The sequence below is a fragment of the Brassica napus genome, chromosome A7 (genome assembly GCF_020379485.1).
Source record: "Brassica napus cultivar Da-Ae chromosome A7, Da-Ae, whole genome shotgun sequence".
NCBI classification, from domain to species: domain Eukaryota; kingdom Viridiplantae; phylum Streptophyta; class Magnoliopsida; order Brassicales; family Brassicaceae; genus Brassica; species Brassica napus.
The window spans coordinates 6,680,939-6,752,630 of NC_063440.1; the positions used below are offsets into that span (position 1 = coordinate 6,680,939).

At 35.2% G+C, this 71,692-nt stretch overlaps 7 protein-coding genes and 1 long non-coding RNA gene across 8 annotated transcripts; 4 read left to right on the top strand and 4 right to left on the bottom strand.

The window, feature by feature from the left end:
* The first annotated feature begins 12,488 nt into the window (after positions 1–12,488).
* On the top strand, positions 12,489–15,296 carry LOC106357742 (subtilisin-like protease SBT1.8). The gene is made up of 2 exons (XM_013797434.3): positions 12,489–14,192; positions 14,368–15,296. The coding sequence occupies exons 1-2, from the start codon at positions 12,569–12,571 to the stop codon at positions 15,030–15,032; spliced, it is 2,289 nt and encodes a 762-aa protein (XP_013652888.2). The 5' UTR covers positions 12,489–12,568; the 3' UTR covers positions 15,033–15,296.
* Positions 15,297–16,158: 862 nt separating this feature from the next.
* Positions 16,159–16,930, bottom strand: LOC106355003. Its single transcript, XM_013795031.1, has 3 exons — positions 16,616–16,930; positions 16,349–16,498; positions 16,159–16,245 (listed from the first exon to the last, which is right to left on the bottom strand). Exons 1-3 carry the CDS (start codon positions 16,928–16,930, stop codon positions 16,159–16,161), a joined length of 552 nt encoding a protein of 183 aa, XP_013650485.1.
* Positions 16,931–18,322: 1,392 nt separating this feature from the next.
* On the top strand, positions 18,323–20,863 carry LOC106357740 (protein LURP-one-related 6). The gene is made up of 2 exons (XM_022688608.2): positions 18,323–19,035; positions 20,276–20,863. The coding sequence occupies exons 1-2, from the start codon at positions 18,820–18,822 to the stop codon at positions 20,633–20,635; spliced, it is 576 nt and encodes a 191-aa protein (XP_022544329.1). The 5' UTR covers positions 18,323–18,819; the 3' UTR covers positions 20,636–20,863.
* Positions 20,864–20,911: 48 nt separating this feature from the next.
* Positions 20,912–22,772, bottom strand: LOC106357739 (proteasome subunit alpha type-6-B). The gene is made up of 8 exons (XM_013797431.3): positions 22,502–22,772; positions 22,305–22,386; positions 22,135–22,231; positions 22,010–22,068; positions 21,849–21,931; positions 21,464–21,559; positions 21,281–21,340; positions 20,912–21,164 (listed from the first exon to the last, which is right to left on the bottom strand). Exons 1-8 carry the CDS (start codon positions 22,670–22,672, stop codon positions 21,072–21,074), a joined length of 741 nt encoding a protein of 246 aa, XP_013652885.1. The 5' UTR covers positions 22,673–22,772; the 3' UTR covers positions 20,912–21,071.
* Positions 22,773–24,343: 1,571 nt separating this feature from the next.
* LOC106355002 lies at positions 24,344–25,021 on the top strand. Its single transcript, XM_013795030.1, has one exon. It carries the CDS (start codon positions 24,344–24,346, stop codon positions 25,019–25,021), a length of 678 nt encoding a protein of 225 aa, XP_013650484.1.
* Positions 25,022–27,332: 2,311 nt separating this feature from the next.
* On the bottom strand, positions 27,333–29,692 carry LOC106405951 (methylthioribose-1-phosphate isomerase). Its single transcript, XM_013846520.3, has 9 exons — positions 29,451–29,692; positions 29,303–29,358; positions 29,076–29,234; positions 28,900–29,002; positions 28,492–28,634; positions 28,310–28,415; positions 27,989–28,127; positions 27,652–27,920; positions 27,333–27,573 (listed from the first exon to the last, which is right to left on the bottom strand). The coding sequence occupies exons 1-9, from the start codon at positions 29,520–29,522 to the stop codon at positions 27,502–27,504; spliced, it is 1,119 nt and encodes a 372-aa protein (XP_013701974.2). The 5' UTR covers positions 29,523–29,692; the 3' UTR covers positions 27,333–27,501.
* Positions 29,693–29,808: 116 nt separating this feature from the next.
* LOC106405953 lies at positions 29,809–46,562 on the top strand. The gene is made up of 5 exons (XR_007315097.1): positions 29,809–30,984; positions 31,087–31,253; positions 31,355–31,574; positions 31,761–32,506; positions 32,593–46,562. It is a non-coding gene; the product is annotated as an uncharacterized LOC106405953 (long non-coding RNA).
* A 16,385-nt stretch (positions 46,563–62,947) lies between these two features.
* LOC106357737 (glucan endo-1,3-beta-glucosidase 12) lies at positions 62,948–65,229 on the bottom strand. Its single transcript, XM_013797429.3, has 3 exons — positions 64,960–65,229; positions 63,553–64,878; positions 62,948–63,157 (listed from the first exon to the last, which is right to left on the bottom strand). Exons 1-3 carry the CDS (start codon positions 65,018–65,020, stop codon positions 63,123–63,125), a joined length of 1,422 nt encoding a protein of 473 aa, XP_013652883.1. The 5' UTR covers positions 65,021–65,229; the 3' UTR covers positions 62,948–63,122.
* Positions 65,230–71,692: the final 6,463 nt, after the last annotated feature.

Here is a 71,692-nt window from a genome sequence, read left to right on the forward strand (position 1 = left end):
TAGGGTTTGGTTGGTTCTTAGATTCTACAGATCTCAATCGTCTATAGCTGGCTAATTAAAAGGACTAAAGGTATTGTCCCCGCTCTCGTGCGGGGTTGTGGACAGAGTTCTTGTTTCAACTCAATAGTTGTTAGGATTATTGTAGTTGTGAATTTTGCGTTTTGGGTTCATCATTATTTTTCAAATTTTTTTATTGTTATAGGGGTAGAGTTGTGATGATGAATTGTGTATGTATTGTTCTCTACTTATGAATGACTAAATTGTGTTAGTAATGTGATTGATATAGTTTGTGGTGTTATTTGTTGTGTCACTGAGACTTATTGCTTGTTTGTCTTTTTAATTTGTTTCTTGTACTGTTGAGAATACATATATTATATTAAGGTTGTTGAGAATACTTTTTGTTTCTCGATATTTTTTTCCCCCAGTTTAATTGTGTAAGTTGTGTGTATTAAGTAATAATTTTTATTATCCTTATTATGTTTGTTATATGTTTTTTTAATTTATAAACTTGTTGCTTTTACTGGACTTTTAAAATAAATACCTGAAGATTTGTAGAAATAACTATAAAATGAGTGACAATTCTGAGTACTTGGGCTTTAATGGGTTATAAACGAATTTATGTATTTCTTATAAGAAGACAATAATATTGACTTGTTGACATTGGACATGTAAGCTATTTTCATAAGACAAGAGGAGTGAACAGGTGGAGATGTTGTTGCCGTCTTTGTGTCTGTCGAGATTGTCTCTTGTATCTCTTGGTGTGGCTATCTTTTTTTCTCTTTTATTTGATAGGTAATATGTAAACAAAAATCATTTTAGTTTGTATTTATCAAAGTTCATAACTTACTCTACTTTATTTGTTTAGATAATTTCACTGATCTTGGTTGTCGTCTTCGTCTTCTTTGTAAGCATTTGCGAAAGTAAGTTTGTAAATTGTTAACTAGCTGGCCGTGTAGTTTGTACTTGTTTAGCTGACTCGATGAATCTGTCGTTGAGTTTTAGTTGAGGTGATTGGTTTGGTAAATTTGTTTTGAAGTTTATTTGTAAGATTAGACAAAAAAAGAAAGGTGATCATTAATGATTTGTCTTTTTTTTTGGGATTCTGGTTTTTGGTGTTTTGATTGGTTGGGTTGTTGTGGTTTATTTTAAGCTGTAAAATAAATGTTTGTGTAAAATTAGTTTGATAAGTAAGAGAGATAAGTAGACGACCACATATCTTAGGTTAGAAATATTTTTGATTATTGATGTTAGCACAATATAGACAGTAGTATAAAGGGAATTGTGTGTTGATTGTTTCTTACGGATCAATGAGGAGACGAATAACGATTCGAGTTATTTCTTTGGTGAGGTCAGAGACATGGACAAAACGGAATTGCCCAACCACATCTGCGAGTTTAAATATCAGTTATGATATCAAAACATAATATAAACCCAGATGTAATATGATAATATACCTGGAAGTTCTAGGTTTGTGTTTGGAATAACTTGGATATTGTCGAACAGTCTAATAATGACTGGAGATTGATCTCATGAGCACCGGTGATGACTTCATCAATAATAGTTGGTGAGATGAAACGAATGAGGAATGAATGATCAATTATCTTATACATGCTTGAGCACCTAGCAACCTCAAAACGATCGACTTTCACAATAGAACCGACTTTCAAAGATAACATGTACTGATTAGCACGTCCGGCGGAAATAAACCCATGAATCACGGAATCTGCAAATAATATTATTTAACAAAAAATCAGGAAATCAATTAAAAACAATCATGTTAAAGAAGTGTCATAGAGAAGATTAACTTACCTTTTCATCAAGAAATAGAACCGTGATTCTCATAAACTCATTGTCTTTCTTGAAATTCAGGGAATCCCAGAAGCGGAGGAGGCCAGAGGTTGTCCTCTGACTACTACGACCAAGATGGAGACACCCGAAGATTGAGTGATGGACGCCGGGAACGCCGGTTTGAGGAACTGGAGAGGCAGAGAGACATTTTCTAGAAGATGGTTAAAGTTAAGAGGAATCAATGAGTTTTATGGAGATGCAGATTAGGTTCATCAAAGATGAGAATCATATATATAGGGTTTACAGAGGGGATACAAATCAGGAACATTTATGATCAAGCGATATAAGATGGGGAGATGAAGAGTTCACCGGTGAAAAATAGATTACAAACAGACACACAACGCAACTCTGTAACTCAGACTTGTCTGAGACAATAATGAAAAGAACCCTAAATCATGTTAAACGACGATAGTTTACAATATGGGAAAACTATAATTGTTGGAAACTTGAGTTTTTTTCATATTACGTGATGAATCTCATTTAAAAATGAAATTCATTATACACTTGTAGGCCCGACCCCAAGAGGAAGCCGAAGAAAGCAGGGCTTCCGAATTTCATAAATATATATTAGTTGCGGCCATCAATATACAAAGTATCCTTTAGTTTAGTGGTATAAATGTTGATGTTTATATCTCAATAATCTGGGTTCGAGCCATGGATTTGACACTTTTTCACACTTTTTAAAAGTGGAATCCACAAAAAGCTAACATGGCGCGCTGAAGAGTGAGCAAAGTGCCTTGTTATAATGTAGATTTTCCAAATCTAATGCTCCTTTGGCATTGTTCATCCTGGTTTGATTAACTTGATTCATCCTAACCTAATGATTTCGATATGTTATTTTGGGCCTTTACTGAGCCTGATTTATATGATAAATCCTACTCCAACAGATATAAATATTTGAAAATGATATGTGAGTAAAACTGGTGAACATTGTTAACATTCAAAACTGTTCAAAATGATAGATTTTGTCATGTTTCTGGTCTGGTGAATTCGGCAATGCTTCAAAAAATAACATGTTATGTTATTTGTATGTTTCTTCTGATAAAAAGATCGATTTTTGGATTAAAAGAGGAATATTTTTAACAAAATTTTATTTTCATGAATGAAGATGATTCACAGATTTTCCTAATCTGGTTTGGTTTGATTGATTCACCTTAAGTTTCATTTTTATATGACTTTTCTTTTATTCTTAATATCACTTATATGTTTTTCACTTGATGATTTGATGTCATTTTATTTTTCATTTCCTATACAAATATGACATAAATATGGAAATTCAAAACTTATGTCATCAATATTATATCCAAAATCTCTTTTTGGTTTCTGAAAAATCCTTGTTGGTTCAATCCAATCGGTTCATCTTGTCACTTAACCTACAAATTATATACATTCTTATTTAATTCTATGACAGCTTACACTGGTTTGAAATTAAACATTAGTATAATTTGTAATAAACCTAACAGAGTTGATACCATCTTAGTTTTTCAACCAACCTAAATTCTCTATATTACTTTATGCATATGTCATTCCTGTGTTAGTTAGGGTAATCTGTTGAAGAATCCAACTGGTATATTTTTGAACAGTTTAGAATGTTAACAATGTTCACAAGTTTTACTCACATATCATGACAGTCTGTTCTCATAATTAAGAAATTGTGCCACTGAAACCATTAGTTAAAACCATTAGTTAAGAGGATTACCATCAGTTTAAAATATAATATTTGTCATTATTCAAAATTTAGCTTTAGCAAATGAGAATGGAAGACGGGGCGGGCGAATAATCAGATGTTGATTAAGTAGTACTTTAGCAAATTAGAGCTACCATATTTATCTCATTTTCTATCTGGGAATGGTGGGATCATACCACAAACCTATTGTGGCATCTTTACTAGAAAATGTTCCCACAAAACAAAGGATTTTGCTTTCATAAGCGATGGATTGGAAAAGGTTAAATTTCTCGAAAAAGGTCGAGGTTTTCAGATAGAAGTATTTTAGACAAGATTCAGACATTTCAGCATGAAAATTTTGTAAGGAGAAAAAATATTACCCTATAAAAAAATAACATAAACAATCGACAATAATCTTTGGAGGAAGTCCAAAACGATGATACTAAACTCTACCAATGGAGGTTGTGGAGGTTACAAAACATAACTTTTTAACTAAAACATATTTAGATGAGGAAATGTATAGGCAGCAGAAGAGTAAAAATATGTGGGACACAAGAGGGACCAAAATACGAAACTTTATCATGCATTAACTAAGTAAAACATATCCAAAATAGAATTATTGGTCTACAAAACAATGCGGGGGACTGGGTGTCAAACAGAGGCAGAGATTGCAAGTTTGCTAGTTCAATATTTTCAAGACCTTTTCAAAACAACTGATCCAGCATAACTTTATGAGTTTCTGTGTAAGGTACAAACCTTGATAACGAAAGATCAATGACACATTATGCATTGAGAACACGAGGAGAGGTAAGACTAGCTTTCTATAAAATGCATTCGTAAAAAGCACCCAGCCCAGATGGGACGATATACTTATTTTTTCAGCATTTGTGGTCTGTTTTTAAAAATAAATGGTAAAAAGAATTAATAATTTTCTCAGATATGGGAAATTTGATAAGCAATGACAAATATTAGTTTGAACGGCGGGACCAATTCGTATGACTTAGTTAAGCCTCAATCTTTACAATATTGGATATAAAATAATATCAGAAATATTGTGTCAAATATTTTGCCATATTTAGTTTCAAAAACACAACTGGCATTTGTTTCCAAAATATTGACTGCATATAATTGGAACTCAAACCCTTTGGATCCTATTCAATCATTACCATTTTGGATGGTGAAGTATCACCTCCGATCCATCTCTTGTTAAAAAGGATTAATTAAAATAGTGGGAACATGACTTTCCATCTCAATATGGACTAGTCCACAGATTCTTGGTCTCGACGGCAAAGAAGAAAAATATCAGGGTATTTACCATGCCTTACAAGTCAGTGATTTGATTAACCCTCGTGACTAATACTTGGAAGATGGACATGATAAATTCACTAATTGATATAGAAAACTTGGGATGCACCATTGAGCCAAAACATGTTCTCAATGGACCGAATGTTAACCGCTAATGGCCTTTGCATGTAATAGGGCTGGGTATAAAATCCTAAACCTGTGGTCCGAACCAAACCCAAACTAAAAAACCGGACCCGTTATCTGATCCGAAATATAAAAAATATTCAAACAGATCTTGTAGGGTGGTACAAAACGGATCTGAACACAAAGTGTTATTAACCAAACGGGTAACCCAAAAAATCCTAAATTAATAGCCGATATGTATATATAAGTATTTTAAATAATCAGTTCAGTGTTTATGTTGATATGATGTATAAGAATAAATATTTAAATTTAAATAAATACCTTAAATGCATAATCGTTATAAATAAGTTTTTCATAATTTGCTCGTTTAAATAATTAGTCTACTCTTTCTATAAGGTAATATGCATATTGTTTACAAACAATATTTGTTTTTTTTTTTGTCATCAACAAACAGACTCATATAGACTCTGCGAACCAATCCGGTAACTCCGCATCCATGTGAACATCGAAAGACGATTGTTTTCTGGCACATCATGCTAGCCTATCCGCCTTTTGATTTTCCGTCCGGGGTACATGAATGATCTCTGAGCTAGTAAAACGTGTCTTCAGTAGGTTTATGTCGTGCAGATAACTCTCAAACGCCGGCCATTCCTCTGGTTTCGAAAGCATCTTCACCAATTGAGAACAATTCGTAGCAAAAGTAACCTGAAACTGATGTAAATTCCTCATACATTCCATTGCCCATATCAATGCTTCCATCTCTGCATGAAGAGGTGAAATACATGCCCTAGAATTCCTTGCACCCATCAATCCCTGAAAGCCCTCGAGTATGCTATACCATCCTTGACCTGAATAAGGTTCTTCATCTTTCAAGGAACCATCTATAAAGCACCAACGACCAAACCGCGGTTGACGATTCAAAACCTCAGTCTGTTGTGGTACCTGCTCAGTCTGTTGTGGTACCTACAAACAATATTTGTTTTCATGCAAGATTTAATATTTTATTTTTATTTTATCAGTTTGATGTGTGTTGAATTAATTTCTATTCAATTTAAGTTTTTTTTATGTTTTTTTTTTAAAATTTTTGTTTTTTTTTTTATTTCGGATATATCCGAACCTAACCAATATAACCCGAATCCGAACAATATATGATTTTTTTATGGATTTTAGGATGCAATAAAAATTTAAACTGAACCAGACGTGTTATTATTTGAACCCGACTCATACTAATAAAATATTAGAATGAAACCTAGAAAGGTAAACACGAAAATATGAAAATCTAAAATACCTGATTTGAACCCAAAGGCCCAGGCCTTAGCATGGAAAGTTTGATTCCCTCATGATGCAACAGCATCTACGCCTCCACAATCTTGATGTTTGTCTCTATAATATTTCCTTTTCTTTGTTTTCATTATTCTCTCATTAAATAATTGTTAATGTTTTAGTTTGCCTTTGTATATTATAGATAATTATCCTAAGTTGTTTGTGACTTTGAGAATGAATCACTATATATAGGGCTTTGGCTTTGGCATTAAGATACACAGATTTTTATTAATAAGAACCAGAAAGCTTTCTATTTTTCTTAACTTTCGATTTGATTAACTTAATCGACGTAAGAAGGTAACAAACACTAGATCGAGATGTCATCGTTGTTACCCGCCATCTGGTTGGTATCAGAGCAAAACATCACTTCCACCACCATGTCGCGCACACGCAAATAAACACAAGCAGAGATCAAGCAACAAACTTTAACTCAGATGCAAGAACTGGTAACCCATCCAACCCTAGCTAGGCAAGCATTGGTAGCCAACCGTGACACAGCTCCAACAGCTAAGCACAATCACAATGTTGACTCCGATGATTATAAGACGCAAACCCGTTGGAAGTTATTGGTAGAAACCAAGGTGGAGCACAAAACGTTCATAATAACATGGAACGATGGGAGCATAGTTTCAAGTTCGAAATCCCAGAGATTCATGGTAGTCAAGTTGCAGACAAACTACTCAATTGGATCGCCACAGTCGACGAAATCTTAGAATTCAAACACGTCCCTCTTGAGCGTTGTGTCCTACTGTTAGCAATGAGATTCCTAAATAGAGCAGTCACTTGGTGATCTCAACTAAAAGCTTCAAAACTTCGCTTGGAAATTTTTAAGATTGATTTGTGGGACAAATTGAAGAAGCATATAATGAAAACGTTTATACCTTACAACTATGATGCTCTAAGGTTCCAAAACTTATAAAATCTACGACAAGGTAGCCGTTTTAGAGAATATTCCACTAAACTCCTCCTACTCTTAAACTATATCGATTTACAAGATACGAAATTCAGATTAAACACGTTAAATCTATTTCATCCTTTAAATGTTGCAGAAGCTCATCAACAAGCATTAACCGTTAAATCTCAAACAAGTTCAACTTTTCCATTTGGATTAATTCACGGAAACCACGTAGTCAAACATCCACCGTTAATACAACATCATCAGAGACAGCCACGGTTCCACCTGAGATAGCCGTAGTACCAAACAAACCTAACCGCACAAATAGAGCTGGAACCCTTCGTTGTTTCCCTTGTGGTGAACCGGTCACCTGAAATCTGTGTGACAAAAACGTAATTGAAGGGAGGACTCTTGCTCGATGAATTTAGTCGTGATGTGGAACTCGAGTTTCAAGATGAAAATCAAACACTAATATATGATGAGTCAGCGGGGGGGGGGGGAGGGGGGGGGAATTATAAGCTGATTCAAGGGTCTCTTTGATGTTACGACGATCTTTTTTAACACTACATGCACTGCCTAAACATCCTCATTTACGCTCTATTTTGAATCTCGTTGTACAGCTGCAGGAAGAGTTTGCAAATTCATTATTTACAGGGAGCGGAGAGAACATAATTGCCACATATGTCGTTCAAAAGTTAAAACTACAGGACAATGAACACCCACATTCCTATCACCTTGCCTGGCTTCACCAAAATAACAAATTTTGTTAAATAAGTGCTCATTTGGTTCTTCTCAGGTTCCATCGATACATACAAAGTTTCAGCAATACAAACGTGGACACAAGCTACAACACTTTCGGAGAATCAAAGTTATCATGGTGTGGCATCTTTTTGCCGTTATTTTGTTCCACACTTCAGCTCTATTATGGCGCCACTTACAGATTGCATTCGAACAGGTACATTTACTTGGACAATACCTGCAACAAACGCTTTCAACGTCATCAAGGACAAGCTCTGTTCAGCACCTATTATTTTACTGTATATCACTCACATTTTCTGTTATTACATCCATATATGTTTGGATGAGAAAATTATTAAATGAATATTCTTAATAGTAACTATATATTTTAGAATTCATGAGATCATTGAGAAAACTTATGTTCTGTTTTTTGTTTATTATACAATTTAATCATATATTGTTAAAGATGGTTAGAAAGCAGTTGTTTTACTAGTTCTTGTCTCGGGTTGTGATTGGTTTCTCTGTTTTGTTATCATCCTCTTGACTTTAATGATGATGTATGTTAAAGGTCTGATTTGGGTTGTTTTCTCAGCTAGTTAGGGATTTGATTTTGTTTTCGATCAGAAGGTTGGAGTTCGGCTCAAAGTGTATGATAATTCTGTTGAGTTATACTGTTTTCATCTTGCCGCTTCCTCATCCCTTGTTCTATTTGATCTTCTTCTAGATAGAGTTTTTGTATGAATTTTTTACGTTTGGAGTCACTTTTCCTCTTTTCTATTACACTTCAGGTCACTTTGGACTGGAGGCACACATTGTCATGTTAGAAAGACTCCAATGCCCCTAAACTAAAACACTGTAATTGAAATAACTTTTCTTTACTTTTTCCTGTTATTAAAGCACAAAAACTTTAATGTCACTTAAATATTAGAAATTTTCCCCTATTCTGCAGAAGCCACGAAAACTCCAAATTCCTATAAAAAAATCCCAATTTCATCACACATAAAATTTTCAAATTTTCATTTTTTATCTCACAGACGATGAAGATTAAGATTCCTAAACCGTTTCATATCTCAAAACTGAACATCAACCCCACTTTGTGCCCATGGCGCCTAAGTGAACATGGCACCTTTTATCCAAATCTGTGTGAATTGGGAAGGCTCTGTTCCTTAGAAGGCACGAATAGAATCCATTAGGCTAGGAAGGCTCTGTTGGAGCTTTCCACGATGGGTAAGCGTTTCGATTTTACCAAGATTCGGCAAAAAAAAAACCGGGTTCTTAAAATGTTTATTTTTCCAAATTTAGTTTTTAAAATCAAATCTAACTGAATAGATCTATCAATTTAACTCAAAAACAACATGAACAACGTGATTTTTTTATTTATTGTGACAATATTCTATGGTCGGCCATGAAAGTGTTGCAGACGAAGTAAAACAATTTGAGAAAAGAAGATGACCATAATTACGATTTTGCCATCACTAGAGAAACAAAAAAAACAGCAAAAATATCAAATCAAATGAACATTGGACATGTACGGGGTCTTCAAATATGCTGCTTAACTCCACATACATGCCCTCCACAGTCCTCCCATCCATGCTTTTGTCGAACGCATCCACGTACATACATCTCTTGTCCACAATCGTCATCCCCAACTCCCCTGTCCACACCCATGTCCACACTTCCCTTGTCCACACACCTAAACTAGAAACAACTTCATCAATATATGTTTTGTTGTATGAAAAACTACTTCATCAGTGTTAAGTTATTGTGAGAAATGTTGTCCTATAAGATTATCTTTTGCTCTTCTCTTTTAAAGGAACTATATTAGTTTGTCTTTCTTTCCAATGTTATTTTGTAAATGGTTAGTTGTTTTAGTAGACCATGGTCATCATCTATACGAACCACAACGTACACTTCTACATATACGCCATCCATAATTCATTCTTTCAAATTGCACCGTCCACAACATATTATCCGTGATATTGTGTCCACTTAATTTAGTTTTAAATTTTATTAAAATAAAAATATGAATGTGTTCAAATGGTACCGTCCACAACACATTGTCCATAATACTATGTTCACTTAATTTAGTTTGAAAAAATTAAAATATCAAAATAAATATATACATATGGATCTCAAAATATAGAAGAAAAAAATTATAATTTACTATGTATATTATATATCAAGAGTAGTTACCATAATACAAGACAATAACAAATAAAATCTGTTAAGAGAAACAAAAAAAACAAAAAAAAAACTTATAATGGTTAGAGATCAGACTAAACTCAAAAGTGGTCCATATTTCCGGTTTGTCTTATCAAGGGCAAAATAGTCCAAAAGCTCTCTTGGTCTTCGTGAATGTGTTCTACAAGCGGGAAGTGTCTCTAAATGCAAATGAAACTCAAAATGTGGCCCATTATGTAATCAACTCTTTTTGTATTCCTTTTCAGTTCATCCTTCTTTAGCAATGGTAATGTCATATTGGTTTGGTAGTGCTTGAGAAAATTTTTATTTACTCAATCTTATCGTTTTTTGGACATATACATCTCCAATGCCATTCTATTTTTTCTTCTATAATTTCCTCTATTATCAGTTCGCCCTATGGCCCCAGTTCTGCATCCAGAAATGACCCCAGTTCTGCATCCAGATATGATGGTTAGTGATCTTATTAATTTCGAATCAAAGGAGTGGGATGTTGGGCTACTAGAATAGTATGTAGATCACGTGGACATACCGATGATCCAGAGTTTGGCCATAAGCCTACTTATCGTCGTGATACATTATGTTGGTGTTATACTAAGAACGGTCAATACATAGTTAATTCTGGTTACTGGGTAGCTCGAAATATACTGAAAAATGATGAAGAAAATGATGCTTTAGAGCCTAGTATAACCAAACTTCAAGCCTTTCTTTGGAAAATAAAAGCACCTCAGAAGATATGACACCTTATTTGGCAACTGATAATAGGACATATGGCGGTCACGAGGAATCTGGTCTACCAAAACATAAGATGCGATAATTATTTTCCAAGATGGGGGGAACCAGAAGAAAATATTACTCATGCAATCTTTGAATGTCAACCGGCTTTACAAGTTTGGTCTCTCTCAACAACTCCATCTAACCTTGACACACTCCATATGGATTACTTTTGTTTGGAGGAAAACATCATATTGGAATCAGAATTGGATATGGATCCTAATCCTAGATAATCTTGTATATCTAGAAGGCTTGAAACGATAAACTATTTAGAGAAATAGATAGGGACTTTTTGGAACTTGTCAGATATGCAGAACATGAGTGTCAGGTTTGGTCTAATGCAAATGAGGCAATACCAGCGTCTCCACATGTGCAACTTATTATGGAACCATAAGTCTTCAGCTTGGGTAATATTTATAAGCTGGATGGGTCATGGACCTCTACAGCTCAATTTAATTGATGTAAATGGAGTTTGGAAGGATAGTTCAGCAAAGATCCAACTTATGGGGATACAAAACGTAAGACGGCGAGAGGCTGCTTTGCATACAAACCTAGAAGCAATGAGATGGGCTATGGAGAGTATGCTCCAACATTCGACTTGCCAATATTTTGGGACGGATTGCAAGGACCTAGTTGCAATGATAAAGGAATCACAAGCTTGGCCAAACTTCGCAACGGAATTAGAGGTGATTCCAACTCTTCAGGTATACTTTCCGGACTTCAAGATATCTTATACTCTAAGGGAGCAAAACAGAATTGCTGATTCTTTAGCTAGGACTGCTCGATCTTTTAATATAGATCTTGTTTTATTAGTTGTTTTATTCCGATTTGGATACCCATGATAATTTAAGTTTGAGTGACAAAATAATCGATTGTTGCCAAAAAAATATATATATATAGTGATTCTATTATAAGATAAGTTTTCAGAGTAAAAAAGTAACTCTATATTATATTTTAAAATAGAATAACATCATTAGAGTAAAAATTATTTTGTAATAGAATTACTTTATTTTAAACAAATTATAAAAACAAATTGAGTGACATTAAAAATGGTCTTATGTTTTAACTCTTTTGTTCAGTGCTTTTCAGCTTTTTTGTCTTTTTGGAAAATGTTTTCAAATTATTGATGACTATTTTAACATTTTGAGTTTTGATCTTTATAGTTATAACCTGACAAATCTGTTTTGGTTTTATTTATGCGATTTTAATGTTGTTTTTTATCAAGTTTTTTCGGCTCTGAAAAAAAAAGTGTCATCGTCTTGACTTTTTTGGTTAAATGTATTGATTGTTGATCTATCTTTGTAATTTTCTTGAAAACGCTGTGTTCTTAATTTTCAAAACTCATTAGAAACAAAAAAAACTTGGAGTGTGTAAATTGTGATATTAATATGCTAATTTAAAGAAAAAAATAAAAATAAAAAGAAACGAAAAGAACGTTGAGAAGACCAATAAAGAAAGGATGGGCCCAATAAAACAGAGGCAATGAGTGCCCTTTAACACGTATCGTGTCTCCAGCTGTTCCCCCACACTCTTTCGAAAAACGCACCGACGATGGCATTTCCGTCATTATTCTAACGGTCACACGACCCCAACGTGGCTCGCTTTTTCCTAGTATTATTTTTAAAATTCCCAAACACTCCTTTCTCCTTGTTATATTTCATTCTCGTCTCTTCACTCTCTTTCTCTATACAGTCATCATGGCTTCTCCCATTACCATCATCACACTCATCTTCCTCTTCCTCCTTTATTCAGCAGAAGCCAAACGCACCTACATCGTCCGCGTTAAACACTCGGATAAACCGGAATCTTTCTCAACTCACCACGATTGGTACACCTCGCAACTTCAATCTATCTCCACCGATCCACAGTCACAATCGGAATCGGAATCCCCTCTTCTCTACACGTACACAACCTCCTTCAATGGCTTCTCCGCTTTCCTGGACACCGACGAAGCCGAATCCCTCCTCAGGTCCGAGTCAATCCTGGATGTGTTCGAAGATCCTGTGTACACGCTTGACACGACACGAACTCCGGAGTTCCTGGGTCTCAACTCCGAGTTTGGGGTTGCTTCAGGGTACAGTGGCCACGCCTCTAACGGTGTGATAATTGGAGTGTTAGATACTGGTGTGTGGCCTGAATCCAAGAGTTATGACGATTACGGGATGCCAGAGATTCCGTCCAAGTGGAAAGGAGAGTGTGAATCTGGACCCGACTTCGATTCGAAGTTGTGTAACAAGAAGCTGGTCGGAGCTAGAAGCTTCTCCAAAGGCTTTCAGATGTCTTCAGGCGGCGGCGGTTTCTCGACCAAGCGTGAGTCTGTTTCTCCCCGCGACGTCGACGGACATGGAACTCATACTTCCAGTACAGCCGCTGGATCCGCCGTTACAAACGCCAGTTTCCTCGGTTACGCCGCCGGTACGGCGAGAGGGATGGCGACGGGTGCTCGTGTGGCCACTTACAAGGTCTGTTGGAGTAGCGGCTGTTTCGGATCTGACATCCTCGCCGCCATGGATCGAGCCATTCTAGACGGCGTCGATGTGCTTTCTCTCTCCCTCGGCGGCGGATCAGCTCCTTACTACCGTGACACCATCGCGATTGGATCCTTTTCCGCTATGGAGAAAGGCGTCTTCGTCTCTTGCTCAGCCGGAAACAGCGGCCCCACTAGATCTTCAGTCGCCAACGTCGCGCCGTGGGTCATGACCGTCGGAGCCGGAACTCTAGATCGTGACTTCCCTGCCTACGCGAATCTCGGGAACGGGAAACGCCTCGTCGGAGTTTCCCTTTACAGCGGAGAAGGGATGGGGACGAAGCCGCTGGAATTGGTTTACAACAAAGGGAACAGCAGCTCCAGTAATCTCTGCCTCCCTGCCTCCCTCGATCCCACCACCGTGCGTGGCAAAATCGTTGTCTGTGACAGAGGAGTGAACGCTCGTGTTGAGAAAGGAGCTGTTGTCAGAGACGCTGGAGGTTTGGGGATGATAATGGCCAACACTGCGGCCAGTGGTGAGGAGCTTGTTGCCGACAGTCATTTGCTTCCCGCCATTGCTGTCGGGAAGAAGACAGGTGATCTCCTCAGAGAATACATCAAATCCGATTCGAATCCAACCGCTCTTCTTGTTTTTAAAGGAACGGTTCTTGATGTTCATCCTTCTCCTGTGGTTGCTGCGTTTAGCTCTAGAGGTCCAAACACTGTGACTCCAGAGATCTTGAAACCTGACGTCATTGGTCCTGGAGTTAACATTTTGGCTGGTTGGTCTGATGCTATTGGTCCTACTGGTCTTGACAAGGACTCGAGGAGGACCCAGTTCAACATCATGTCAGGTAGGTACTTCACGGCCTTTGCGTTTCAATTACTGATTATCTATCTATATGGTCATGAAGAAAAGATCATACATGATTATTATAACATACATATTTTATTTATGGATATTATCAAGAGGGAGTTTTGGAAATATATTTTGTTTTTTAACATGGAAAGGGTTTTGATGTTTGTTAGGTACGTCCATGTCATGCCCACACATCAGTGGTTTAGCCGGTCTTTTGAAAGCAGCTCACCCTGAGTGGAGTCCAAGCGCCATCAAGTCAGCGCTCATGACCACAGCTTACAATCTTGACAACACAAACTCTCCTCTCCGTGATGCTGCAGATAACAGCCTCTCCAACCCACACGCTCACGGCTCGGGCCACGTAGATCCTCAAAAGGCTCTCTCGCCGGGTCTTGTCTACGACATCTCCACTGAGGAATACATCAGGTTCTTGTGCTCTCTCGACTACACTGTAGATCACATTGTGGCGATTGTGAAGCGACCAAGCGTTAACTGCTCCAAGAAGTTCTCTAATCCTGGGCAGCTCAACTACCCAAGTTTCTCGGTTTTGTTTGGTGGCAAAAGGGTTGTGCGCTACACCAGGGAGGTAACCAACGTGGGTGCACCCAACTCGGTTTACAAGGTGGTAGTTAATGGAGCTCCTAGTGTTGGGATATCGGTTAAACCATCGAAGCTTTCGTTCCGAAGCGTGGGAGAGAAGAAGAGGTACACTGTCACGTTTGTAAGCAAAAAGGGAGTCAGTTTGACGAACAAGGCTGAGTTTGGATCCATCACTTGGAGCAATCCGCAACACCAAGTAAGAAGTCCCGTGGCATTCTCATGGAACCGGTTTTGATTACAAAACACACAAATCGAACATCCCTAGCGATGTTTTCTGTTTTTAAGTTTAATTACCGTTGGGGGAGATTTCAGTTCCTAAAATTGGCTGGGTTTCTGCTAAACAAAAACACATCCTGAGCCATAAGCAATGTGAATCGTTCATGTTTTGTTTGATTTGGTTTGAGTGTATTGTGGGATGTGTAGAAGAAAAAAATGTTGTCAAGGAAAAGAACGTTGATGTTATAATTTATGTACTCCGTATTATTGTTTTTCAGTTTAACTATTCTTATGTAATTGTCAACTGTCAAGCAACAAGAAAAGTAATGTTACACATCCATCCTTAGTGGAGACATGAGTGGAGAACATGCGCTCAATAAATGATCACATGAAGCCAACATGTGCAGTAACTGTAATGATGATGTATAAAAACTCTTCTAACGGTGGCAACTTAAATGATGACGGAAATGTTATATAGTACTTCATCTTTTTCACAATACATCATGTTTTGGCTTAATACACAAAAATTAAGAAATTTTTTTCTTTCTAAAAGTAATTTTAAAAATATAATTTAAAAATCATTCAACCAATTACAAAAATGACTGTAAAATCTAATTGGTTGTACAGTTTTCAATAAAGTTAAAAATAAAATAAAAATATCAAAACATCATCTATTTTGAAACAAAAACAATCTTCTAAAACATCATCTATTCTGAAACGGATGAAATAATATAATAAAATTACTATCAAAGTCAACCTTTTCATAATATTCTCTAATATTTTATTTTTATGAGTAATTGTAATGAACAACTAAATCAAGAAGAACAAGTACTAAGTGATGTTTAAGATTTTTACACAAAAATTAAGAAAATACAAAACTTTATATAATTTACCTTGATCACATAAAATAACATTAAATAAAACTAATTCAACCAATAAAAAAATGTAATATTTTATGATTTGTCACATATTTCAAATTATATTAAATTTTTATCTAGAATTGTGAGAACATCACCTATTATAAAACAAAATAAAAATTGTTAAACACAGCTTATATGATACGGAGAGAGTAAATGATACAACCACGTTACCAAAGGAGAGATTCTTCGGACTATTTAATCTTTTTTAGTTAGCTGTTTTGCTTCTTATGACTTCATCTTAGATAGGAAGTTTGAGAATCCATTGGTTATAGTAGAGGTTGTGATCAAGGAAGCTCTAAGTATGATGATTGCCTGCAACACAAAGAGAGTCAAAACAAAAATAAGAAATTACCTTTTTTTAATAAAGAAGAGTAGAAAGATGTGCAACTACCTCATTTTTGCCAATGCTAATTACGTGCTCCTCAATATTACCAATGCTCAGTTGCAACTTGCTTAATAATGAAACGGTTGAAGATGAGTTCATAGGAGCGACAACCAGATCATCTGACACTATGAAGTTTGTTTCTCTCTTCGCGTGTCCAACACTAGCAGAAACTGGAGATACCTTGACAATTTTTAAACCGTCTCCAAAAACAGTCTTCTTAATCTTTTTACAGAGCTTGTTATCAATATAGCCATGACGAGAGAACAAGCATTAGTACTCCGGTTTTTCCTGGATAACAACAACAAGAAGTTGTGCGCGGAAGCTGTAGCAATGAGGAAGAACACATTTGGAAATTGTGGCTTCTTTTTGCTTCTCGAAGCTCAGCTCTTTAACGCTTCTGCGTAAATTCCCAACACATCCAAGGTTGGCATTGTCAATAGAGAGTTCCCACGCAAACTCAAGCGGGATGGCAAGAAAGCTGAAAAGAAAATCAACAAAATCTTCTCTACACTCAGCATAAAGAATCTCCCTGTCAAACTTTCTAATCAAAACTTTCAGGGTTAAACATTCATCTTCTCCAGCAACTCTAGTTTCTTGCACAAGTGGAGTCATCGTTTTATGTTTTCTTGTCATGACACAATGTTTCCTCAAAAATGTATCTTACGAAGTGAACAAACAACGTAGCAAAGTCATCACCTAGAAAGAAAATACCGGATTACCCATCAGAAGCAAAAAGTAAAAGCTTGTAAAAATAATTTAAAGTATAAAGTACATATTTGTGAAATTATAAAATATTTATAATTGCACGGAAGAAGTTATTATTGACATCAACCATACTATTTCACCTTTTAAATACTAAACCCTAAACTTTAATCACTAAACCATTACTCAAATATAAACCCTAAATCCAAATATCAACCCTAAACTCAAATAGATTGGAACAAGATAAATAACATAATACATATTGGTGAAATTATGAAATGTTTATGATTGCATGGAAGAAGTTAATGATAACCCTGACCATGCCCCACCTTCTAAATATTAAACTCTTAACTCTAATTACTAAACCCAATCCCAAATATAAATTCTAAACTCAAATGTTAAAATCTAAAAAAAATACATAATATTATGTAACGATCATAGTATAATTTTTACAAGTTCAAAACAAGTAATGATAGTGAGAAGTTAAGAAAATTACAAACTATATTTTTAAAACTATATTTCTAAACAAAATACTTATCTTTTTATTAACCGTCAAATAGAATAAAGCTTGCTAAAAAAGTATAGTAATAGAATATATCACACAGTAAAATATAAATACGGATTGTTTTACATTCTATACATATAGAATAGAACACAATAACAAAAATTGTTCATCTTCTTCGATCAACTTTAGGTAATTCACAGAGACAAAAGAAAAGTACTGTAACAACGAAGCCGCGGCGAGAGACGAAACGTCGATGTGAAGGGAAATATGTTTGGGTTGCTCCTTCTCACTGCTTGGATCTGTAACGATGTCTTTTCTCAATCAATTTCAGAATTGGGGACAATGGTAGCGGTGGAGGATTTCAGAAGGAATAAACTTAGAGAAGGCCGACGACCCGACACTGGTGACGATGTAGAACAAAACGGTGGGCTCGAAGAGATGGAGCAAACCATCGACGGTAACCACGATTTACTTTTGGGAGTTAATAATTAAATTTTTTTAATTTTTTTAAGCAGGTTGTACCGGTTGATGCAAATGATATTTACAGTAATAATATGTATATATGACGGCGTGTATATGTCTGGTAGGTTAAATAGCTAATACGTGAATTATGCTTTTTTGTGTGGCTATATGGCCTAACTTCCCGTTATTATATACCGTTTATGAACAATTATTTAGTGGCTGAAAGAAAATAAGAGGTTCCTTACTAATTAAGGGAAGTAAGCTTTTTTAGAAAAGAAAAAAAGGGATATGGTTAAGAGAGAATATAAGAAGATGAAAAAGAGGGTATTGACTTGCACACAAGAGTCCTCCTATTTTACAAGAAATCAATCTCCCACACGAATTGGCATGTTACTAAATTTCTCATATATTCCTTCATTTACTTTTTATTAACAAGTTATTTCAGATTTTAGGTTTTGGAGATTTTGACTCAAAAAACATTCTATGATTTATTATTCAGTTCCCCCCACGCGTCAAGTATTTACTGGATAATAATAAAAGTATTTGCTATTTCGACGAACTTACAGTAATATATACTCCAATAGTAAGAATATTTTGAGACTCAATACCAACAAAAAAGGTATTATGTTGAGACGTGGTGCTTAAAAGTCAAACCGTACGTTGCCAAACATTTGAAAAACTGACCAGTTATGGACCATTTCTTCTTCTTCTTTTTTTGCTTTCTTTAAAGTCAAGAAAGTGAATGAGAAAGGTAACCCATGCATGATATACGACTATATATATATGATAGAAAATCCAAAACTTTAGTTTGTTAGTAAAATTAAAAAGGAAAATGAAAGCTGTGGTGAGTAAATTGCATTTTTCTTCGACGGAGGAGGTGATGGTGGTGAGACGAAGGCCACACGTGGTTAACGGCGGTGGCTTCGTGGTCACAGATTGTAGAGAGAAGACTATTTTCAAGATTGACGGTTGTGGTGTTCTTGGCACCAGAGGAGAGTTAGTTCTTAGAGATGGTGATGGTGCTGATTTGCTTCTCATCCATAAAAAGGTAACTTTTTTTTATTATTATTATGCCAAATTTGTGATGCTGAACTTTCAACTTTTTCCCATGAAATCTCGATTATAGACCAACCCAAATGATTAATTTTGTCTTTAAGTGAATTTAATGATTTAATAGGTTATAAGCTTTTGAAAGAAAGGTAATGTAGACTTATAGACAGTTATGCAAGACAGCAAGAGCTTAACAAACAACGACTAGTGAAAATATATTTTATGAAGCCGATGTGTGTGTGTTTTTTTTTTTTTTTTTTGCTAAATTGTAAATGTCATTACTAGTAATGAATGTTCGGTTACAAAATGAATCTGAAACCACAGTCTGCTGAGACAGCCATTTGATTCTAAGGAGCCGCAAATTTTTTTAAAAAACCCCTAAGAACCTAGATTATTAAGTCCAAGCTTCTATCAATAAAAAGCTTGAAGTTAATATGACATAATAGAACAAGAGACAACAATATGAGACTCCTTGTCCGAAGCGCTTCTTACTATAACTGGAGCAATCCTGAAGAAGCAAGAGAAAAGCTTGAAGGAGAGTTCAGTCGAGCACTCACCGAAGTGGCTCCAATCAGCTTCAACGGAGGTGTCTGGCTCCCAGCCCAGAACACTACTGGAGGAGAACGTCAACCAAACAAACCCAAGCTTTCTCGACAGTAGATAAAAGTACCAACCCAAATCGATGCTGCTGACAATGGAAATTCGGGTTACTGGTCAAACGTAGGCGGTATAAATTGGCTCCCCAACCAGCCACGCGGATGTGTGTTTTCTCAGCCGTTAGTTATAGGTCTTACATACACATGGACTATTTCTATATTTTCCACGTACATAACGTCCCAATAGAAAAACAACTTTTTATATAGATAAAACTGATGTCGTTAAGAAACAAATTAATCTACTTTTTGTAGAATGTGATAGATTTAAGTCTATGAAAATGGAGTTCAAAATAAATAAAATAGCAATATACTACATGAATTGCTTTAACATTGAACCCAAAAATTGTAGTATAATATTAAGGGACCTATCAAAAACTTTTTTTTTTGGTTACTAGACACGCATTTGTGCGCCATCCCTCTTAAACAGATATACACGAATCGATATATTAAAGAAGTGGTGCGTCAAGTTAAAACAACCCTCTTAATAGATATTCCACTAGATGGAAAAAGTTGATTTGGAGTTGTGTTGTGGAATCTTGTTATACTTTCTTTATTACAAGTCTCATGTGTTTGATGGTGTAGGGAGGAATGGTGCAGGCTCTAAGCATTCATAACAAGTGGAGAGGCTATAGTTATGACTATCAAGGAAGCCCTAAACCGGTTTTCACATTGAGAGATCCTAAGCAATCTTGTTTCTCCATAACCGGTTCCATCCGCATCTTGGTCCAACCGGGGAACTGCTACTTTGATGTGAGAGGGTCTTTCCCGGATAGGGATTGTAGCATCGTGGATTCAACCGGAAGTGTGATCGCTCAGGTAAAAGAATGGAGTGGGAGCAAAGATATATACTCGGTGGTGACAAAAGTTAATGTTGATAAAGCTTTCGTTTTCGGAGTAATCGCGGTTCTTGACTATATCTATGGTGAATCTACAAGTTGTTGAACGGTTCATCACTAGCATCATCTGCAACTTACTCTTTTTTATACTCAATCTCTGTAATGTGCATGGTGTTCCATGTACGGTGGTTTGCAGACTATTACGCCGTTTTATTAAATAATTTACTCGACTCTGTAAATATTTTTTACATATTTTGTTTTGTAATAGTTCAAAAATCATTACTAAGGTGTTATATAGATTATTACTTGTATAATTAAACTTAACTTTTGTACTCTTAGCCCTGTGTTGTTGGTGATTGGAACTTAATTTGACAACCATACATGCCAAATAATATGAAGATGATCTGAGAAAGCAAAGGTTCAAACGGAAACCACAAGATTCATAACACTCATGGAAACAAGTTTTATCTGAGATGTGAATGTTCTTAGAAAGATTTGAAAGCAAAAGGAAGAGAATGCAAAGTCTGATTGATTCAAAGTGATCAGTCGCGTTCGCTAATGGCAGTTAAATGCTCCTCGATCTCCTCTGTTTCAAGGGAACGGAAGATGGGGTTATCAGCTCTCACAACTCCAACCTGCGAAACCAAAACAAGGCCATGAACATGACTTTCACAAGCTTTAACAAACATACATTGACATGATGCAGCTCTTCTATTCCTAATGAATACAAAAAGGAGTGAGGAACTGATACCTCAATCTCAGTTGCCTTGAAGTCTTCTTGAAGAACAGATTGCAGAGCGGATATGGCAGTCTACAAAAGAATTGAGAATAACTCAAAAGTCAAATATAATCAACCAAATCTAGATAGCAACAGATGCTGTGTTTCCCCGATCTAAAACTCTAAAAAGAGGAGGGTCAGCAGTGAATTTACTACCTGCACCGTTTCGTCATAAGTGAAGGCAGGGTTTTCTTTCATTTTCTTCTCCAGGAAATTGATTGCTTCTTGCTCTTTCATACCTGCACTAGTTGCCTGCATCATACCAAGTCTATTATTCCACCACGGAAGATAAACATCTAACATGATGTACCATATCTACCATCTATGTAACTAAATCATATTCTCAATGTGTTGTTTCACCTCCATAGTTCTTAACAAACAGAAATTATGTAAAATAATATAAACATTGATAGCTTATCTCACTCAATACAATCTATTGTCAGATACAATGATGAGTTACAGTAATCATGTTGATAGGAGTAGTCTAGATATCAATATGTGTGAAGCTTATATTTAAGCATAAAAAGTAGAGTGGCATTACCTTGTGACCGTAAAAGTGACCAGCTGGGTCGCACTTGTAAAGCAGGGGTCCTCTCTCTTCGTCCATACCCAGCACCATGGCAACTAAAGGAAAACAAGAATGAGTCCTAAATCTCTAGTTAGATAATGATGCATTAGGCAAGAAAGAGACTGGAAACTTACCTACACCAAGAGGTCTCATGTAAGCATGTTGAGTGTAGACCTGTGACTTGTCGGCAATCCTGTCAGCACAAACGTTCATGGTTAGTAAATATTTAGTTACACATAGAGGAAAAGGGAGAGTATACCATTTAGCAAGGATGTCGGCAGGCATCTCGTATCCGTATTGGAACCTAAACTCAGCTGCCTCATTTCTTGCTTGCGTGACCAAAGACCTTGAATCAGCTGCAACATTCCATTATATTTTAGACAAAACACTCAAAGAGAAGCCCGTAGAGATGGATGGATGGATACAAACCTGTCATGCCAGTGGCTAACAAGCCAAGGTACTTGGTGACAGGGAAGAGGTGAGATACGCTTGACTGATCTAGAAGCTTGTCCTGCAAACAAACACAAATCGAAATTTTACAAGATCCCCAAATCATCTGGTGCCATAGATCTACGACCTAAGCAAGCTCTTCGCAGTTGAAAGAAACAAACGAAAGGGGAACTTACGGGAACTTTCTTCTGGGTAACGACGCAGACTGAATCTTTTCCTCGAACACCGATGGATGTGATTCCAGCTGCTTTCACGGCTTTGAATGCATATTCTACTTGAAAGAGACGCCCTTCCGGAGAGAATATTGTGATGTGGCGATCGTATCCTCCGCCGCTTCCTCTGCTCATCTTTCTTCTCGACCTTCGATTCACTAAAACCCTTTGCGATCTATTGAAGACAGAGGAATACAAGAAAACTTTGCCTTCAAGACAGAAACATGTATACCCGAAGTTTTCCCAATTTCCTAAACTACCCTTGAAGTAAAACAATTTGCATTTTTGACACTTTTTTTTTGTTCAAGTGATCTCTTTTTTTTTATCCTAATCATAACAATAAAAGATAACCGGAACAAGGACCAGCTGAGTTTACCACAACTATTGGAAAGATATCAAAGATGATGCGACGAAGGAGATTACTAGTTTCTTTGAAACAAGACAAATGGATCACCAATTTAGCCACACTAACCTTTGCTTTATACCGAAGGTATATCGTCCTGCTAGTATGAAGGAGTTTAGGCCTCTATAGCACTTTGTAGTGTAGCTTATAAGATCATTACTTAAGTATTGGTTAACCGGTTTAAAGAACATGTGAGCAATATTATCTCTGAAAATAAAAATATTTTTATTGTAGGGATAATGATTTCAGATAATATTGTGATAGCTCATGAAGTGTTTCATAGTCTTAAAGCTCGGAAAAAGCAAGCTACTTCATATATGGCGGTCAAGACATATATTATCAAGGCCTATGATAGGTTAAAGTGAGATTTCTTAGCTGAGACAATGAAATTTATGGGATTTGATAGTAGATGGATCGGCTGGATAATGAGTTGTGTTACTGCAGTTAAATACTCAATGCTAGTTAATGGTACACCAGAAGATTTTATTACACCAGCTCGTGGTCTGAGATAGGGATATTCGTTGTCCTCATACTTGTTCATACTTGTGCAGATGTTCTTTCACACCTGATGACAAGAGCGATGAGGAATAAATCTCTTTTGGAAGTGAGAATATCAAACAACGCACTAGTGGTCAACCACTTATTATTTGCAGATGATTTACTATTCTTCTCCTTGGCTAATGAGAAGGCAGCTAAGAGGCTTAAGCATATATTTGGGATCTATAAAGCAGTGTCAGGGAAGCTATCAATCTAACCAAATCATCTATCATTTTTGGAGCAAAGGTCAATTCTATAGTAAAGACAAAAATGCGCCATCTGTTAGGCATATATAATGAAGGAGGAATTGGTAACTATTTGGGACTGCCAGAACAAGTTGAGAACAAGAAGAGTGAAATTTTCTTATATCATTGATAAGGTGACATCGATTACACAAAGCTGGAAGCAGAGGCACTTATCTAATGGTGGTAAAAAAGTGCTATTAAAACCTATTGCATTGTCAATGCCAATTTAGTCAATGAACATCTTCCGGTTGCCAAAAGATGTATATGCTGAGATAAATGCAATTTTAGTTAAATTTTGGTAGGGATCTGGATTTAAGAAAAATCTACACTGGTATTCATGCAACATAATATGTGTGCTGAAAAGAGAAGGGGGCCTTGGTTTTAAGGATTTGGAAATGTTTAATTAGGCATTACTTAGTGAACAAGTATGGAGATTTATGCAACACCCACACTGTCTGATGGCTTGTATACTGAAAGCTAGATACTTTTTTGATGGATATATATTGAATGAAAAGTTACGAAAGAAAGCATCCTATGCTTGGAAGTCCATTTTACATGGATGTGGTCTCCTTACTAAAGGTATGAGATATATAGTTGGTGATGGATCTTTGGTAAATATATATGTGGACAGATTCATGGATTCCTGATCACCCACCAAGGCCACCACGAGCTCATGGAGACTTTCAAGCAAAAGAAAAGGTGAATGAGTACTTTGGTACCATCAGAGCTCAATGGAATGAGCAGAAATTGCTTGAAGTTATCATTGATGAAGATGTAGACAAAATTCTCGCTATTAAGATAAGTTCTACGACACGTCAAGACTTATTGGGTTGGCATTACAATGAAGATGACATCTACACTGTGAAATCGGGTTACTGGTTAGGAATTCATTTACCAACAAATGCTCCACCAATACCGACTCATGGACCTGCAAAGTTGAAACACAAGATATGGAAGACAAAAGCTCCTGCTAGGCTAAAAGATTTCTTGTGGAGATTTCTATCTAAGAGTCTTGCGACTGGTAATAACCTGAAGAGATGGCATATCGTTCAAAATGATCAGTGCAGAAGATGTTTTTCTGCGGCAGAAACAGCGGATCATATTTTCTTTGAAGGCCCCTATGCTAAGAAGATATGGCGAACATCCGGAGTTTCTAAACTCACCATTAACAACCCGAATTACACGTTTGAGAAAATATTGAAGCATGTCTGCAATGTTCTCTATCAACTCAGTTACAACATCTGCAGGATATACCTTTTTGGTTGCTATGGAGATTATGGAAGAGAAAAAACACTTTAATATTCCAGCAAAAAGAAACACACTGGAGAAGTCTACTGAGGTGTACAAAATAGGATGCGAGAGAATGGAAACAAATAGATAGCAATGTAGATAATGATCAAGCAGGACGAAGACAGAACTTCCAAGTACCTACTAGACTACATTGGCAAAGACCACTCTTGGATGGACTAAATGTAACACGGATGGTGCTTTTAATCATCTACAAAATCAGAATACGGCTGGATGGGTTATTAGAGATGCAAATGGGACTTACACAGGATCAGCTCAAGCCAGGGGAAAACGAAGTCATGATGCTTTGGAATGTGAATTACAAGCTATTCTAATGGCTATTCAGCATTGCTGGAGTTTGGGCCATCGACGAATCATCATGGAAAATGATTGTCAAAAAGCAATAGATATTCTAAATAACAAGAGGCTTCACTCTGCCTTTTACAATTGGAAAAGATAATTTTTTTTTGGTGGGCAAACAGGTTCTAAAATGTCAAGTTTCAGTGGACTAATAGAAATGCAAATAAGGTGGCAGATCGTCTAGCAAAGCGACTTGAGAATGGATTTGATTTTACATTTCACTTTTATGTACCACAATACTTGCATGATATGTTGCACTATGATTATATACATTCAAGTTAGCTTAATAAAATTCGATGTTATAAAAAAAAGAGATAATTGGATCAAAACCCACAAAAAGTAGAAAATTAGGTAAATACCTATAACAGTAAAAAATGGAGTTTCCATATAGTATAAAGACATAGGAAATTATCTCTGTATCTGGATGAAAATTTTCTCTTGCTCTTTATCTGAAATAACAATCGCTATTGTGTAAAAATATTTTCTTTCCACCATTGATGAGCTCCTTCACACCTTCTTCTTCTCAATAATTTCTTCTAGTTTTAAAGTAAAAAACTTCATCTTTTTTCCTTCAGTCGAGATGCACAAATTGAGCAAATATAGAAAATGGCTACTAAGAGACTTTTTTTTTATCTGTACGTTCTTGTCTTGAATGACTCAACAACAGTCCTCCTAGATTTTCTATTCATCTAACTATCTGATCTGATTGAAGAGAACTTGGAAACATTTTCAAAAGCTCAGATTTCTCACACCAAGCTATCTGGTCAAGAAGCTCTAGTCCTACCTGAACAAAAGGAAAGAGAAGCAGAAGCAAGGCAACAAGCTCTAGCCCATGTTCAGAAACGCGGTCGCTAAAACGCTACTCGGAGGCCAAGTGTTTCCAATTGGGCCAATTCGGTATAAGAACTCGGCTCATTAATATTCGGCCGCTTAATGACATTAAGCGAGATTAATCGGATTAGCTACCTATTAATTTTTAATTTTACAAAGTTTTGGTCCAACTTAAATGGGCCCAGGCTTAATCAAGATCGAATGAGTGAATCTCGTGGAGAGAACAAGCTTATTTACAGTGTATGTGTACGTTCATTACTTTCCCATTCACCGATGTTGGATCTTTTAAAAATCGATTTCTCTCTTTCGGTTAATATTTGAGTTTAATTGGCTTTTTACTTCTCTATCATGTTTAATCATTTGTGAATTAGTGATGGGCTTTTGATGGGCTATATATTTATGTAGTAATTTCTTCTTTTGGTTTAAAATAAAATGACACACATGATTAAAAAAAAACTGTTACTTGAAATTTTGCTATTAATTTTTTTTATAATAAATATGAGATAAATAATTGTGATAAATCAACAAAATTTTATAAAATTTAATTGAATATATTAAAAAGTCTCAAATAATAACGTATTTATGCTATATATATATATATATATATATATATTTATTTAATTTTAAATATTAAATTAAATAAAATAATAATAAAATTAACCCCCGAGTACTCTTCGAGCTATCTCCGATTTATTGTTAACTCGCTAGGTCCGTACTTACCGTCCGTCCGACTCGCGCCTAGCGCAATTTCGAATATGGCCTCTAGCCCTGCCTGTGCAAAAGGAAAATATAAAGTGGAATTTAGAAGATTATTTGAATTGCCTCTTTTACAATAATTATATGTTATTTGTTTATTGCATCTCTTTTGCAATCTTTCTTGTTGTTTTAATTGCTGGAATGTACTGTTAGCATACATTTTCATCAATGCTCTTATTCTTTAACATACACCTATTTGCCCCACCAACTATAAAATGTACTCTTTTTGCTTGTCGACTCTTTCTTATCCCAAGACAAATCTTTACAACATTTTTTTCTTTTGGTGTAACAAATCTTTACAACATATGTATTCATTATGGACCGGTGCTGTGTTGCAACTATATAGAGAGCGGAAACATCACTTTCCTCTCAGTAGTTTAAAAAACACAAAGGACTCAAGTTGATTATTTATCCCCGGACAGAAGCGAATTCAGTAGTTTAAAACATTACAAAAGCTTTTATTGTTTTGTTACAAAGTATTGTGCTTATGTTGAAATAACATAGAGATGGACACATCTGCGAATCGAAAAGCTGAGTACACAACTTCAATTTCCTGTCACCTTCTTGGCAAAGCTGCTTATGTCAAATGCATCATTTGCATTCTTTGTTATGACCCCCTGCACATACATTCTTTATTAGTTATGACCGACCTCCGCATACAAACCTTAAAAAGTATAATCTTTGGAGACACAAACCTTCTCGGTTATGATTCCTGCAATCAGCTCAGCTGGAGTCACATCAAAAGCTGGGTTCCAAACCGAGATCCCTGGTGCTGCAATGCGCTCACCAAGCCCTCCATGGGTGTTCAGCAACTCCTTTGCTGTTCTTTCTTCTATCACTATTTCTTTCCCGGACGAAAGAGAAAGATCAACTGAGGTGAGAGGTGCAGCAACATAAAACGGTATCCCGTGATGTTTTGCGCATAGGGCGAGACTGTAAGTCCCAATCTTGTTAGCAGTATCACCTGGAAATATAGTTATATTAGTTGGTTTTCAGATTTATGAAGAGAAAATCAGATTATCTTAAGTGCACCATTTGAAGCCACACGGTCTGCTCCCACAATGACACCATCTACACGACCATCTTTCATGAGTGCAGCTGCAGCTGAGTCTGCAATGAGCGTTGCAGGGATCTTTTCATGCACCAACTCAAACGCTGTAAGCCTCGATCCCTGTCAATTGTCATTCAACAACATTTCAAGCAATGGAGGCAAGCTAATATTCATGAATAATCGATCCTACTTTACTTTACTTTACTTTACAATCTTATTGCAGATGTCAAACTATGGTCCGGAACAACTTACGAATTCTCACAAGTATTTAAATAGAAAGAACTTTAACTTAGGAGTTTTACTTGATTAAATGGACGAGTTTCTGTGCAGTATGCTCTTTCTAAGACTCCTTGAGTGTGGAGTGCACGGATAACACCCAGGGCAGTCCCATATCCGGCAGTAGCAAGGCTACAAACAAAAGGGAACTGTCAGTTAGGTGATGAACATCCACAAACTCTATTTGGTTGGATCAACAGAACCATACCTGCCGGTGTTGCAATGGGTCAGAACAGAAAGCTTGTCAGGATTTTTGGCTTGCTGCCTCAGTAAGCTTGAACCAAAGGTCCCTATTGCTTTGTTTGACGCGACATCATCTTCGAGCATATTCTCAGCAGCTTCAATATATGCCTGAGGAGAACGAGGCATAGGTAGTGAAGTGAACTTACAAAAGCAAAAAAGGCTCAGCTCTGTGCAGATAAATGATACAGAAAAAAAAGCCAAAAATGTATATGCAAAGATGAAGCTATCATTATTCCTCAGTCCGAATCAAGTTCTCTAAGCTATTAAAACAGGAAGCTATCATCCAAGAGAAAGCAACCATTCCCAAGTCCAAATTGAGTTCTCTAAGCTAACATTTCTCAGCCAACAAAACCTTTGGCTCTTAGGAAATTACCTTGAAAATGGAGTTCGGTTCAGCGGCAGAAGAAGCCAAGGCATTAGCTATAACTTGTTTAAGTTTCAAGGCAGCATCTGCAAGATTAACAGCTGTTGGCCGGCTGAAGAAGAAACATAAGACAAAGCATCATCACAAGGAACCAAAGATGCAAAACTTTAATCTAAATTCAGCACCTTGACACCAAATAATCCAACTTGTTCTCAAGGAAAGTAACAGCTTCTGCCGATGATCCATCGAAGCCACTAAAGTTGGAAACTTCAACAGCCAAAGAGAGAGCTGCAGCAATGGCTATCGCAGGAGCACCACGTACCACCATCTCCTGTATCGCACTCCTAATGAACCATTGAAACTATTAAACACGTTTGCGAATCTAATCAACCAAAAGTTGTTTTTTTTTTACCATCCATCTGCAGCATCACGGATCTCTAAGTAAGTAGTCTCCAAAGGAAGCTTCCTCTGCTCCGAGTTCAGATGATAGTTGAGATTAGAAGAAACGTTCGTTTGTGAAATTTGTGTAGAAGTGTGAAGGAAGGGGTTATAAGAGGAACCTGATCGAGTAACTGGAGAGAGCCAGGCTTGTAGCAGATAGACTTGAGGGTGGTGTCTCCTTCGCCGGACATGATTTACTGCTTGCAGATGAGGCCGTTTCGATCTTTGAATTGAATGACAAGTGAAGTGATTGGCCTCGGAATAAAGACTCTGTGTGGGGTGTGAGAAATGAGAATCAGATTCCTATTGCAACAAGGCGGCGTGAAACGTGCCGGCTTCTTTTATACCTACCATTTACCAAAACTAATCCATTTTTGAATTTAAGGAAAAAACATTTGCCAAAATTCAGTTTTTTTTTTACCAACATAATTTGTATACACAATTCTCATATATTTTAAAATGTTTGTTACAAAATAGTTTAAATTGACAAATATATAAATTTTAATTTTCTTCTTAATATTCATCATATATATGAAAATTTTAAAGTTATTCAAAAATTGGTGAGTTTTATAAAACTTTTGAAGTTTCAAAAATATTAAATCATAAATTAACCCTTAACATAAATTCCTAAACAGTAGGCTTAAACCTAAATTATAAATTTTAAACCTTAAGCCATTGATGTCTAATACACAATTTTTTATACTATAAAACAGAAATCAACACAACTATATGAACTGCATGTGTTATTAATTTTTTTTCTAAATTTTTTTTTAGAAGACGAATATTTAAGATCAAAAGTGAATTATCTTTATGTATTTCATTATGAAAAATTTCGTGCTTTAGGCATGTGTCCTTTTGTTTTGTGGTGACTTTGTTCTTCCGATGATTATTCATTCTCTGGCCCGCTTTTTTGGTTTTTGTCTCATATTTTATCTTTTACCTTTTTCTGACATCTACTAGTTCTAACCAAAACATTCTATGGTAAGATGAGATAGGTTAGTCTTCTTTGTTAATCTTTTTTTAGCTCCAAACCTTTATTGAGTTAGTGTTACTATGCTAAGATAGATAGGTTATGTTATTAAATATGTAAAATATATTTTTATTTTTTCATTTTTTTTATTTATTCATCTTGAATTTTAGTAAACAATAAAATAGATTATCAAACTTCATACGATAATAGTTAGTGCGAAAATGATTAGACAGTTCACGATTAGAAAGTACTTGACCAAATTGTAATAATCTAAAAGAAAAAAGACCTAGAATGTAAAAAAAACATGGATGACACGTGTCGCAAAAACTCCCTGCCACTTATCAGAAGAAGGAAAAAAAAACCAACTTTATATATACAGATTGCCAAAACAAAACAAAGAATAAAGTAAAAAAAGAATAAGCTTTTGTCGTTCAGTTAGAAGAATAGACATTTTCAACTATCTCTTTCTTCAATTTTCTTTTCAAGGAAAATAAGATCCGACTATCAATATGGAGAAATATGCAGAGGATCTAATCAAATGGTGTCTCACCGGAGTTATCAGCTCGTAAAGGAGAAGCATGTCGACACCCATGAGTTGGCCGCCTTTCTTAACAGTTCTTGCTTCCCAGAATCCGAGGAGACAGACCTCGGCGATGTTTGAACATCATTCAGCTTTCAAATCGGTGAGTAGAGTAAACGAATTAGCCATTGCTTGATTTGATTCTTCACAGAGAAAAACTCTTGGAATTTCGTTTTGACAATGATAACAATGTTTTTGGATTCAGGATTTTAATTGGATTCGGGATTAGGGTTTCTATGTGATGATAAAAGTCTTGGCTTTTCAGTGATCCTATGCGGCTGCGGCTTGATCCCCAATAAGGAAACGTCTAGTGGAAAAATATGCAGCAATCATTGAAGGATGGAGCAAAACGATTCAGTAGCTGATGAAAAGGTTTCTATTCTGGTTTTCAGTGATCCTCTTAGTTTCTCCGCTTGCTTTAGTTATAGGTGGAAATAGTTCTGATTGTGTATCATGATGGCTTATACTTGCAGTTGGGAAATTGAGCGTTGAGACCCAGTAGTGTTCTCAGTTTTGACAGTCCTGTTCTTGCCCATGATTTGCTTCTTCTTTATAGGGAGACCCAATGGCGTTCTCAGTTTTGACAGTCCTGGTCCATTGCATTGTACCCAGTCTGTGTTGTACCGAGTATTGGTCTTCATCTAAATTCCATTTTAATCTCCACAAAGGACTGTGAAAGTTGCTGTCCAAGAGGTTTGCTTATTCTTTACTCTAACTTTTCTACACAATGAATACTGTTTTTTCTGTTTATTTCTTTGATTTTAGCTTCAAGTATCGAACATAAAATTATGAAGATTGATCGACGTTGAAGCCTCTTTAGACTTTTTTTAATGATTGCATTTTTTTCTCACATAACACAATTATGGCAAAAATAAACAGATGAGGTGACTTCAAGCTCTTGGGATTCAAGTTGCTCACTATCCTGGAAATCAAGTGCTGATCGCTTATCCTGAACTCATTGATGCTGCAGTGATCTCGTAAGTCTTTTGTACCTGAAACAATTTTAAGTTAACATTTTGGTTTAGCTTGGTTGTGATTTACGTCATAAAGCCCAAAACGGTTTTGATGAGCAAACATTGTTTTTTAGTACTTGCAAGAAAATGAAGCCAGGATCATATCGTGCAGAATTGGTTAAAACAGCAAAGTTAATCGTATGGAATGATATTATTAGATCTTCTTAAGAAAAATCTTTTGGGGGTAAAGTTTTTGTTTTCGGTGGCGATTTCAGACAGATATTATCGGTTATACCTGGAGGAGGTAGAGCAGAGACTGTTTTGGCCACTGAATTGGTCATATCTTTGGGAGCACTGCAAAGTTTTAAAGCTAGCAAAAAACATGAGATTGCTTGCTGGTCTTGCTGATGATGCAGCAAAAGACCTCGAGTCTTTCTCAGAATGGATTTTGGATATTGGAGATGGAAAAATAAATTTGCCTAATGATGGTCAAGTTGAGATAGACATCCCTTTGGATATGCTGATAAAAAAAAACAGTGTAGAAGAAGATCCTACTGAAACTATCGCAAAAGAGGTCAACATATAAGGATTTGTATAGACATCGAGCCATTACGATTCCCACAAATGATGAACTGGATAAAATCAATGATTACATGCTTTCGCAGTTGCCAGGTAACATGTTTTTTTCATTAACTCTTTATGTTCCACTAACTATTTATTGCAAGTAAATAAAATAATTTTACATATGATGCTTTCAGGTGAAGAGAAGGTTTACCTTAGCTCTGACAGCATTATTCCATCTGATGTTGACATAGAAGAAAATGTGGTATATCCTACATAGTTTTGAACAGTGTTAAAGTCGCTGCATTTCCTAGACACTGTTTAAAGCTCAAAGTTGGTGCTCCTATCATGTGTCTTCGTAACATGGATGCTGCAGATGGCTTATGTAATGGTACTAAGCTAATTGTTACTCAGATATTTCCCAATGTGATACAATGTAAAATTATAACGGGAAACGATATTGCCGGAAAGGATGTTTGGATCCCGAGAATGTTTGTCACACCACCTGACACAAAGTTTTTCTTTAGAATGCGTCAAAGACAGTTTCCAGTTACGTTGGCTTTCGCGATGACCATCAATAAAAGTCAAGGTTAAACGCTGCAAAATGTTGGTTTGTTTCTATCTAGACCAGTGTTCTCTCATGGCCAATTATACGTTGCACTTTTTAGAGTGAGGTCGATGTCTGGATTAAAAATCCTAATAACAGATAAACAAGGGAAGCCGCATATAAAAACAATGAATGTTGTCTACAAACAAGTTTTTCAAAATATTTCATAGTCAACAGTAAGTAATTTTGACCTATGTTGTATTCGCTAAAAAGTTAAAATTGATAAATTCTTAGATTTATTTATTTCATCTATTAATAGATAAATAACAGAGACAAAAGATCGATTTGACTACCAACCAGTTTTCAGACTATTTCGATAATGATATGTGAATTTAATATTATTTTATATTCAATAAAATTTAGAAATTTAGAAATCAATCAAATTATTTTATAATGTACTACTGCTTACAAAATTTAATATATTTTTTTGCAGGTTTCTATTGCCTTTTTTTAAATGGAGAATTATACTTCTTAATTTATATTACTTATAAATTATATTTCACAATTTTTATCATATTTTTTAATATGTCATTTTTTAACAAAAATATAAGAACATAAATATAATATGTAAACTTAAAATATACCATTACAGCATATATACAACACAAATTTCACTTTGTGATAATCTAAAATTTGTAACTTCTAAAACTATACACTATTATGTTTTTTCATATTTTGAATATTTTTATGCCTGCACAATCACTTAGTTGAAGTTGCTTGGGAAGAAGAAAACTTACACGCTTCGGTAAGCATTGTTTATTACTCTCTTTTTTTTAATTGTGGATATATATTTAATATTTATATCAGTTGACTTTCTTCCATAAACTGGCAGACAAAATATCTTATTATATAAAGAAGAACTTTTCTCTCCTCTAAAATTGCCAGCTCAGTAATTAGACTTCTCTACGTGTGACCAGGGGCGGACCTAGAAATTTAATTAGACTGTGGCACATATATATTTTAATTTATAATGAATAAAATAATTAATATAATATAAATATTAAAATCAAACTGAAATAGTTTATCACCATATCGTTAGTCACTTCGTCAAAGTGCTCTTTTTCAGTATAGCAAACCATGCAATCGTTCAGAAATTCATCATCCATTCGGTCGCGCAAGGTAGTTTTCACAATTTTCATCGCAGAAAAAGATCTCTCGACTGTAGCGGTGGTAACAGGTAGAGTCAAAACTAGCTTCAAAAGTCGATAAACAAGAGGATGTGAAATATGTTTTTTTGGTGTCCACCATCACACGTGCAAGATTTCCAAGACCCTCCAAATTAGCAAACCTTTGATCTTCAGAGATATTATCGATGTAAATACCAAGTTGATGCCCAAGAGATATTCGTTCTATAGAACTAAAATCTTCAGGATAAAACTCTGACAACCGTACAAGTTTTGATTGATCAAACTGGTGGAATGAATCAGTGGGGCTCAAAGATGCAGTACAACCAAGCAATTCAGTATTTACTCGTCAAAACGATCATTGAACTCTTGAATCTGCATATCCAATACAGTGTAAAAACATTCAACTTGATAATGATGCAAGTTTGTTATGTTGCTTCTTTGTCTTGGCCTCTTTGGATTAACAAATTCTTCTTCCATAATAAATAACTCTGTGTTATTATTCTTGCAAAAAGAGTTCACCTTTCCAATGATTGAATCCCATCCATTTTCTCTGAGCTTGCATAATTGTTGCTTGGTAGATTTCACTAGAGACATTGCATTCAAGATGTCCTGATCTTTTCTTTGTAAAGCCTTTGATAGATTATGTGTGAGACCAAGAAGAAGCAACATCAACTGTAAGTAGAACACAAAATCGAACGTGTGAAAGTATTTGAGAAGACCATTAGCTTGCATCTTTTGATACCATCTGACCCATCACTTTCGACATACTCAAGCACTTTAATGATGGAAGTGAATAAATCAGCCAATCTCAATAAGGTTTTGTAGTGAGAACCCCAACGAGTATTACCAGGCCTTTGAAGAGAACACTCCTGATTTAGTCATTTTCCTGTCTTAATTTTACCCTCCCTAACTCCTTCCTCGATTATCTTACGTTGATCTTCTCGAATCTTATCTTTTCTCTTACAAGAAGCTCCAACCACATTTAACAAAACATAAATCTTATCAAAGAAATCACTAACTTCAAAATGTTTTTTAGCAACTCCCACGACAACCAACTGAAGTTGATGAGCAAAGAAGTGAACATAATATGCAGAACTATTTTCTCTTAGAATTAAAGATCTCAACCCATTGAATTCACCTTTCATATTGCTAGCTCCATCATAACCCTGTCCTCTTAGCTTTTTCATACTTAATCCATGTTTTGCAAAAAATGAATCGATAGCACATTTTAGAGATGCAGAAGAAGTTTCTTGAACATGAATAATACCAGCAAATCTTTCTTTGACTATCCCCATTTTATCAACAAAACGAAAAACCACTGCCACTTGCTCTTTAGTAGAAACATCTGCAGACTCATCCACCAGCAAGCAAAATACACCATGATCAACCTCTTGAATAATATACTGAGTAACTTCTTCTGCAAAGCAATGAGCTAGATCTTTCTGGATTTTATGAGACACCATCTTGTTATTTTTTGGAGCATTTTCCAATACAACCTTACTAACAATCTCATTTTGATCTGCAGTATACTTCACAAGCTCTACAAAGTTTCCTTTATTAGCTGACTCTGTTGATTCATCATGACCTCGAAAAGGTAATCCTTGCCGTAATAAATATCTACAAGCATCAATTGAAGCATTCAATCTGATCTTGTATTCATTCTTGGCTGCGTCATTCTGCTTATAAAAAGCCTGAACGATCGATTGATTTGGTTTCATTAGATTGCCAGCCATCTTTAGAGCATTGTTGTGAAAACTATTCACCAATCCAACATGCTCTCCTAATCTCTTTGCGATTTTTCCAAGTATCAAAGCCTTTTGTCACAAATTCATCACTTCCACATTTATTTTCAGTATAGTCTCTAAATAAGTAGCAAACCAAACAAAATGCCTTGTCTGTTTTATACTATATTCCAACCAATCACCGTAGAGATCAAACCAAGCAGGATAAAATCTTCTAAGCTTATGTCCTTTCAGTGTTTTAGGAAAATCATGACCGCGAGGTTGACAAGGACCTTCAGTAAGATATTTTTGTCTTACCTCATCTCTTTCGTTTGGATGATATTCCTTTATACTTTTTCTCTCTGCAGGATCTGAAGGCAAATTCTCCAAATCAGTTTTTGATGCTGATATTGGCGGAGCAGAAGCCAAATTCTCTGTGTTGGTTTTTGGTAGTGAAGAACTAAAAGGCAAATTCTTTGAATTAACTTTTGATGAAGATAAACATTGTTTTTTAAAATAAATCTCCATGGATACCTAAAAAAAGTTATGTTAGTAACTTAGTAATTAAGGCTAAATAATAATAAAAAGTATTAACAATGATGTATAAACTTACATAGAAAAGATGCCAAAGAAACAATGAGAAAAAGTATTAAAGATGATGAATAAAGTTTCTGCAAATTTTTTTTTTCAAAAGAGAAGAACGTAAAGTTTATTTAGGAACATTAGGGTTTTTAAATTTTAGACTAATAATTATTTAGGTTGGATAATTAAAATTGTAACAAAAATTGATGGGCTGTCTACATATTTTATTTTTAATTGGGCTGAAGTTAAAAAACAAATTGTAACAAGATCCATCTCTTTTTCTTGGTTTGAAGTAAAAAAAAAATTGTAAAAAAAAAAAAGTATGTGGCACGTGCCCCACCCTCTCTGGTGGTGGATCCGCCCCTGCGCGTGACACCTGTCCCACCATCTCAAAACTCATCATTTCATTAATAAAAAACGTCGTGGGCTTTCTGTTAATCCTCATAATTGGAGCCCAAACTGATCTAGGGTTTCTGTTCTTCTTCCAAGTCCGCTACCTATCAATATTTTTTTCTGTGTTCTCACACACACCGTTAATGGTGTTTCGATGACTGCAATCGAGATGAAGAATCTCTTCGTCTATCTCCACTAGCGTCGATAAGCCTTCTACTCTACTCAAACGAAACGGCAGAGTTACAGATTCCGCGCCATCATCGCCTTCTTAACTCCAAAGACGGACGTGTAGCATGATCTTGACATTGATTGTAAATTATCCCTCTGCAATGCGGTCTATTTTTCACCTAAAAAAGGTTAGCTTTCTTTACTTGAACAACATCCTCACAATATGTGGAAACACTAAAGGAGAGATAACACCAGCTGGAAGAACAAGAGAGTGACAAAGATAGAGGAAGAAGACAATTCTTACTCGTCATTTGCATGGGAAAATGACCTATTCCTCTATGAACTAATTGTTCCCGGCTTTTTCACACATGAACTTTTAAGTCATGCCAAAAACCACATGAACAACGAAAAAGTGGTTTGTTCCCCTATGAACTAGTTTTTCCAGGCTTTTTATACCATGCCAAAAAGCATATGAACAACTCTATTTTTTTAATAACATACACAAACTTTCGATTTTTAAACTAATTCCCCTAAAACCGTAAATGGTGTTATATAAATGTTAACTAGGTTTGTGACAGGTGGAGAGCCGGCTTAGTTTGGATTGATAAAAAAATACTATGTAGTTTTATCCTTCTTCTTTTTTTTGTTAACTGTTCTTCTTTTTAAGAAATGGTTTTACTGTTCGTCATCAATTGGAGATAAAATTTATTATTCTTCAGAAGAATAAATTGTTTTACATGATGCATAAAGAAAGAAAAGCAGCAACTACTAGCTTACAATCTCCATATATTGTCACAACTGATGATGAAGAGTATAAAGATTTCTGAAATAGAGGAATTAACAAAAAAGAAAAAAGAATAAAACGACATAGTATTTTTTTATCAACCCAAATTAAACCGGATTTCCACATGTCATAAACCAAGTTAGCGTTTAAATTACACCGTTACAGTTTTAGAGAAATTAGTTTAAAATAGACAGTTTGTGTATGTAATTCTAAAAATAGAGTTGTTCATTTGCTTTTTGGCTTGATTTAAAAGATCGTGTGTGAAAAAGCCAGATAAAACTAGTTCATAGGGGAATAAAACATTTTTGTGTTGTTCATGTGGTTTTTTGCATGGTTTAAAAGTTCGTGTGTGAAAAAGCCGGGAACAATTAGTTTCATAGGGGAATAGGCCATTTCCAAATTGTATCATCCGTATAATTTAAGAAAAGAAGGTGATCCAAGTTTTGGTGAATATAGAAGAAAGAAAATACTCTTGACGTTTTTAATATGGTGATGCATAGAAATGCTTTTTTGTTTTGTCAACTTGCATAGTAATTGAGTAGGAGAGAATGGAAAACTTGCAAGTAAATATAGTTATTAAGTAGGAGGTAATGGAATTTGTGCAAGTGTATCAGAAGGTCGTCGATGCGGTTAACACAAAAGCAGAGAATTTCGTGATACTGTAACTATGTTTTTTTTTTAAATGGTTGCTTATATCGGTATGTACATTTGAAATGTTTTGACTGTATGTCAATTTGTGTTAAAGTAAATAGAGTGGAACTAAAGTCATAATGCAGTGTTTACATAAATAGTAAAAAAAGATAAAAATATATAATTACACTTAAAATGAAGCATATTCTAAGTTAATACAACAAAATAAATTGAATATGAACAAACTGAAATTATATCATTCACACGGAATTTGATTTTGAGTTATTTTATATATTTACATTTAAGCAAACAAACACAAAAAAACTAAATATATAAATTCAGTGAAAATGAAGCTTTGATGAATACTTTTTCTATGACTACCATATTTGTCCGTCTTTTTATACGAGATGAATAAAAAACAGTGTTCAGACAATTATTGACTTAAGCCCGATAAAAATACAATGGTCACAATCATCAATCTCATAAATGTATAGAAATTTGAAACCCATTTGAATTATAGAACATATCCAAAAAAAACTAATTCAAAACAATGCAGGAAAATTAGTGTTCTAATAACACCATCAAGAAGATTTACTTTCATTATTCCCGTGATATTATTAAAATTTTAAGAGAAACAATTGTACTATAAAAAAAGTTCTACACCAAAATAGAGAAAGAGGTAAGCGGAATACGACAAAAAAAAAGATCAAACTACATTCCCTATCTTTAGTGTCTACTACGTCTTGTATTGTATTTTTATAATGATCTACAGTATATCTTGCTAGCTGCAATAAATTTATGTCTGGTTTCGAGTTGGGTCTTTTCGGGTCTCGATGAGTTCGGTTCTAATGTATAGAAGAAACCTCAAAGTATTTAAATAACCAATGTATCTAAAATAGGTTTAGATATTTGTACCAAAATAACCATATTACTTGATTTAATTCGGATCTTTTGAATACAATTTGTTATACGCCGATACATCTAAAATATATAACACCAGTTATGAATACAAATATCAATGTATAAAAACGTAAGAACCAATATCAGAACGGCCACGCGGACCAAGCTCTAGTATATTATTATTAGCTAATTAAAATGCCTAGAAAACTTGAAATATGTATCTTTTGACACAAACTTTTCTAAAAACACATATCTTTCTGAAACAAAAGAGTTAACTCAAAACATATATCTTATGATTACAACTGGTTTTTCAAAAAAAACTTATATCTATTTAAAGTTAACACATATTTAAAATTTAAGCATATACTTTATACAAATATATTATTGTTAGGTCCTCTTAGATGAAGAACCTGTGATTGTGATGCTCTTACGTTTTATTAACAGCTTTAGAATTGCTGATGAAGCACGTTTGTTGATGTTTCATTGTTTCCTTCATTTTTTCAACTATCTCTATCTCTTGATTGATTTGTAACTCCACTAGCTCATCCAATAAATTTGTTTGCCAGACTCTATTACTGAAACATGGAAACTGTATGGGACAAAGCTCGGAAGAATAAGGAGAAATGCAGCACCTGCAAGCACTTCCCGAAGATTTTTAGATTAGACGCATTGACGATTTTGATACTTTCTTGTGATTTTTTTCATCACGTTAACATCAAGATTTTTTTTTTTTTTGAAAAAAAAGAGAGCAATAACCCAGACTTGCCTAGTACTAAAGCTTGGATCTGCCGTTTGAATAGAGTAGTGGCTTTTCGAAAGTAAAACACCGTGTAGCACCCTTCCATCAATGATGGTTTCTATAGTGCAACCTAAAGCGACGTTCTCACTAACCATGACTTGAAAAATCGATTTCATTGATCAATCTAGCCTATGCTCAAAGGGATATTATCTTTTTCTTGAAATAAAACTATAAACAACAACTGGGTGATTCCAATTCAGTCTTAAGAGTTCCGTGTTAACACACTTTGATCAAGGCTAGCTCTGGCAACACTGACGTGACCAGATCGAGGTTCTTCCCTGAAGTTTCCAATTTCTTCCATACAAACCTATATGGAAAACATGACCAGAAACTATATGAAGACATAGACATGCACACGTTAAAGAAGATGTGACTCAAGATTGCTTTTCGGACCTGTATCAAGGATGTGAACAGAGGAAAGGTAATAGTTATCAAATATGAACACTGCAGGAAAGATAATAGTTATCAATATGAACACCAGAGGTTTCATGTAAAGCGAGTTTATTGAAACAACCTGTCAACAAGAAAGACATAGACTTTTAATAATTTGAGTTCTATATTCAAGCAGATCCAATACCATAAAAGCTTAACGAAAAAACACCAAATAAATGCAATAAGAGGCGCCCTCGTAACCATACCTGAGTGCAAAGAACTTGGAAACCATTGGAATCTACCATCTCCCTCCCACTTACATCTCTTTTATCAAATGCTTGAACTATCTTTACTTCCACTTTAATGATCAGTTTGTTCATCTAAAAAAAAACCATTTTCATGAACCTTTTTGAGAGGCTCAGCCGTTGGCCTTCCCCATGATAGAGCATGAACGAAGACTAATTGGGCACGAATCTGTAAAACCTAGGTAAGAAAAATTAATTTAAACAATCAGATATATAAGATATTTACCATGTGTTCTTAGGATTTTTTTTGCTGATTGGTTAAACCAAACAAAGGCAAGAATAGCGCATCAAGACAGGTTTTGTAAGATTACATACCTTTGCAGATGTAGTTCGGAGAAAGTAACCTTTGCAGATGTAGGATCAATATAATTGAAGAAAGAAAATATGAACATAAATCCAAAAGGTCAAAAAGAGCCAATAAACTAAACCAAATATATGAAAAGATACATAATCTCGCCACCATCATCTTCGGCAACCTTGTTGTCGGACACATCCCGTCACTGCCGCTAAAAAGCCTACAGTATCTATCTCTAGCCGAGAACAAATTCACGGGCGAGATCCCAGAGCTCATCTCCGGAGCTTGTGATTCTAAGAGTTTTGCTCGAAAAAAAAATAATTTGATGGTTTATAGATGATCCAAGAAGATGCAATATACATACAGTTACAATAAAGAAGGGAATTCAGAACGTCGCAGAAACAATTAAACAGATGGAATGAGATGAGACGAAGGAGGAAGCGAAAAGACCATAAGTTGTATACTTTACTGCGATAAAAACTGAAGAAATAAGGATGCTTTAGGTGTGAAGGCTGCAATTTGTGGAAGACCTGGAAAGTGTGTCTCTTACTTTTGACTGAAAGCAAAAATTCCGATTATACAAAAAATCAAAAAAAAAAATTAAGAAAAAAGTAAATGTTATTTATATGGGTTGATACAATTATATTTTAGGAAAAGAATTTTAATAAATTTTAATTTAATTAAATTTTATCATTTAAATATTCATTCTGTACCACGATTACTTTTATCACCATTCACACTTTAAAATGGAACATTTTTTATTTCAACTACTCATATTCCGCAGTATGTGTTCTTCTTTATATAACAAACCGCACTTTAGGTGTACCGTATTATAGTATCCGCTTTGTATGTACCGTTCCATTCAATTCATTGTTATCATTCAAAACATTAATACATAGTTTTGGTTGATTGTTATAAGTGTAGCACGATGATCTAAATAACAAATATTGTGAGAAAGAACTGAAGTTTTTTGATTAAATGATGTAGTTTTGGTTTTTACAATGAATCAAAATTCATTGTTATAGCTCTTGTTTCTCTCTCCAAAAAAAACTCATTTTGAGTAGAATGAATCTATCTTCTATGTGTTTCTGAAGGCCATCAGTCCGTAAAATAGTTCTTGGATCTTATCAAATAGAGCAGACTCAGTTGTAGTAATATGCAAATTAAAACTTGAGCCAAGCCGAGTGGGGTGGCTAAACCCACGTCAAACAATAATCATCCTTAGTTGGTCTTAAACTCACAATCAATCTTATACTATGTCTAGCTTACCTTTTTGGGGTTTTTTAACATTACTTTTTAATAATCATCCAAATAGGGAAATGCAATGATCAAAAACTATCCAACTACACATCCAAATGATATATAGCCAAGCCGCGTAACTGCAGCTCAGGACATGATATATTTGGTCATCATATACTAGAAGTTCACCTAGAAGAGAGTCCGAAAACTATGATTCCTCTTTATCCATTACAACCTCCATCAGCACTAAAGTACATAGAATCTAAGGAAAAAAGACGTTATGAGAGATCTATTCATGTTAAACCTTCTTCGGTCACTACTGCTCTTTCCCATACATATGGAGAACTTTGAATCAAAGCAGAGGATGCCAAGTCCAACAAATCAAACTTGAAACCCCAAGATACTATGGAATAATTCATGAATAATGGATTGAGAGTAGCATAAAAAACTACAAGGGGGAGACCGTGTAACCATCGAATAGCCTTGTTCCCTATTAACAAATATAAACCAAAGAAACTATGTCACTCGACACATCGGAAAATCATGATTGTGATTTTTCTTCCCTCAATGTAGCACCAGCGAGGAGAAATTCCAGCACCAGCAATGGAGCCGATCACCGGATGAAATAGTATAGCTTTATGTTTCAAAAAATCATTTTTAGATGAGAGAGAAAAAGTTTTTTTTTTGTCTAGTTCCCAAAAATGGGCATATTCTTAACTGAATAAAGTGTTTGAATGGAAAGTGGAGAAAAGATGGTTCTCATGCTAAAGTGGAGCATTCGCTTGTGAAGTTCTTATTCAACAAAAATAACAAAAACGTGATGTTCTTTACTTAGGCTTCGAATGGGAAAAGCAGATCAAGCATTGCAGATCAAGAGTTGATTAAGCGGATCCAGCGGTTCAATATAATATATATAAATATATGAATAGAGAAAATGGATAAAAAGCGGACCAAAATATTGTACAAATTTAAAATAATTTATATAAATTTTCTTTTAATATTTATTTATCACAATTAAAATAAATTCCTTAAAAATAATATATAAATACAATAAAAATATTCTGAATATAAAAAAAAAAATTTAAACATATATATATATATATATCTAATGTTGAATGATTTATAATTTTTAGTAGGATAGTTTAAGATAATGGAGCTTTAATATTAACTAACACATCAATTTTAAAATTATTATTTGGAAAGAAAGTATAAGAGATCCTTAAAATCATAAATATATTAAAAATTGGAAACAATATTTAAAATTATAAGAGATGTCCCCCTTTATTAAAGTATAAAGTATATGATCTTTTTATCTTTATTAGTTTATAGAATGACCAACAAGTTTAGAAAAAAATATATTTTAAATAATAAAACATGTATAAAACAAAAAATATAATATTGTAAATATAAAGTCAATTAAAAAATAATAGAAAAAATGATTGTCTACACACCAAATAAGGAATGATTTTAATGTTAAAAGCAACATATTAATAATTATTCAATATCTGATACACTAATGGATCAAAAATTCCTATATTACTTTAGTAAATAAAACATCACATTTTTGTTAGTTTTGTTAAACTGGAACTTCACACGCGGAGATGCTACATGAAAATCATTATTTCTCCACTTTCCATTCAAACACTAAGGTGATAGTAGAAATTTTGGATCAAATTATTGAAAAAAATGTGAATACACTGCTTTTAGCAGTAAAATCACTCCTTATTTGGAGTGTAATTAGACATTCAGTTTTCTTTCTTTTTGATGAAATGTGAAATTTATTGATCATGTAGAAAAAATAGGGATTTACAAAGGCCTATAGGATCTAGAAATTTACAAAACTGTAAAGAATATTTTTAGAGTTCTATGTGTTATGCTGAAACCTCAAACCATCACCACATCAAGCTAGTAAGCTTGTGGTCAGCCTTGTATCGCAGAGATGTAATCCTATTTCGCACAGCCTTATCTATGATCCGATACAGCTGATCAACTGTCTGGAAACCAGTGTGAGGCCATCTTTCGTTCCTCTCCTTCCATAAGTGATATATACAGCTCTGAAATGCCATTTTAAGCAGAATCTTGTCCATGATCTGAAGTGAATTCACACTCACGAACTGCAATGTGCTTGTCCAGTCAGGATCGGTCCGAGCGCCACTCAGTCTGTTTGTAACTCTCTCCCAGACTGTGAAAGAATATGGGCATGCGAAGAATACATGATCCCAAGTCTCATCTATCTCCACACACAATACACATGACTGCTGGACACCCCAAGCCCTCATTCTATCACCTGTTGAGAGTCGATTCCGCACTGCCAACCACACAATAAATGAAAAGCGGGGAACAGCTTGCGAGAATCACACAGTTTTACTCCAGAATACAGTAGCCTTTCGGTTCCTAATTTGCTCCCAAGTCTTTAAGGAAGAGAAACAAGACTTGTTATCGTTTTCTGAGTGGCGCCACAGCACCATATCACTACCATGACAGTCGAGAGGGACTTGTCCAGCTTGTATGCGATCATAAAGAGCGTGAAAGTAACGGCTTCGATGCCCCTGAACGTTCCAAGTGGAGTGCAAAACCGCATCACTCACCCGCGCATTGCGAGCTACTCCCAGATGACAAGTACCAACAGGTCCCGTAATGTCAATAAGCTTTCCTATTCCAAGCCAAATATCAAACCAAAAGTAAGCAGTGTGTCCATCAGTATGACATTCAGTTTTCTTTTTCTTATTATTAGTTTTATCTTTACAATTATAAACTTTTTGTTTTATACATATTTTATTAATTAAACTATAATTATTTACTAAATTTTTTGGTCAGTCTATAAACTAATAAAGAAAAACAGATGAAATATTTTATACTTTTATAAAAACATCTCTTATATTTTATAACCTTTTTAGAATTTTTTATATAGTAATGATTTTAACGGCCTCTTATATCTGACAAAAAAAAATTAATGATCTCTATTATTTTCAAAATAATAATTTTAAATTTGATGTGTTTTTAACTATTAAAATTTCATTATCTTAGGGGGTGTTATTCAATCACTGATTTAAAATCAATTGTCAAGTTTTGTAATCAATTAAAATTTTAAATTTAAACATAGTTTTTAGTTAATGAATTCTAAAATCTATGCATTATACTCTAGATTTTTATTTCAATCATTTGCACCACAAATTATTTGAAATCCATTTTAAACACAAGAACTTTTAAATCCTTTGAACTTGAATAACACTAGATTTTAAAGAGTGAATTTAAATCATTCATTGAATAACACCATATTTTAAATTAGATTTATAAATACCATCCCCAATAACACTAGATTTTAAAATAGAATTTAGAATCATCATTCAAATAACGGTGGATTTTATTTAGATTTAAACTCTATTGAAATAGATGATTGAATAACATTACTTTAAACTATTCTGCCAAAATTATAATTATTTTAAATCATTCAAAATACTATAGCAATGTGATTATATTCATGGAAAATAAAATACTCTCCAACAATGAAACACTTTCGTTGATAGATTATCTCGTTGTTTACAAGTAAGAAGAAACCTCAAATCTCGAGGGATAAACAGTGATCTTCAATGCGAAAGATGTGGTGTAGACGAAAAGCGATAAACTATGTCTTTTTTGAATGTATTCTAGCTGTTCAAGTCTGGGCACTATCAAAGATCCTCACAAATCAAGATAGCTTTCATATGAATTTGTTTTATGAATATAAATTATTCATTTTGGAGTATTACAACATTCATACAAAATTCTCAATTTGCTTGGATTCTTTGATATATTTGGAACTAGTGGTTGGTCCTCCCTACGGGCGGGGTGTATAATTTTAAGAAAATATTTTAAATGCTTTATAAAATTTAAAAATATTTTTTCAGTTTCGAATATTTTTTTAAAATGGTCCATAAAATATTTTCCTAAAATATTCTATATTGAAAACAATATTATAAACTAACAAATAATAAACAGAGTAGAATATATGTTTGTATCAGTTCCTAATTATATTTTATATGATATTATCAGGTGTGGCATTTTGATGTTCTTTATTTTATTGTGAGGAACACATTTAGTTCATATCATTTTGTTATGTAGTAAAAGATGGTTTATTTATTTATGGTTTCGTGATCGAAAAATGAAAGATTATGTGTAAAGTAGGACAATTTACGGTGCGGCGTCTATTCGAAGAAGTAAATTAGTATTTTGTTTTATGAAAGCTTGTATTTATGCATTAGTGTCTTATAACAATTACATTATTTCTGTTTTTATGTATTCAGTTAAGTTATTTTTCAATAGTATTTGTAATGCTGAATGTCTGATATCACATTTATATGTTCGTTAGTAGGTGTGGCCCGAACGTAGTTTTATATTTATAGGATTCTGAGAGTTTGAACAGACGGATTCTTTTTGAACTGTGTAGTTAGTTGTAAATGCATTGCAGAAATTTTTATTGTTTTCGAGCTAAATGTGGTGGTATTACAAATGAAGAACATTGGATATTGATGAAGCCATAGCCTTGAAATCATATACTGTTTCTATACAGATGGCAACTTGGATATTAGGTGCAGTAGTGACATGAGCCATATTATTTCATAAGTTTCCCGTCATGTAGGAGGGAGAAATAGGTGACCCTTGACGTAAAATTAAATAATGGTTTTTGCTGCTAGTATGGTATGAATTGGTGGCTTATTTGGTGTTAATGCTGATATTATGATGAATGTAGTGTTTTTTTTTGTGCTTGAGTGAAAGACGTCCTAATTTTGTTATATTTTAACACCTCCCTTGCTAGGTAATTTTTTATGAATATATTACTGCTCGCTTGGCTTACTTGTGAGTGGTGGTGGTTCTTCATTGGTAATTTTTTTTGTAGTGCTTAAGAAGTGACTGCGTGATGTGTTATTGTTGGTTTTCTAGAATTGACTTATAAGGATAGTATGTTTTTCTTCTTCGTTTGGTTTTATTTGATCCAGAAGAAGAAAAAACAGTGAAAGAATTATTTGAGGCATTGGAAAAAAAACAAAAGAAGAGATTGAATCTGTCTAAGCCTCTGCAAGAATCCCTTTTTTCTCTGTCCTTGAAAATGATCTCTTTACAGTACCAATGCAACAACTGAGATTTTAAGCACAAATCTAATAACGGGAAAACAATTGAAGTCTATGACACTTCTATTATTCTTAGTCCAACCACACGTTATAAGTCACATGATTGATCTTATCGCTACGTGAGTTTTCAACATTTGAACTTTTGAGACTTTTCTTGCTTTGATTATCTTAGCCTTGGAGGTGTTTGCTCATTTGGCGTAGTTGCATGGTTCTCTGGTTTAAGTTCTTGTCCTCTGAGTTTAGGTCTGCACTTCTTCCCTTGTGGCGATCTATAATGTTAGTCGTTTAATGCGACCATTTTTTTTATTAAAAGCTTTTCTCTTGGAGTTAGGAGCATCTATTTAAGTCATTTTTCCCATCCTCTTGAATAGAGTTACTCTTACTATGCACACACATCTGCTTTGATATGCCTTCATGCACAGAGTGGTTCAACCATCATCTTTCCCATAATTAAAGCAGAGGTCGTTAGGCATATGTTCTTCCCTTGTTTGCACAGGAGTGTTTCATCAAACATTTCTAAGATAATTTGGTTTCTTTCTCTGCATTCTCAGCATGATAACGGTTAAGGAGGTGGCAGATTCAGTGACATTGGATGAGAAGTTTGTGAGAATCTTCGTTGAAGCGAATCAACCGAGGAAGATAACGATCACCAACATTGTTAGAGTATCAAACGCCAATCAAGTGGCTCAGTTTCTTGAAGTCGTACGCGAGTTTCTTGCAGGTTCAGACCATCAGGTTATTATCTTATATTTTGAGTCTTTTCAGGTTAACATTTTGTTTTTGGTTAATATGGGTCTTATATCTTTATTGCTTAATGATAATAACTGTTAACGTTTAAGCAAGACTGCTCTGGGACAAAGTGTAATATAACTCCTTAGGTATATATGATTGAAAGGAAAGAATCTTGCCAATGTGATAGACCATATATTTTACCCATTTTTAATCATGGTCTATAAGTGTTTTAAAGTGTTTTAAGATACAATTATTATATTTTGGAGTCTATTTAGAGTATTTACAGGTTCAGAGACGTTTAAGAGAAATATGGTGATTTTGGAGTCTTTTGGAGCCTTTGGAGGTGCAGAGTTGCACATACGCGTCAGATGTTTAGCTATGGATGGAGACCTTCCGACCGTTAGATTAAGCCCATATTGTGACAAAAGATAGAGTTTTGAGTTAGATTTCCGATGCCACCGGTATCAGGTCAATCAGCATCTTATAGCAGAAGTTATGCCCGTTTTACTGAAGAGTGGTCAGTCTGCCTCGCAAGAGGAAGCTGCCGAGAAGAGGAAGCCACGTCGATCGATGCAGCACTCTGCACGTCGATCGATGGAGATCCCAGATCGTAGGCCTTGTATATTTTATGACTGCGTGAAGCCCAGAAACCACAAATTACTAGAATGCCCTTGGACGACCAGAAACCCTATTTATGTTATTTCTAAGCCATTGTTGGCGGCTAGAAATTTTCTAGACTTCTTTACGCTTTCATTTCCATTGTTTCTCTGAGAGGAGAGAAGGGAGGAACTCCTATCAGAGTCCTCCTGGAACTCCATTGGTTTTCTTAATCATTTCTATTTCAGTTTTACATCGATTTCATCTATGATTTCTGTGATTAACTTCATGTCTGAATATATCCACCTGTTAGGTTTAGGGTTCAGATAGGTTTGTGGGATTAGCCCCAAACTATAGATCTGCCTTGTTGTGATATTCATGATAGATTTGTATTCATTGCTTGTTTTAGAGTAATTAACTAGAACTTGATCATAGGATTGCATACTCAAGCACCCTTGTTATCACATCCTGACATCTATCTATCATATTAGGACTGCTAGAGAGGGCTAACCGCCAATTTAGTATCTTAATAGGGCATATCATACTCGCGCATAGGCCTGGCTAGAACCCGTCGATCGATGTCCTCAACTGACTATCGGTCGACGTAGGCAAAGGTGTATCGGTCGATGTCCCAATAGGACCATCGATCGACACTCTTTCGTTGTCAACATACTAACCGTTAAGACACGAGATCTAGCTTGTTAACCAGTGAAACATGCGACAGCTGATCACTGAGTTAAGCGGTTGAGCTCTAACATATCTTGCATGCAACAAATAGGTACCTATAGGAATTATAATCTCCAACACCTGAATAGAAACCCTAGATCTATCAACCATCCTTCCATCAAACTACTCCTTGCCAAGCTGAACAATTACCTTGTTCATCTTGTTTATTGCTTTATTTATTACTTGCTTTATTTACTGCTTTAAAACCTATTAGCCTAGCTTAATCATATAACTATTAGATCTAATCGGTTCCCTAGCTCCTTGTGGATTCGATCCCTAAGTACTATCACTCGACCTCTTTTGATGAGAGTAACACTTTTTAGGGTAATTTGAGTGATATCAAATTTGGCGCCGTTGCCAGGGAGCTTTGATCGCCATTAGATCTTGTTTAGTTAGATTTAGTCTAGGTTTTGTTACTGTTCGAAAAACTCATAAAATTTTTTCTTCTATTTCAGGTACATAACTCCTAGTACCAGAAAACAATGAAGAGAGGATTTCTAGGTCCTTCAAGGAAGGAGCCTGCTGGTTTATGCACGATCCGTAAGTCTACGAGGGATGTATCGATCGATACCCTACAAGCAGCATCGATCGATAGCGTGAACCAAACGTCGAACGACACTATTCATCATGTATCGGAAAATACTATTCATCCGGTACTGTTCATCATGTTACTACTCATCCGGGTAATGTTCACCGTAATACTATTCATCGAGGTACTGTTCATCCAGGTACTGTTCATCATAATACTATTCATCCTAGTATTGTTCATCGCGATACTATTCATCGCGACACTATTCACCTACCGTCGATCGACATTATTCAAAATCCTTCGATTGACACTATTCATGTCCCGTCAATCGATATTGTTCATCCCGTGTCGGTCGACACTATTCATATCCCGTCGATCGACACTGTTCATCTCGTATCGGTCGACACTATTCATATCCCGTCGATCGACACTGTTCATCCCGTCTCAGTCGACACTATTTATCTTCCATCGATCGACACTATTCATATTCTGTCGCTCGACACTGTTTACCTGAACACTGTTCATCTGAACACTGTTCACCGTGATACTGTTCATCCGAACACTGTTCATCCGAACACTGTTCATCGTGACACTGTTCATCGAAACACTATTCATCGCGGCACTGTTCCTCCAATGACGAACACCACTTACGGAGAGACAGAGAAGGTCGAAGCGCTCATACTTAAGATTGACAAAAAAAAGTATTTGGCGAGACGAAGAAGGTCGCCCTTGCAGCCTCACAGGACAATTAATTAATGTAGAGGGTAATGTAATCCCTGATGTAATTGATGTGGCTGAGACGAATACCTTTAATCTGGCAAGTCAATGGTATGATTGGGGAAGTGAGGATCCATTTTACGGTCTTCCTCATGAGGATCCCAAAGATCTTATCAAGAGACTTGAGGAGTTAGCTTCAGCAAACAAGTACGATGAAATATCTGCAGACCACATTATCTGCAAGATCTTCCCATATTGTTTATCTAGAGATGATTTTAGCTGGTTTAGTAAGCTGCAACCAAGATATCTAACCTGCTGGGAAGACATCAAAGAAGCCTTCATAGGAAAATTTTTCAGCGAGGCTGTAGAAACTCGAAGTAAAAGGCTTGATTACATGATTAAAGAACGGGAGAAAGGAATAATGATTAGTATGAGTCAGATTATTGACTTCATCTACAGCGAGGAGAATGGAGATATTGGAACACCGACAACTCATGTCAAGCAGCCAGACATTCAGGTTCACCATGCAGATGAGAGTAAGCAGAAGGACGAACTGAACAGAGAAAAACTGGTCAACCATGATACAGTTGAGGATGATGAATATCATGTATCAGAAGAGCAGAGCAAAGTAGAAGAAGCTGATACAAAAGATCCTACTTCAGCATCGATCGACAGTAGTAACTCAGAATCGATCGATAGCCGCACTTCAGAAACGTTCGATACAAATATTTGTCATCGATCGATACCTTCTACAATCCCTGATGCTACCACTGTGTATGTAAGGACTGGACGACCGAAGGCAATTAGTGACTATAACAGTCCTGAGGACGCCTATGCTAAAAGGTCTGCATCGCGTCGTTCAGCACTTCAGAATACTGTCCTTGAGCTGCACCCTGCATATATCTCTCTTGTAGGTCAGCATTCTTTCCATGGTTTTCCTCATGAAGATCCCACTAGCCACCTGGAGACATTTGTAGATCTACCCTCGACCATTAAATGCAATGGAGTCTCTGAAGACTACTATTTATGCAAATTATTCACATACTCTCTTGCTGGGGATGCAGCTTATTGGTTGAAGAAGCTACCACCAGGATCTCTCAATGCTTGGAATGACATTGCAAACGCTTTCGTCAACAAGTTTCTCTATGATGCTGCAACAAGTCTAGAGATTGAGATGAGATCTATGATGGAATATATGGTGGAAGATGATGAACAACGTGTGCCTGGAGAGCTGAGCAGAATAGAAGAAGTCGATATTAGTGACATGAGCTCAGAACCGATCGACACTCCGACCTCAACATCGATCGACATCCCAACCGTAACATCGATCGACCCCAGCCTTCAAACATCGATCGACACAAACTCATGTTGTCAACCGATACCACTCGAAATCCCTGAAAAATCGAGTTGTCCTCAGGACATTGCAGACTCGACACTGAAGAGCATCGATGTATCAAGTTGTTATCCTGACCAAAAAGTAGAAAAAGAAATCACCATGGAAGATTTCTTGGAACTAGAAGAATTCTTGGAGTTAAAGGATGGACAACAGCTTGGAGATTTGGATTCGAGTGAAGAAGTAACTATGGAAGACTTCTTGGAGCTGGAGGAATGGCTTGGGGATTTAGACCAGAAGTTTGATGATCAGCACACTTTGGGAAAAGGTCTGAAAAATTCCTTAAAGGCTGACAACATCGACCGACATAAACCTGATAAGATCGATCGACACCCACCCTACGACATCGATCTACAGTCGCCGTCTAACATCGATCAACATACACCCGACTGTATCTATCGACGCCCGCCCAATTGTATCGAGCGACACTCATGTTTGGATGAACTATCTGGATACCCAATTGAACCAGGAACGATTGAGGAGATAATGCACATGTCTAAGACATCACACATTGATGTCCCCGAACATCGAAGACCACCTATATGCGCAGAAGAAGCTGTTGGGATTTGCAAAAGAGTGAAGAGGATACATGATCCTGTGAAGATTATGGTTCCATGTGCAGTGTTTGAAGTTGAATCTCCTATCCCACCAGATAAAGGTGTGTATCTGAGTTCTTACATTGAGGTATTGAATGATCAACATCATGTAGAAGCTCATCAGAGAGGGCTGCGATTTAGAGATGAAGTAGATGAAGGCCCAGCAGGAGCACCATCGAGCGACATCAGCAAATCGGAATTGATCGACACTAACACTTCATCATCGATCGATACCGATCAGATACCATCGATCGATACCGATCAGATACCATCGATCGACACCAGACGCGAATCAGAGCAGAATGAGTATGAATTGTGTGAAAATATTTTTTATGGAGATACCACCACGCATTCAGACAAGTCTGGGGGAAAGAAGTGGAGGAACTGGAAGAAGAAAAAAAGAATCAATGAAGGTTCTCAGTTATCATTGATTCCTCACTTCTCAGATGATGCCAGGAGGTCCAGAGTGAGATTACACAAGTCTGTGGGAAAGAAGGGGAGAAATTGGAAGAAGCGGAAATGAACCAAAGGAGGTTCTCAATTACCATTGACTCCTTACTTCTCAGATAGTATCAGAAAATCAAGAATGCGCAGCAAATGCTTCTCACATCCATATGCAAAACTTAAAGCACTCCTTATTGCTGAAATGATAGACAAAGGAGAGGGGCCTATGGAGGAGGCTTTCACACAAGAATGATAAAGCTTCAAAGAGTAGACATTGAGACTTGATTTGGAGCAAGTTCTCATTCTCATCCGGACTGAATCAGATCTTCAGAAGTCAAGCTAATGACTAAAAATAAGCGCTGAGTGGGAGGCAACCCACTGTTCGGTTTGTTTTAAATATGGTTTAATTTTCATTTATTACTGATTTTTCTTGTTTTCTAATGATTTCAGGTAAAAAAAAATTATTAGTTAATTGGTTTTATTAGTTATATATTACTAACTTTTAGACTTTTAGTATTTTATTTATGTTAGGTACAAGGAAAAGATCCGAGGAAGACGAGTTTCCATAGAAATCGACGATGGCTAGCTAACATCGATCGACAGAGTATCAAGGGTATCGATCGCCACTTAACTGTATTGGTCAATATTCACATCAAAGTAAGATGTTTAGAATAGGGACCCAAGTAAACGATTGCCATGATATCGACCGACGCGAACAAGTCGATATCGATCGACATTGCTACATCTTCCACGACCGATGACAACACGTTTACATCGATCGACATCCATTCCGGACAGGTATATCCGGTATATCATTCTAACTTGTTAAATTGAGTACTTATGATTTATTTACACCATAACTCCGACTGGATATACACTGGTCACAGCGTTATCTAAGTCTGGGGGAGGTTCTACTGATATTTAGTTTTAGTTATGAAAAAAATAAAAACAGATCCATGTAGACGATTGCTCAGATCATCGACCGATGAGACCATCTCGATATCGATCGACAACGCTTCATCAACAACGATCGATTGTCACTTCATTGTATAGATCGATACTAAGCAGGTTATCGTTCTTACTTGTTAAATTTTGTACTTCTGCTTTATGATTTTCAGCTTACCACCGACTGTGTTACACTGGGGACAGTGTAATTTAAGTCTGGGGGGATAACTAACGTTTATCTACCTTTATGAGTCTTATTTAAAATATTTTCAAAATCTGTTTTTATTGAGTCAAGAAGGAGATAATGAACTTATTAGATTCATGCTTGTTATCTAACCACTGTTTAGCACAATTCTAGACTTACTGATTGCAAATAATACTAAAGTGGATCAACCTGTCAACTGTTCACACTTCCTGAGATTGTTTGAAGGAACCGAAGCTGACCTCCAACCTAATTTGACTTAACTGCTTGTCTTGGGGCTTGGTATACACTGGATCGGATTTCTCCTTCAGGTCTGAAAGGTAAAAGTCTGAGTGCATTTGGTTTCCTTATCTCCTCCCTTTGGCATCCTAATAAAATAAAATAAAAGATTGAGATGATTTCTTGCGGTTTAGAGGGGTAGGTACATTACCGATGACCCCATTATTCTACTCTAATAGAATGATCACACATTGTTGGAAGCGAGGGATAGATACATTACCGACGACCCCACTATTCGCCTACACTTTGTCAAGAAAAGAAAAAGAAAAAAAAATAATAAAAAAATCGAAAAGAAAGTGAATAAGATGGACTGTATCAGCATCTTTGTTCATTGGAATTGAGATAGTAAAAGATTCAGAGAAGGGAGATATATAGTAAAATAAACCAGAACAAGACTACCTGTTTACTCAGATACCTGTTGGGGTACGAGTTCATGTGTCTTGTGATCGATACTCTCAAGGTAAAGCATACACATTTATTTATGTTTAGAAATGAGGTTGGTAGAGGGGAATGTAATACATGATTGCTAAGATGTTGGATAGGTGAATTTGGTTGCTAAGCTAGGATATTGTATAATGTGCTTCTGTGATTAGGACTTCTTAGATGTGGATTGCAATATTTTAGAGGTGATGATTCCAAGTTTTAAATCATGTGAGTCCCTGCTGTTTTCAAAACCTCTTTCAGAGAGACTGCCCGTCTGTTTTGCTTGAGGACAAGGAAAAGGGTAAGTCTGGGGGAGTTGATAGACAATATATTTTACCCATTTTTAATCATGGTCTATAAGTGTTTTAAAGTGTTTTAAGATACAATTATTATGTTTTGGAGTATATTTAGAGTATTTACAGGTTCAGGGACGTTTAGGAGAAATATGGTGATTTTGGAGTCTTTTGGAGCCTTTGGAGGTACAAAGTTGTACAGACGCGTCAGATGTTTAGCTATGGATGGAGACCTTCCTACCGTTAGATTGAGTCCATATTTTGACACACGATAGAGCTTTGAGTTACCTTTCCGATGACACCGATCTCAGGTCAATCAGCATCCTGTAGCAGAAGTTATGCATGTTTTACTGAATAGTGGTCAGTCTGCCTCGCAAGAGGAAGCTGCCGAGAAGAGAAAGCCACGTCGATCGATGCAGCACCCTGCACGTCGATCGATGGAGATCCCAGATCGTGGGCCTTGTATATTTTATGACTGCGTGAAGCCCAGAAGCCACAAATTACCAGAATGCCCTTGGACGACCAGAAACTCTATTTATGTTATTTTTAAGCCATTGTTGACGGCTAGAAATTTTCTAGACTTCTTTACGCTTTCATTTCCATTTTTTCTCTGAGAGGAGAGAAGGGAGGAACTCCTATCAGAGTCCTCCTGGAACTCCATTGGTTTTCTTAATCATTTCTATTTCAGTTTTACATCTATTTCATCTATGATTTCTGTGACTAACTTCATGTCTGAATAGATCCACCTGTTAGGTTTAGGGTTCAAATAGGTTCGTGGGATTAGCCCCAAACTATAGATCTGCTTTGTTGTGATATTCATGTTAGATTTGTATTCATTGCTTGTTTTAGAGTAATTAACTAGAACTTGATCATGGGATTGCATACTCAAGCATCTTTGTTATCCCATCGTGTCATCTATCTATCATATTAGGACTGTTAGAGAGGGCTAACCGCCAATTTAGTATCTTAATAGGGCATATCATACTCGCGCATAGGCCTGGCTAGAACCGTCGATCGATGTCCTCAACTGACTATCGGTCGACGTAGCCAAAGGTGTATCGGTCGATGTCCCAATAGGACCATCGATCGACACTCTTTCGTTGTTAACATACTAACCGTTGAGACACGAGATCTAGCTTGTTAACCAGTGAAACATGCGACAGCTGATCACTGAGTTAAGCAGTTGAGCTCTAACATATCTTGCATGCAACAAATAGGTACCTATAGGAATTATAATCTCCAACACCTGAATAGAAACCCTAGATCTATCAACCATCCTTCCATCAAACTACTCCTTGCCAAGCTGAACAATTATCTTGTTCATCTTGTTTATTGCTTTATTTATTACTTGCTTTATTTACTGCTTTAAAACCAATTAGCCTAGCTTAATCATATAACTATTAGATCTAATCGGTTCCCTAGCTCCTTGTGGATTCGATCCCTAAGTACTATAACTCGACCTCTTTTGATGAGAGTAACACTCTTTAGGGTAATTTGAGTGATATCACAATGCATCAATTTATAAAGAAAAACAAAGTAAGAATCAGGCGTTTTCTTAGTATAGCGAAAGCAAAAATACGCATCAGCATGACAACCAGTCTCATCATATATCTCCTGCAATATGGTTAGAGAGCTTTGGAATAAGACACTTGATCGTGTCACACAATAACAGTGTCTAAATGTGTATGGAAGAAATCAGTTTAGATTTGATGAGTGGTAGACATGATCACCCGGAAACCATGACAGAGGCAATCAAAAAAATAATTTCAATTTGACAGAAGGTTGTTTTGTAAAATATACTTGTCTAAGTTAAGAAACTAAATCAGGAGGATTTATCTCTATGTGTATTTAAATGGTTGTACCGGGTCTCAGATAACAACAGTAAATTGGTTGCAGTAAAGAGCAATAATTTGTTTTATAAGAAACCACTCCTGGGACAAAGTCTTTTTGAAATAAGAATGCAAGTAGAAGAAAAGTGAAAAAAAAAACAACAACAAACGGAATCTAATACGTAGCAAAATCTTAAACAATTTATTCAAACTCAAGTGAAGACAAAATCCTAAGCAGTAGCAGTGGTGGACGTTGGAGTTCGCTCACGATGCTGGGACATAGGCTTTACGGGATTTGTTCTCTGCTGGATCATCCTTGGGAAGTGGTGGACCAGCAGAAGATAATCCAATATAATAGGTTCATCATGCAAGTTATCTGTAGCGCCCGAGGCTCCATCCATCAACACACAAGCATTCATTGCAGGATTTGTAGGACGGGCACCCCTAGTCACACCATTAAAGAGCTCATTTGTAACTGCTCCTGCTCTGGGCCAATCTTCCTGCGAATGAATCACAAAAGAGTGATCACCTAGAGCAAAAATATGATAATAGAATTAGCTAATGATAAACCATAATAAGCTGAATTTTCTGAGTTTAATGGCCATGACTTCTGCAATGATATCTACGACAGATCAGTGAAAATTAACAAATAAACATTGCGAATCAACCTAATCTAATCAAACCAGTATGGAGGAAAAGTTTTGAAACAGGCCTGGTAAGTGGGTGTTTGTATTTGCAAGCAACATATGTCTGCTCATGATTTTGGAACATAAACAGCTCTGTAAGAATATGATTGATGGCTTGTGCAATCTCGACAAAGGTGGTTTACTCCGTGAAACTATCGAGATGGGTTGCTGTCGTCAGCTTGACGAACTGGTTACTCTTCGTAACATAGAAGAAACAGCCTCCCTATCTCTCTAAGTAAGCGTGGGAATATGTTCATGTTGTGAACGCTAATAGATCCTTGAATCAAGCAGTGACTGCCTTTTATTTTAAAAGAATCAAGCTTTAGCAAAGAACAAATTTCTTAAACAGTATAACATATATAATAAATACAATGGAGAGCAATACCTACTCATCTACTAGAACCCTATCAACCTCATAAGTTCTTCACATGCCTAACTTCCCAAAAACGAAAAAGCCGTGTGAAAACAGTCACCCTACACCAACCAGCCTTCAATTGAGAGAGAAGAAGTTGAGAATTCACCATAGTCGTAGCTGTTTCTAGATAGAGCATGGAAAGAGAGATGATTGAGAGATGACAAGGTTCTCGGGGTCCTCACTTTTGGTTTGTATATGTACTGAAAGAAATTGTTCAGAAAACGCAGGGATGCTGAACGGTTATGGATGGTGCACAAAACATCGCTTTAAGCTTCTGTGGAATTTCATTGTGGAGGTCGCGCCGCAAGAGGAAGACGGATGAGGAAAACCTAATCCCATGTGGTTTCTAACATGTATGCTCAATTTTGGGCTTAAATTTTGGGTTTCATTTGCAAAAGTAATAAAAGCCCAGAGGATTAAGAGATCCGGCATGAAAAAAAAATCGAAAGTAGCTTGGTATTCTGACACGTGTCACGAACTACTCCACCCTATGTGGTGATGTGGCAGCAGAAGAAGGGAGAAAAGTCTCATTTATTATTATAGATAGATGAGTGCAATAATAAGGTTTTTAATTGTCTAGATAGAAATATTAGAGATACTTTACAATTGAAAAATACAGGCAACGCTATAGAATGAAGCACATATGATCATAAAACAGCTTCACACTCAAACCGTTTCTGCATAAATAGGAAGTTGACTACCAAATTCTATGCAGGGAAAGGAGATGGTATTTCATGGATGGATCATGGAAATATAAGGATCAGTTTCCGGGAAAAGAATGATATAGTATTCTAGAAGGATTTGTGAGATTGATAGGAGCATGGAATGCACACAGTATTTTCACTCCTTTACTTGCGGAATTTGAAGCTCTTATTTGAGCTACAAATGTATGGAAAACTTGCGGTAGTCTTTTGTGACTTTTACGACAGATTATTCTGAGATGATGAAGATGGTTTGAGAAGTAAAATAATAATTTTCATTTGCATCATATATTCAAATGGTAAAACGCCTAAGGAAAGTCTCAATATTTTCAAATTGGAGTATGTACCCCATATTCAAAAAAACATAAAATAGATGATCTTACACGAAATGCACGTAGTCAGCTGTTTCATCTTATCAGCATAGACATATATATATATATATATATGCTCACATGTCTGGCTAGCATAGTCTATTTACGCTAATGACAAAGGTACGCAATTGTTTTTTTTACATCAAAAAGCTATTCTATCACTCAAACTAGAGGTGGACTGAGAATCTAGACCAGGACAGAACAACCAATAAACAATAAATCTCTATGAAGCTCTTGAAGTCCTGGCTAAGGCATCCACCATCTTGTTTTGGGCTCTTGGTATGTGGAAGATCTTGAAGTTATGGTAGCGTCCTTTTATAGCTTCGAATTCCGCAAGTTCCATGGAGAAGGTTGGCCACGTGCTTGGGTCCTTTACCATTGAAATTACATCCTTGTAGTCAGTTCCAAAGGATTGGCATGAAGTATGTTGGGACATGTTCTCCATCGCCCATATGAGCGCATCCAATTCCGAGTGTAATGGAGACCGTTGTAGTCTCACATTATTTCTCAACCCTAAGAGTTGATATTTTCCAGTTTCATCAAGACACACCCATCCCTAGCCACTGTAGTATGACTCTGCCGACCAAGACCCATCTACCAGGCATATACTTAGTAAGCATAAGGCTCGCATTCCCTAGTTCTGTTCTGGTGCAGGCGCGTCTTCCACTGTCATAGAGTTCGCCTCAAACAAAGCATTACATTCACTCTGGGTGTGACTAATTAGTTCCATCGGAGCACATGTTAAACCTCTGAATAACTTATCATTTCGCGCCTTCCATAAGTACCAGACTATCAATAGATATGTGTCTTTGTCTAACTCTGGATCCTCAATTTTACTCTTTCTCTAGAAAAGATAGACCAAATTGGTATCAACACTTGAGCTTGCAAAAATATCAGGGCATGATGTTGTCGATGCATGAGCCCAAGCTTGCAGGGCAGGTGGGCATTCAAATATTGCATGATTCACAGTATCATCCTCTTCTCCGTACCTCGGACAATAATTATCACGTCGCATATGGCGGCGTGTCAGATTCCCCATCACTGCTAAATACCATGAGGTCATTTGCCAAATTAAATGTTTCATTTTCATGGAAATCTTCCAAACATGAGCTTGCAGTTTTATTATACTGGGTTCAAACATCACGACCTCAGGATCATGATATAGGAGATTCCTTGCAACCCAATATCAAGATTTCACGTTGTACAGTCCACTCTTTGTGTAGCCCCAGCTATATCTATCTTCCCTATGTGATTGACTTATGGCCATACTCCGAATTAGGGAGACATCCTCCTGTGCAACCAACTGCTCTAGTAATCCAACATTACATCTTCTGGGATTGCCATGGGTATGGTCAGACACAATCATTCGTGGGTGCATCATTAGGGCGGCTGGTCTAGTCGGCCATACATAAGCAGTTGGGATCCATGGATCATTCAAACCTGAATTTGGTACCCCGAGTGAACCACCCTTCTTATTCCCAATAAGAGAAGTGGATGTGCCTCCATTAAGCTTGACCATACATAAGACGGGGCAACTGAGCATGTGGTTTGTAGAATCGAGCATGTACGGTGATATCTTCTTTTTTGAACCCGCGCAAGAAGAGATTTTGGGAATTGAATCAATCTCCACAGTTGTTTTGCTAATAGAGCAAAGTTAAATTCATGGATTACTCTAAATCCCATTCCACCCTCCTCTTTTGGATAGCACAATTTTTCCCATCTTGCCCTATGCATTCCTCGTTTTGGTGGATTCGTACTCCACCAGTAGCGTGCAATAGCACTAGCTAATTTGTCACATATTTCCAGTGAGAGTAAGAAACTTGACATAACATATGTTGGGAGAGCTAAAGCTATAACTTTGATGAGAATTTCTTTCCCAGCCTTTGTCAACCATCTCCCAGACCATCCATTGATTCTATGATTAAGTTTATCCTTGAAGAACTCAAATAGCTTACATTTTGACCCACTTATATCCTCTGGAATGCCAAGACAGGTTCCCATACCGCTTTCATTATCAATACCAGGAGTGTCTTTAGTTTGCTGCTTGATAGTTTTCGGCACTCTCTTTCCAATAGAAGCAAAGACTTCTCGAAATTTATACATTGGCCTGATGCTTTCCCATAAGACTTTACTACTTTCATGACTTCATCACATTCACGGGGTTCCGCCTTACAAAAGAACATGCTATCATCAACAAATAACGAGTGGGACACCGAGGGGCTAGCACGTGCTACCCGCATCCCGGTTATCTTTCATTGATTATTTGCATGATTTAGAAGGCTAACGAACGCTTCCGTACATAAGATGAAAATGAAAGGAAACAAAGGATATCCCTGGCGTAAGCCTCTGTGAGGAACAATGTTTCCTCTGGGTTGGCCATTCCTAAGTACGTGATATTTTACTAACGAGACAATGTGCATGATCCACTTGATCCAATTTTCTGAAAAACCCCATTTTTTCCATTACTCTTTGGATAAAGATTCATTACATCCGATCATATTCCTTACTCATATCAGTCATAATAGACATCATCTTATGTCATCCACCTGGCTTTGTGCGCTAAGTATGAAATATTTCCTGCGTGATCATAATGTTATCACTAATCTGCTTTCCCGCCACAAAGGTTGATTGTGTTTCTGATATCCTTTCAGGTACTTTTTTTAAACTCTGGCATAAGACCTTAGAGATAATCTTGTAACTCACATTGCATAGGCTAATCGGGCGAAATTGAGCCATTTCAGTATGCTTTTTTTTTTTTGGAATGAGGCATATATATCATTCAGTCCCGCAGCTATTATATCTTGAAATAAGAACTCATTGACCATACAAGTCAAATCACTCTTGACTATATCTCAAAGTTTTTGATAAAAAATGCGCTCATACCATCAGACCTATACTCTTTCTCTGGATGCATAGCAAATAGCGCAAGTTTGATCTCCCATTCTGTGACCAATGCTGTGCGGACTTGGTTTGTATCAGCAGTATTCGTCGACGAGATATTTCCCTAGAGCTTCATCTATTTATGTCAGTGTTGAAGTCTCAAATAAACTCCTGAAATAACTAGTAGCAATGGCTACCATTTCTTTTTCATCCTCAATCATATCTCTAGAACTATTTATTAGTCTAGTGATTTAATTCCTGGCTCGTCTTTGTTTTGTCAGATTGTAAAAAAATTTAGAATTCATATCCCGTTCTCTTAGCCATAGAATTATGTTCTTATGTTTTCAGAACAATTCTGCTCCTTTAAAATCGTCAAAAAATTCTTTTAAAGTTGATGTTATTTCCTCTGTTGTCACATTATCATCCGCATACATTACATCAATTTTTTCTTTTAGTTATTCAGCATCCTTCTCTAAATTTAAATTATTTTGTCTTTTCCACAAATAATTCAGGAAGGATGGAATTCTCCGGAATTGCCAACGGACGGATACAAAAATCATGGCTCATATTACTAGTTGTAGGAAAAGCTTCGAGTAAAAGAACGCAATTGTTATTTGGCAATGGACTCTAGTTGTATATATTTTGGGAATGGACTTAGTTGTATATCTTCGCTTAGATTTTTTCCTATCTATTCAACCGACAACATGCATATATATCTGTCGAAATTTTGTCACATCGATCTCGCATTTATTTAACCATCATACTAATTGCGTTAGCTAAATATTACTAATATCAAGAACATCGTTTCAATCGATATTAACAACATAATATTAAAAAGTTCCAAAAATTAACTAAGAACTTCAGCCTAAACAAAACACAACCAAGATACGAATATATATATAGCAGAATAAATCTTCTCCCTTGGATTCTCTTCTTCCTTTAGTATCCTGTCGGGAACTCGCATCTTCCGTACTCTGCATATTCACATTACATTAAACTAATCAGCTTCTTTAACAAAAAAGACTTGAGAAGAAGAAGAAAAAGGCTTATACATATAACTAAAATAATCCAAGTTGAAACCCCAAAAGAATCATAGGATTCTCTTTAAACCCAACCCAACCCAACCCATAAATAAATAAACTAACTATTTCCTGGATCACATGCCCATAGACAGCACGTCGTGTACCAATCACTACTAGTAATAGAAGTAGGTTCACGTGGGAACACACTTCTCGCTCTATTTGACCAATTATAGACCATTCAAAATGCGCTACCCTAAGTGGTGTGAGATAGCATGAAACCCCATAGCTACTCTTAAATTGCGCTGGAATATAGATAAATAAAAATAGAACAAAGTTAAAATACGCACTTGGTGGTTGGCTAACGACGTAGGCAGCGCCGCCGAAGTAACAGCTACCTCCGGCACGCCCTTTCTTCTGGTAATAACTATTGAAAGCAAAAGAAGCGTGCGCCTCGAGTGTATCTGGACTGTAACACGGGGCACCACGCTGGATCGGACGGCAATCAGCACCTCCGTCACCACAAGCGTAATCTAAACCACCCTGTAGCCGATCCTTCCCCGCATCACCATTAGCCACACACCACGTGCTCCCCGTCAAGCTCTTCGACACACCACCACCGTTGTTCGGAGGCGTAACTTGCTGATCTCCGGTGGCCGGAGTATTATGACCACCGTCGCGGTAATGCTTCAACCCTTCCTGCGTGAAAGGAATGTCGTATACTTTTTTCTCGTCGGGGAAGAAGAGACCGTAGTTTCTCTCCGACGTAGCTCCGAACTTCTTGTTCTCGTTGAAGAGAGCGAAGAGATAGACAGTGAGATCTGCTTTGGGACGTAACGGAGTTCCACCTCCGGTTAAAACCCGACGGATTAAGTTTCCGTTGTACGACGCTGCGTTTGCCACGCTGGCTCCGACTTCGTTTTCGTCTCCTTTGGACGGCCATCCAGTCTCCGTCACGATAATCTCAATATCGTCGTACTTCAGCGCCGACATAGCTGCGAAGACGGCGTCGATCTGTGCGTCGAAGAGGTTGAAGTATCTCAGTCCGTTACCCGAATCAACCATTCCTGGATTCTCTCTAAGCAAAGCGTAGTCTAGAGGAATCACATCTGAGTTTCCTTCGTACGCGAAGAAAGGATAGACATTTATCATGAGCCTCGAACCGGTTTCGCGTAAGAAATCCAACATCGGTTTAATGACAAGATCGACGAGTTCTGGTCGGAAAGATCCGGAGGAAGAAGGGTAAGAGTTTTGAAGCGCGCTTAAGGCTAAAGGAGAAGAGATTTTAATGGAGGAGTGGAGGTTGTAGCTGACGAGAGCTTTGTGAATGTTTCTCATAGCTGGGATTAGGTACTTGGTTGTGTTGTGTGGATCTACGAAGACCTCGTTTCCTACCGCGATTGATTCGATCTGCGTCGTCGGATGGTAAGCTGCTACATTGCGTTTAACCCATGTAGCCGCGAAGGAAGGGCGTTTGGCGGCTGAGAAAAGCATTTCATTTGGCAGATCTACTGTGACCCGGATTCCAGATCCGGATAAGGCTTTTAGAACAGCCGGGTCGGCGTCAAAGATTTTGACCCGGTCTATTCCTTGGGATTTAAGCAGTTGTACTACTTTGAATGCTGATGGGAGCTCGTCAGAGATTCGGCCATAGTTGACGCCAATGGAACCAGCCTCTGCAAAAGGAAGATAGAACAAAATAAGTGAGAATGAGAACGTTTGCGCATGCTTTCTTAAGTAAAGTTAAGTAACATTACCTGAGAGTGAAATGGCCGAGAGAATAAGGACTAGGAAGTGGAACGCTCTGAGATAGTCCATACTCTTGCTTCTGAAGCGAAGAGAAGAACTGAGAGGGGAAGATAAATAGGAGCCACACAAAGAGATGGAGAGAAAGAGATCAGGGTTACCAGAGAGAGTGGTGTCGTGAGGAGTGAGTGACACTACTATAGCTACTTCTAGTAAAGTGGTGGGTGGTAAATAGCCTATGACTGGGTCTTAATGGAAATTAAGTCAAGATTATAATTTTCTTAGCTTTTTTTTTGGTGCACATGCCATATTATTTGTAGAGCTGTCAAATGGTCCGTCCATGGCCCAATTGTGCATGACCATTTGGACCATTTCAGTTTTGGGCAGTAATGGGTGGTCCATATTGGACAATGGTCCAACAAATGTCCAAGACCAATAGAGATCATGTCCAAATGGGCATGCCCATGGACACCCAATAATATTTATAATTATTTTTTAATTATTAGTTTAGATTTTATTTTTAAAATTTTAAAATTATGTTTAATTTCCAAAATTATAAAAGTAATTTTTTTCTTATCAAAACTGTAAAACTATGTTTTCCTCTCAAAATCGAAAAAGTTTCATTTTTCCGCAAAAACCGAAAAATCGCGTTTTTCTGCCAAAACCGATATTTTTTTATTTTTCCGTCAAAACCGAGAAATTACGTTTTTCTGCCAAAATCAAAAAAAAATTACGTTTTCCTGCCAAACCCGAGAAATTACATTTTCTCGCCAAAACCGAGAAATTGTGTTTTTTCCGCCAAAACCGAGAAATTGTGTTTTTTCGCCAAAACCAAGAAATTGCGTTTTCCCACCAAAACCGGGAAATTGTGTTTTCCCGCCAAAACCGAGAAATTGCGTTTTCCCGCCAAAACCGAGAAATTGTGTTTTCCCGCCAAAACCGAGAAATTGTATTTTCCCGCCAAAATCTGAGAAATTACATTTTTCCGCCAAAACCGAAAAATTGTATTTTTCCGTCAAAATCCAAGAAATTGCGTTTTCCGCCAAAATCGAAAAATTGTGTTTTCTCGCTAAAACCGTAAATTTGCATTTTCCCGCTAAAACCGAGAAATTATGTTTTTCCGCCAAAATCTGAGAAATTGCGTTTTCCCGCCAAAACAGAGAAATTGTGTGTGTTTCCGCCAAAATCGAAAAATTAAAATTTCCTGCCAAATTTATGAAATACATTTTTCCGTCAAAACTGTGAATTACGTTTTCCGTCAAAATCATTAATTTTTTATTTTAACGATAAAACTGTTTTTTTTGGTTAAATTGTAAAGTTATGTTTTTTTTTATTAAACTCATGAAATTATATTTTAAGAAGCCCATGGACACCCATTGTCCATTTGGTCTTCGCCCAATTGGACCGTGTACCAATTGGTCTTTTGTCCAGTTGGACCATTTATTAATTGGGCATGTCCATAGCCCGCCCAAAATGAATTGGACTGGGCTAGCCCAATGTCAGCCCGCCCAGTTGACACCTCTAATTATTTGCATCACCTTCTCCACTTCCGCATCTTTCACATAACACAGTGTATGATTGGAGTTTACAGCTAATTATGTCGAGAATTGATGGTTTCTTTTATGAATGTGAATTATTTTTTTGTTTAAACGAATCATTAAAACGTTTACGAGTGTATTATTGTTTTCTCCTCTTGTTTCAAAGAGAATGAGTACTATTTAGAGGTAGGTGTATGCATGCATAGTACTGTGATATAGATATTGTGATATATTGCACAAAAAAAAGATATTATGATAGACATAGAGCGCTGTGCGTACTCGACTTGTAGCTACTAAATACTTAATAATATAGATGTTTTTTGCTTTTCGAAAAAAAAATTAAAAACTTCAAATTTAGAGCTTTAGAACATTTCTAAAAAGAAACTATATTTTGATGTTTCTTAAACTCTATATTTGAAGTTTAAAATTGTTCTTCTACAAAATCAAAATTTCAAACTCAACATTAAAATTATTTGTACTTTGTAATATGGTTCTTATATTTGTCATAACTGATTTGAATTCATAAAACTTTTGTAAATAACTAGCACATATATACATATATTACAACAATATTAATTAATAAAATATTATATTAAAAACAAATATTTTTTTTAAAAACAACTTAATTAATATTAAACTTCAAACAAAATACCATATTATTCCATAAAATGATTTACGTCATGCATATATGATCCACTAGTGCATTTCGAAATAAAAAGGGCTCTCCTCATTTTTACTTTGTAGATTACAAGCTAAAAGGTATTGAAATCGGATGATATTAATACTTGTAAATACATTAGATCTGAACAAGAAAGAAAAAGAGAAACATAAATATTACTAAAAGACTAATTTTTATCGATGATATTAATACTCGTGAATATATTTGATATGCAAAAGAAATAATTGTACTAAAAAGACATAAAAACAACAACAACCATCTTCAGTTAAACAAAAAAAAAATTGGACAATATTTGAAAATTTTGAAGGCTCTAGATCAAACTTACCTAACTATTAGTGTTGTTGTAATATTTAAATTTGTGTAATAGTTATGTATTCATCTAATTTTTTTTAAAAACGTTTGTCAAGTTTCTTTTGTATATTATTGTTGTCTAAATCTAGTTTAAAATATTTAAAATATTATTTAAAATTTTATTTAATTTTAAGTGTAAAACTTAAATTTTGTAAACAAAATTTAAATATTTATGAGATATGGATTAAAACAATAAACGAGAAATATTTATGAATAATATATGTGATGTGTAATTATAATGACCAAAATGCAAATAAAAATATGAAACTTCAAATTTGAAGTTTTGAATAGTAAAACTTCAAATATAGAATTTCTCTCTTCAAAACTTCAAATTTTAATTTTTGAAGTTCCTTCTTAGAGAGCAAAAAACTTCATATTTTAAGTTATATAGTGTCTTTTGGAGATGCTTTTAAGAAGTGAAACTTCATTACTCAAAACTCTAAATTTGAAGTTTCATTTTTTTATTTGCATTTTGGTCCTTGTAATTAATTATACATCACATTTATGATTCTTAAGTATTTTCTCATTTAAAGTTTTAATTTTAAAAACTTTTGTATATTTTAAATATTTTAAATTTATTTTTATAAATTTTAATTTTACACATAATTTAAAAAATAAAATAAAATAAGATTTATAATATTATAGAAAAAGAATTATACAACAAGAATATTACAAAAGAAACTTACTAGAATTTTTTGATGAAGTTACCTAAAGACATAATTATTACACAAATTGAAATATTACAACACTAATAGTCTAGTAAATTTTCTCCGGAACTTCTAAAATATTGTCCAAACAAATTTTGTGTAACCTAAAATGGAGCATTAAGAAAATGATTTTATGTAATAATATGGTATTTTACTTGTAGTTTAATATTTAATTATGTATTTCTATTTATAATTTTATATTTTAGTATAAGCTTTTATTAATTAATATTACGATAATATTTTTATCATGTACTACTTATCTATAAAAGTTTTATGGATTTATATTAATTATGACAAATATAAGGAATATAGTGTAAATTACAAATAATTTTGAAGTTAGATTTGAAGTTTTTCTTTTGGAGAAGAACACTTTAACACTTCGAATATAGAATTTGCAAAATTCTATAATATAGATTCTTATTGGAGATGTTCTTGCTCCATATTCGGTTTGAAAATGTAAGTACTTGCTATCAGGTTATAAGTATTTAAATTTTATTAATTGTAAATACAAATCAATATCAAGCTTCGTTTCCTTTGTAACTACTTCACTCGTTTATTTACCACTCATTTTTCATATAATAATTATACTTAATATTTATTAAATAGAGATTTATTATTGGGTTCACCCCTTAGGGTGTGAAACTCTAGGTTCATCAATCAATAAGGTTTCGTTATTTCATATTCGATATCTTTAAAAAAAAAACAAAATATTGTCAAGTTATATTATGTTTTTAAAATAAAAATGAAACAAATAAATAATAAAAATAGTAGTTACAAAAAATGATTTTTTTTTAAAAAAAATTTAATGTCGTCAGAAAAACATTAAATCCTAAATCCTAAACTATAAACCCTTGGATAAATTCTAAATGTTAAATAAAAATAACTAAATACTAAAACCCTAAACCCTTGAGTGTTTAAGTGTTAAGTATTTTTGACTTAGAGTTTAGGATTTATCCAAGGGTGTAGGGTTTACCCAAGAGTCTAGGACTTAGGATTTAAGGATTAGGATTTAGGATTTAGTGTTTTGCTGACGACATTAAAAATATTTTTTTTTTGTAACTACTACTATTTTTTTAATTTTTTTAAACATAATATAACTTGATAATATTTTATTTCTTTAAAAAAATAATCAAATATGAAATAACACAATCCTATTGATTGGTGAACCTAGAGGTTCAATTGCATGGGATAAACCCAAAAATTAAGATATATTCTCTATGTTTCTGAAAGTAAGATTTTCTAAAGTGTTCACGCTTATTAAGAATTCAATAAATGTTCATAATTTAATTTTTTTTTACTTTATTAATTGTTTCCTTAATTTGCATGAATACTCTAGAAAATCCTTCTTTTGGGAAGAGAGAGAGAGTAATAAAAATTACTCTAATAATTTTCCACCAATAAAATTTAGTCAATTTAAATATTTTCATTTAATGTTTTTTAAAAGTATAAAAAACATCTTAAACATACATATATATATATATATATATATATATATATATATATTTAGAACTTTAATGGGTAGAACACCTATTGGAGGTGCTCTGAATATCCAAAAATTAGCTGATATTTGCCAAATTTACTTCATATTTGATTATTTTTACCTCACAAAAATTTGTCAAATTAGCTGATACTTGCCAAATTTGATAGGTTCACCAATCAATAGGTTCACCAATCAATAGGATTAGCTGATATCCAATCAATAGGTTCACCAATCAATATATCGAAAGAAAGTTCATGAATATAAAGTAAATTTTCTGAATATCGAAAGAAAGTTCATCAATTTTTGGGACTCAAAAATCACAAATTTACCTCACAAATTTACTGTATATCGAAAGAAAGTTCATGAATATACAGTAAATTTGTGAGGTAAAGAATAAATTTGTGATTTTTGAGCTCCGTGTTTGTTTGTATATGAATATAAAGTAAGAAGATAGCAAATAAAATTTAAGTACAGATCAATAATGGAGTTTTACATTTTGCACGCCGATCGGATCATGTTTGGTAAGTTTGCTGGCTTTTCATCAGCGAGATATGAAAGAGAATGAATGACGATGTGAGTTGAATCTCGAGATACACACACACTTGCCATTTATTTCAAGCTGACTAACTAATTTGTTTCATTCCCAAGGTTCTCGTTTACACAATTGGTATTAGCAGCAAGGATATATACTCCTTCTGTTTTTTTTTTTTTGTAAGTAGTTTAAGCAAAATTTGTTTGTTTCAAAATATAAGTAGTTTTCATAATTTTAAATAATTTTTATTTTTATTGGGTATAGTGTTACCAATCAAATAATATATACTTATTTATTATTGGTTTAACTACACTTAATTTATATATCAAATGCTACTTTTGAAAAAATTAATAATTTTCTTAATATTTGTGCATTCATCTAAAACTACTTACAATAAAAAACAGAGGGAGTAGAATACATTTTTATGCAGGCAAAAGTGAAGCAAATCCAAATTATTTCAATTTCAGACGGCAATCAATATCTCATTTTTGTTCACGGATTATATATGTCTTTTTTTCTCTCTTATTTCAGCGTGCATATTTTCTTTGATTGTAACTGTAATGGTCGGTTTTCTTAAGTGATGATTGTTTGGATGGTTTTTAGTTTTTAATTTTTGGTATCTAGTTTTCAGTTTTTGAATTTTGATTTTTAGTTTTTGGTTTTTGATTTTTGTGTAGATTTTTGTTTTTTTGAAAAAACTTGAATGGTAATATCAGATTTTGGTTTTTAGTTTTTAGTTTTTGTTTTGTAAATTAATAACATGAAATATATCAAACTAAAAATAATTATATTGGAAATAGTAAAACAAAATATAATATCACCAAAAATACATAAAATTTTTATAAAATTCAAAATATAAAAAAATATTATAAAAAAATATTAACAGCTAGAATTTTAAAATACAGACAATAAATTACACACGCATAAATGTGTAATACTTATAATTGAAAATATAATTAACTTACTATAAGTTTTTAGTACAAATAAAGTAGTGTAATAAACAATTATTCTGAAAGAAAACTGACAGAAAATAAACAACTATTTACTACTAATCTAGCAAAAAATATTAAAAGGTACATCAATACAATTAAATTTATACATAACTTTTTGTATTGGCTAAATTTAAAAATTAAATTTATTTTTTATTAATCAATTTTAAAATTTATTAAGTTATTTTGTAGTTTAATAAATTAAATTAAAAATGTGGACATCGATTCATTATTAGATAAAATATTATTCAACTGTAATAGTTTTAGTAAAATTAAGCTGTGTTATAAATATTATTCTTCTTATATAGATTATTTTGTAGTTTTAGAATTTAAATTTAAATGATAGACAATTTTTTTTGTTGATTCTTAGTAATTTGGAATAGTTATTATATTATCACTAATGTCTTTTATTTATTTAAACTATATTAATGCATAATTATAGAAATATTAATATTAAAAAAAACAAAA

Excerpts from the sequence above, each read along its gene's own strand:
- LOC106357742 (XM_013797434.3), top strand. The coding sequence starts at position 12,569 with ATGGCTTCTCCCATTACCATCATCACACTCATCTTCCTCTTCCTCCTT. Across the intron at positions 14,193-14,367 it reads CCAGTTCAACATCATGTCAG|GTACGTCCATGTCATGCCCA; the intron begins GTAGGTACTTCA and ends GATGTTTGTTAG.
- LOC106355003 (XM_013795031.1), bottom strand. The coding sequence starts at position 16,930 with ATGACTCCACTTGTGCAAGAAACTAGAGTTGCTGGAGAAGATGAATGT. Across the intron at positions 16,499-16,615 it reads GCGCACAACTTCTTGTTGTT|GTATCTCCAGTTTCTGCTAG; the intron begins GTTATCCAGGAA and ends AAAATTGTCAAG. Across the intron at positions 16,246-16,348 it reads TTGGTAATATTGAGGAGCAC|GCAATCATCATACTTAGAGC; the intron begins GTAATTAGCATT and ends TTTGTGTTGCAG.
- LOC106357740 (XM_022688608.2), top strand. The coding sequence starts at position 18,820 with ATGAAAGCTGTGGTGAGTAAATTGCATTTTTCTTCGACGGAGGAGGTG. Across the intron at positions 19,036-20,275 it reads TGCTTCTCATCCATAAAAAG|GGAGGAATGGTGCAGGCTCT; the intron begins GTAACTTTTTTT and ends TTGATGGTGTAG.
- LOC106357739 (XM_013797431.3), bottom strand. The coding sequence starts at position 22,672 with ATGAGCAGAGGAAGCGGCGGAGGATACGATCGCCACATCACAATATTC. Across the intron at positions 21,932-22,009 it reads CATGAGACCTCTTGGTGTAG|TTGCCATGGTGCTGGGTATG; the intron begins GTAAGTTTCCAG and ends GTTTTCCTTTAG. Across the intron at positions 21,341-21,463 it reads CTTATGACGAAACGGTGCAG|ACTGCCATATCCGCTCTGCA; the intron begins GTAGTAAATTCA and ends ATTCTTTTGTAG.
- LOC106355002 (XM_013795030.1), top strand. The coding sequence starts at position 24,344 with ATGTGGACAGATTCATGGATTCCTGATCACCCACCAAGGCCACCACGA.
- LOC106405951 (XM_013846520.3), bottom strand. The coding sequence starts at position 29,522 with ATGTCCGGCGAAGGAGACACCACCCTCAAGTCTATCTGCTACAAGCCT. Across the intron at positions 28,416-28,491 it reads ACCCATTGCAACACCGGCAG|CCTTGCTACTGCCGGATATG; the intron begins GTATGGTTCTGT and ends TTTTGTTTGTAG. Across the intron at positions 27,921-27,988 it reads AGACCGTGTGGCTTCAAATG|GTGATACTGCTAACAAGATT; the intron begins GTGCACTTAAGA and ends CTATATTTCCAG.
- LOC106357737 (XM_013797429.3), bottom strand. The coding sequence starts at position 65,020 with ATGGACTATCTCAGAGCGTTCCACTTCCTAGTCCTTATTCTCTCGGCC. Across the intron at positions 64,879-64,959 it reads CTCGGCCATTTCACTCTCAG|AGGCTGGTTCCATTGGCGTC; the intron begins GTAATGTTACTT and ends TTCCTTTTGCAG. Across the intron at positions 63,158-63,552 it reads CGTCGTTAGCCAACCACCAA|AGTACGGAAGATGCGAGTTC; the intron begins GTGCGTATTTTA and ends GTGAATATGCAG.